The following is a 72089-nucleotide window of genomic DNA, read 5'->3' on the forward strand; positions in this document are numbered from 1 at the left end:
TAGGCTCTTTCTCTGCATCTTCTTTCCATTCCTCTCTAAATGTTCTTGGTGGGGCCCCACCACACCCGGCACTTTTCCTTGCAACCGCAGGAAGTGCTACACCTGCCCCAACACCTGCCCCCTCACCACCATCCCAGACCCCAAGAAGATCTTCCACATCAAGCAGATGTTCACCTACACATCTGCTAAAGTGGTATACAGTATCTGCTGTTCCAGATGTGGCCCTCTCTACATCGGAGGCTTGGACATCGCTTTGTGGAACACCAACACTCGGTTCGCAATAAACAACTGCACCTCCCAGCCGCGAACCATTTCAACTCTCCCTCCCATTCCTTGGACAACTTGTCCATCCTGGGCCTCCTGCAGTGCCACAGCGATGCCACCCAAAAGTTGCAGGAACAGCACCTCATATTTCGCTTCGGAGCCCTGCAGCCCAATAGTATCAATGTGGACTTCACAAGCTTCAAAATCCCCCCTCACCCTACCGCATCCCAAAAGCATCCCAGCTCACCCCCGCCTCCCGAACCTGTCCTCCCATCCATCCACTGCTCCCACCTCAAGCCCCAGGCCCTTCTCCCACCTACTAGCCTCATCCCACCTCCTTGACCTGCCTGTCCTCCCTGGACTGACCTGTCCCCTCCCTAATTCCATGCCTACAGTCACTTTACGGGCTCCAACCCCACCTCTTTGACCTGTCTGCCTCCTCTGTACCTATCTTCCCCTTTATCCATTTTCTGTCCACCCCCCTCCCTATTTATTTCAGAACCCCCTTCCCCTCCCCCATTTCCAAAGAAGTGTCTCGGCCCGAAACATCAGCTTTCCCGTTCCTCTGATAGTGCTTGGCCTGCTGTGTTCATCCAGCTCTACACCTTGTTATCTCAGATTCTCCAGCATCTGCAGTTCTTACTATCTCCAAAACTAATAGAAGCTGCATTTCATCTCCCTGATGCAAACCAAATCTTGACCAATGGAAATTCTACATTCCATCATGGTCTGCTGCACCCAGCTCTCATCACCTGGAACTGGGTGTTAGTCACCTCCTCTCTGGCTTGTTGAGCCTGACGCACCTGAGCTCTGTCATCTCCTCCTCCTCCTCCAGAGGACTGTGTCCATTCTCCCAGATCCTCAGCATTCTGGACATTACTTTGCTGCCTGCTCCAACTGTGCACAGCACGGCACACTAGAAAGATGCAGCACCCTTTGTTCAGAGTTTACTGCAGCGTCCCTTCATGGACTGGTCTAAGCAGTGGACCTGCATTTCAATAGCCCCATACTCAGTTCCACCATGGACCTGGTGAAAGCATAAATATAGTTCTCCACCAATGTCTCAAGGGCATGGATGGATAATAAGTACTGGCCTTGTCAGCAAAATATGCAATCCAATAACAAATACAGGAAAAATATCAAGGGTCAACATCATTGTATCAAAATCCTGAACCAGCCTAGTTCATCACTCAGTCATTGCCCAAGGAGTTTCAAACTGATTGAGAAATTAAAAATAACAATTCCATCAAAAATTAATCTTCATATTCTTTCCTGAGCATCTGAACTTATTTGCAAAAATCCCACTGCTTCCCACCATGAGTGTTATATACTCTGCCATAATCTGCATCAAGGACCAGAGCCAAAGACAGCAGAGAAACCATGGCTGACACATCTACCATGTGGAGCATTTGAGATTAAATTTGGGATTTCTATTTTATACAGCAAAATGGCTTCAAATTTACATTAGTTTCTGAGCAAAAACAGATATTGCTGAAAAGGCTCAGCAAGTCTGTCAGCATCTGTGGAGAAAAATCTGAGTTAACATTTTGGGTTCAAGTGACCGTTCCTTAGAATTGAGAATGATTCTGAGCAACCTTGCTTTTTGTAATTCCTCCACCGCCACTACTTTAGAAGATATTCCTTATTTTGTCTGTTTTATTTTCCCTTTAGATTTCCTCTTAACTTGATGCTTGGCTGAGACAAGAGGCATTTATTTCAGGTCTACACTGATATCACTTTGAGGCCAGCAAACAGGAAATGATATTGTTGCCATTATGAGCATTTGAAGAAGCAGAGGGTAGCCAACAACCAGAAAATGCTTTAAAATAACCAACTTCTAGTTTCCCTTCTCTCTGTTCCTTCAGGAAATGGCTTGCTTTGTGTTACACCTTCTCATGTATACTTGGGAATACTCTATTGTGAAAGGCATTCAACTAAAAACTGTTGCTTGGCTCCTCTTCTACAGTGAGCCTAGACATCAGGTGAACAAAATATCTACTTCTCCTTCCTGAACAGGTCCACGAAATGCCGTTGAGCATTGAGAAATTCATTACAGACATATTCAATAATAATATTAGCCAACAAGAAAACAATGGAACCATGCTAACGTGAAGCAGTAAATTGTTAAACTGCTCAGTTTGTATTTAGAACAGCAATGACAAAAAAGACGTTTATTGCTTTCAAATTCAAAAGAAAGTGCACACGATTAAACAGAAGTCTGCATCTTTTTATACCTACTGCCTCATGTGGCACTACAGTGAATTCTGGGACTATTACTAAGAGCTATTTTTCTTCTTTTTGTCTGAGGAATTTGATTTGTGCTCGAACCTGAGTGGAATATATAATCAAATGCAAATATGGGCTGGCAGAAAGCCTTTCAAAACAGTGACTTCATGAATTTGCAACTGTATCAGAAGCCAAGACGACAAAATAACTGGACACTATAAAACATTCAAAAAATATTACTCAACAACTTAGGCATTTGGGGAAAATAACACATGACCTTCACGGCCTATGAATTGGAAGACATTCGTGTAAATATGAAAAGTCCAATTTATGAACACATTCAGGCTGCATTACTGCATTTCCTTGATGCAACATAACAATTATTGTTTCCTATATTACATCAAAAGAATTATTCTGCAATTAAAACCATTTATTAGAAATATACAATTTTGCGCTCTGTTGTTCTCAAAAGATGAATGGTTGCAGCTCATTAAGGGAATGCTGTCAATAGTGTGTTCCAGGTTGCTGACTGCAGTCTAAATAATGCTCTTGGTTATTTACTAAATATCTTATCTAACTAGCTTATCTTAAGTAGTAACATTAAAATGCTGATCGATGAAATAGCTCTATGATCTACTCAACCTTTGTCAAAAAGAAAAAGGAGTGATGTGTTACATTTAACTCAGTACCAAATCCTGGCTCTATGACCAGCCAAGCATTATCCCGAGAATGTCATCATGAAGGAGCAGATGCTTTCCAATCTCTCCCCACTGTCTGTGACTTTTGTTTTCTTCATTACTCAAGGAAAATACTGTCAAACTGTTAACTCAGATCTTTCTTCCAATCAATCAAATGCTCTGAGTTTTCTTTAATCCTTATAATCCATTTTTAAGTAACAGAAGCATTTGTGACTGGCCTTTGAAGAGATTGTATGCTGGGGCACACCTGCAGGTTAATGCCTAGTGCTAACAAATACCCTGGCGTACTCTTAATGCCATGTGGTATTTCAGATTGCACTTGCAGAACGTTTTTCAGAATAATGAGTCCCAACTTTAATGCCTGACCCTTTTGTGGCAGAATTGTTCAACATATTCGAACTTTGCTGTTGGTTGACCCTATCCTGCTCATTTAAGCCATATATGTTCCGTCTATGAGACTGTACTCATTTTTCTATAATTAACCTTGACACTCAAATAACTCTTTACTGTTTCACAGCAGGACATTTTTCACTCAATTAATCCAGTTATTAATTAATCACTATGAAAAATTGATCAACCTTACCATCATAGAACCATCTGCACATCTTAAAGCAATCAAGCATTCACTGAAGTGTTCAGAAGCCTCTGAAAGAAGAATACAGAAGATGCAGGACATAGATTGTTGAAAATATGAGCCATGGAATTTAGTATATTTCAACAAGATGTTAAGTTTCAAAATCACTATGTAAAAACCCAAGGCAGGAAAAGACTAGCTGCTCCATCCATTTGCCCCATGTAAATCTGATGCTTTCTACTCTAAACCAATAGACTCTATAGTTGCTTGATGCCATCTTGTTGTTGATAAACCAGCTCAGAAATTCAATCCCACTTAAAGAAGGAAGTTCTGGAAACCTCCTTTATGATCTATTTAGGTGATTGAATTAGACTCAGAGGCAAGAACTATGACCCATCAATTGGTGCCTATCTTTTGGATAATGCAGTTTTTATCCCAGGCAGGAAACAGCCCAACTGCCCAAGATTTCCTGTCTAGGCTATTGTGCGTAACTGTTGAATGTTTTCCAGTATTAAAGGCAATTCCTGAATCTGAGACTGACTGCAGTAACTTTCTGTGAAGCATCTCTATCATTCTGTTGCCTAAGATTTGGAGGCTGAGTGAAAGGGAGCTGTGTCAATTTGTCAGTCGCCTAATTGCTCCCATCTCTCCCTGCTGCCATGTACACTCTAAAGGCCAATAGGAGCTAAATTTTGCCTCTTCTCATTTCAGCAAATTGCTCAGATTCTGTTGTTGTGTTCATATCAAACCCATGCAGCATATTTCTATCACCCGCTGGGACTGCAAATCTATATACTTTTATCTTCCCAAACATGAGATATCACCTGCTGCTGCCTACCATTTGTATAAGGCCCCTATTATGCTCACTGCTACCTCAATGTCACAAGCCAGCATATTTCACAACAAACCTCACCTGTTGAAGTAGTCACTCACTAATAGATTGTCTTTACTTCTCCAGGTGTTGACACACAAGGAGAAACTGCATTTCACAGTTCAGGCACAAAGCTAAACAGGTGAAAAGATTCTTCACAACCAGGTCTTGAATGGAATGCGGCATCGAAGCTAGAGAGGCCAGATGTTCTGAACAGCAGGGTCAGTGATTTGATCTCCTCCATTCAATTGATATGCGCATATTTCAATGAGCAATGGAATCTGATGGTTTGAGATTTTCCCATGGTGATGGGTGCCTTAGATACAAAGTATGTACAGGCTTATGAAATAGGAGTAAAAGAACACCAAAACACCTCTTGGGTCTGCTCCACTATGCAAAAAAATCATGGCTATCTGTTCACGTTTCGAATTCCACATTTCTATCCACCCACGATAATCCTTGATTCTATTGCTGAAGAACATCTATCTGACCCTGTCTTTAAAACAAAATTAGTGATCCCATTTCCACAGCCTTCTGAGGCAGTTCGTTCTGAATCATACAACCTAGACAGGGTCACAGCCACCGATGCCTGGGTCAGGTTATCCACCATGACTATATGTTTCTCACCTCATTATCTACACAAGCAAGATGTTGGGTGAGTGACTCTGTGAACCACATGTGGCAAGCGGGCAGAAAGATCTCATAGAAAAGTACAGCACAGTAAAGGCCCTTCGGCCCATGATGTTGTGCTGTGGAATAATCCTAATCCAAAAATAAAATAACCTAACCTACATTCCCCTCAATTCACTGCTGTCCATGTGCATGTCCAGCAGTCACTTAAATCTCACTAATGACTCCGCTCCCACGACTACCACTGGTAAACTATTCCATGCGCTCACAACTGTCTGGGTGAAGAACCTACCTCTGACGTCTCCGCTATACCTTCCTCCTAACACCTTAAAACTATGACCCCTCATGGCAGTCAATCCTGCCCTGGGGAAAAGTCTCTGACTATCGACTCTATCCATGCCTCCCATTACCTTGTACACGTCGATCAGGTCACCTCTCCTCCTCCTTCTCTCCAGAGAGAAAAGTCCCAGCTCAATCAACCTCTCCTCGTAAGACAAGCCCTCCAGTCCAGGCAGTATCCTGGTAATCCTCCTTTGCACCCTCTCCAAAGACTCCACATATTTCCTATAATAGGGCGACCAGAACTGGACACAATATTCCAAGAGTGGTCTCACCAGGGTTTTGTAGAGCTGCAGCATAACCTCGCGGCTCTTAAACTCGATCCCCCTGTTAATGAAAGCCAAAACACCATATGCTTTCTTAACTACCTTATCCACCTGGGTGGCAACTTTGAGGGAGCTATGCACTTGAACACCAAGATCCCGCTGTTCCTCCACACTGCCGAGAATCCTGCCTTTAATCCTATATTCAGCATTTAAGTTCAACCTTCCAAAATGCATCACTTCGCATTTATCCAAGTTGAACTCCATCTGGCATTTCTCAGCCCAGCTCTGCATTCTGTCAATGTCTCACTGAAGCCTGCAATAGCCCTCGATACTATCAACAGCACCTCCAACCTTTGTGTCATCAGCAAACATACTAACCCACCCCTCAACCTCCTCATCCAAGTCATTTATAAAAACTACAAAGAACAGAGGCCCAAGAACAGAGCCCTGTGGGACACCACTCAGCACTGACCTCCAGGCAGAATATTTACCATCTACAACCACTCTCTGCCTTCTGTCAGCCAACCAATTCTGAGTCCAGACAGCCAAATCACCTTGTATCCCATACCTCCTGACTTTATGAATGAGCCTGCTGTGGGGAACCATATTAAATGCCTTGCTGAAGTCCATGTACACCATATCCACTGCTCGACCCTCGTCAACCTGTCTCATTACTTCCTCAAAGAACTCAATAAGATTTGTAATGCATGACCTGCTCCTCACAAAGCCATGCTGACTCCCTTTAATCACGCTATGCTTTTCCAAATAGTCATAAATCCTATCCCTCAGAATTCTTTCCAAAACCTTGCTGACCACAGACATAAGACTGACTGGTCTGTAATTTCCAGGGATTTCCCTATTCCCTTTCTTGAAACATTTGCCTCCCTCCAATCTTCCGGTACGACTCCCGTGGAGAGTGAGGAAGCAAAGATCTTTGTCAGCGGCTTAGCAACCTCCTTTCTCACTTCCCAGAGCAACCTAGGATAAATCTGGTCTGGCCCTGGGGACTTACCAATCGTTTGCCAAAATTTCCAGCACATCAACTTCCTCAATCCTGATCTGTTCAAGCCTGTTTTCCTGCTCCTCAAAGTTCTCATTCGCAACAAGGTCTCTTTCCTTAGTGAAAACCAAAGCAAAAAACTCATTTAGGGGTTCCCCTATCTGCTCAGACTCCACGCACAAGTTCCCTACATCATCCCTGATTGGCCCTTCCTTCTCCCTGATCATTCTCTTATTCCTCACGTATGAGTAAAATGCCTTCGGGTTCTCCCTAATCCTTCCTGCCAAGACTTTCTTGTGCCTCCTCCTGGCCCTCCTCAGTCTACTTTTGAGCTCCTTCTGAGCAAGCCTGTAAACCTCTAAAGCTGTGCTAGACCCTTGCTTCCTCCACTTTACGTACGGTGCTTTTTTTCTTTTTGACGAGAAGCACCTCTGTACCCGTCATCCAAGGCTCCTTAATCTTACCCCTTCTTGCCTGTTTCAGAGGAACAAATTTATACATCACTCGCAACAACTGCTCCTTAAACAGCCTCCACATGCCTGCTGTGCCCTTTCTGTGGAACAATTGCTCCCAATCTGTACTTCCCAACTCCTGTCTGATAGCATCATAGTTTCCTTTTCCCCAGTTAAATATCTTCCTCTGGTAACTGCTCCTTTCCTTTTCCATGGCTGTGGTAAATGTGAGGCTATTGTGGTCACTGTCGCCAAAGTGTTCTCCTTCCATGAGATCTGACATCTGTCCTGGCTCATTGCCGAGCACCAAATCTAAAATGGCCTCTCTCCTCGTCGGCCTGTCCACATACTGAGTAAGGAAACCCTCCTGAACACACCTGACAAAAACAGCTCCATCCAAACCATCTGCACTAAGGAGTTTCCAATCAATATTGGGAAAGTTGAAGTCACCCATAACAACAACCCTGCTACGTTTGCACTTTTCAACAATCTGCCGGCCTATGAGTTCTTCGATCTCCCTACTGCTATTTGGGGGTCTGTTGAAAACCCCCAATGAGGTGACTGCTCCCTTGCTGTTCTCATGGCTGATCTCATCCCATAGGAGTGCAAGTCAGTGCCAATGACCCTCACAAATGCACACAGTTGCAAACCACATGAAAACGAATGATCTACAAGGGTAAGCAACACGGTTTCCTCTTTGCCAGCTCAAATACACATCCCCAAGTATATATACACACACACATATACATACACGCGTATGCATGCACATACGCACACAAAAATGCACACACACTTGCAAATACACATACATGGAGACATACATAGAGGCACACACACACACACACACACACACACACACACACACACACACACACACACACACACACACACACAGTCATTACTCAGACATCGCTTTGATAACAGAGGCATCTCATAAAGCCTCATAATCTACAAGCCTCAGCATCATCTGCATGATATGGTCTCAAGGGGTCACAACTTACTGATCCTCTCTCGCTATGCACCCTTCCTATGCATTTCATTCCCTCTTTACTTACGGGGGATAGCCAACTAAGTGCTGGGCACCCAATGCCAGCATACCCAATCCTTTCCTTTAGCTCATTGCAGGGCAAGTTGGCTCCCAATTATGTGGGCAGTGTCAAGACTTGCACAAGAGTTCTGGACATTATGATCCTCATATCTTTGGAGGAAAGGGCAATAGAGCTGCCTGGGGAAGACTAGGACCATTACTGTGTGGACAGAGAAACAGGGATGGTCCAGGACACTGGTAAGCAACATGACAGATTACTTATCTTAGATGTACTCAGAAGCAAACATGTTGAGCTGCATAAGCTACTGTGCATCTTCACCCATTATTCTTTCATCTTTGGTACTCCTGGCACCAGGGGCACCCAGAAACAAACCTGATAAAAGAGACCACAGTCTGAGCCCCACTGTGTCAGCACCAGCCTGTGACATCTCAGAGGAGACACCAGTCTTCACCTGCATCCTCCACCAGCATAGAAACAGTGCGTACACTAGCGAGAGGAGAAAATCGGAAACAATCTGGTAAGGTCACTAATAATATGAGTCAGCAGCTAATCAGGAAGGAAATTCACAAGTTCTTTGACATTTAGCAGACTGCCGGAGACCAGGCATATGTTGAACGTATTACATGGCATGGTCACCCTGAAGAGAGAGGCAGGGGAACATTGGGACGGTGTGCCAGAGGCCCTCAGTAAACGAGAGCAAGCGGTTGAGGCATCTATTCGTATTCTCACTACTGTGGTAACTCTGGCATGTGGGCATATGGAAATGTGGGCTGTCTTGAAGATCCAGGTCTAGCAAACGATTTAACGGGTGTTGGATGTGTATTCAGATCTCAGTAACTCCAGCCACGGGGACTCAGCACCAGGGAGAACAAAGTGCCCACTTCATTCCTGGAATCCATTCTATTCAAGGCAATAGGGTGGCATCAACAAGCAGCCAAAGGGAGGATCAGCAGTGGATAGGCATCCAACAGCTTTGTCACAGAACACACCAGAGAGGTTCTGGCCCTCCAACTTCCCTTTGGCATTTCCCACATTTTCTCCAGCCAGGGAGACTGACAGCTTTACCTGTGTGTTGTGGACCAGATCAGACCCCCAGAAAATATATTAAGAAAGTAGCCAAGATCCTAATGTTTTCTTATTTTAAAGATAAATTTCAAGTGCTGTGTTCCAGATGCAATTCAAGTGATCAAACTACCTGATGTTAAGCAAAACACAATTTATTCACACACCATAGTTAAAATGCAACAAAAGAAAGAAGAACTTGGAATAACTTAACTCTATTGGAAAAATTAAGATAAAGTAGATACAGTAATATTGCTAATTAACTCTTCCAATATAGCAACATCTCATAAACAACATCTTGGCAAAAGGCACAATCAGAACACAGATTGGCTCACATGCAGTTCTTCAATCCAGGAAGAAAGAACATTAAAAGATAATTCTGAGAGTGAGAGAGAGTGTAGCAGCTGGGAGAGATTTATTGCTTTCCAACCTTGCTGAGACCCCAGCAACAACTGCCAAAAGCCAACTACAAATCCTGGATCTGTGACAGCTTGACCACACCCACTCAGGCTGCTTCTATTGTTCCACCAGCCAAGGCCTCACAAATTATTTATCTTCTTATAGACTGTTTAGTATCTGTCCCCCAATTTCTCTCTAAAAGAAACCAAGATAAAACACACTTCTTAAAGTCATATCATTGTCCCATGTATAGGACACAGTCAGACAGCGAAAGTCCTTTAGATCTACAGACCCCATGGGATACTCGTCAAAATCCCCAAAGTTACCTGTCATCAGTTCCCCCCATTCCAGCTGTGAAAGTTAGGCCTGCACTTCATTGTAGAGAAAGGCAGAAAAGTCTTTGTTATATTCCCTTGTACTTTGCTAATGTCTGTTATAATCTTATTGTAGAAATAGGAGCTGAAAATATTATCAGAAGTCAAAAACGTGAAGTATTTTCCACTGCCTAATGAATGTGCTTCTTGCCAAATTCTTCACCTTGGAGTGTCGCTTGCATTCAGCAAAGTGGACGACTAGAGATTACCTAATACCCATATACTCCTCATACTCAGTGAGACACACCTGGGATTTGAATCAAAGCACTACATATTAACCTCAATAACACTAATGATAAGAGTAATTTCTCAAGGAAGAAAGATGACCTGGGATGTCCAGTTAGTGGACACTGCCTATGCACCTTATTGGAGTGATGATAGAATCTATTAGACATCTACAAGTTCCAGGAGGAAAATGCTTGTGCCATATCAGGAGTTTTCAAAACCATGTTATAACCAAGGAAAGGTCTTGGTCATGACCAAATGTGATAATATTGTGGCTTTAAGAGGTGTGTTTTTTCTTGCTTTCTTTTAAAGATAGTTTGGGGATAGGTGGAGAGTAGTCTATAAGAAGATAAATAACTTGTGAAGCCTTTTTTAAAAGTTGTAACAATAGGAGCAGCTTGAGTGAGTGTGGTTGAGCTCCTATAGAACCAGGGATTTTAAGTTTAGCTTTGGAACCTTGAAGAAGTGGAAGCTATTTTTTTCCCTCTTTCAGTTACAGCCACAAGCTGCCTATTGTGGGAGTTGCATGTAAGACAACCTGTTTTCTGAACCAAAGGTGTGTTTATGAAATGTTACTACATTGGAACAATTAGTTAGTAATAGTTACTGTATCTATTATCCTGTTAAGTTTTCCAATAGAGTTAAGCTATTCCAAGTTCCTCTTTCTTTGTTGTATTTTAATTACAGTGTTTGAATACATTGTGCTTTGCTCCACGTCAATTAGTCTGATTAATCAAATTGTATCTGGAATATAGCAGCTCACAATGTATTTAAAACAAGAAAACGCTTGGGTGTGGCCTACCTTCTTGATATATTCTGACAGGGTCAATCTGATGCATAACACAAATTACAAGGAATATTTCACTGTCGACCCGAATAGTGAGAATAGCCCAAAATGCTGTAGCTCATTGTAGTGGAAGTATTCTCAGTGAAGAGGCTGAGAAATTTCAAAGGGTATAAATAAGGTTTGTAATGCATCACTGTGGGATAATAAGACCATAAGACATAAGGACATGAGACATAGGAATGGAAGTTAGGCCACTCGGCCCATCAAGTCCACTCCGACATTTAAATCATGGCTGATGGGCATTTCAATTCCACTTCCCTGCAATCTCCCCGTAGCCCTTGATTCCTTGCGAGATCAAGAATTTGTTGATCTCTGCCTTGAAGGCACCTAACGTCCCAGATATTGCGGATGCAAGTTACTTAAGGAGCAGTCTGAGGCCAATGCCGTAGTATTCACCAGGAATGAGCTTCCTGCTATAACTTAAATGTGAGTTCCTTCGTGCAACTTGCCAGGAGCAACGTTTTCACAAAGTGCTCACTGCATCATAGCTGTTTCAGGACAAGTGCTGACCCAGAGTGAGGTTTACCAATGCACTTTAGCTTTTAAAGATGGGAGGAGCTCAGAACTGCCACAAAAATGAAAGTAAAATTAAAAATTCGTGGATAAATCAAATAGAAAACCAGGTTAATCCCTGATGAATATTGCAATTAGCAAGCTGAGGACTGATAGCCAACTGTGCAAATGAAAATATAACATGAACAGAGATCGCCTCTGCCCAGCCCAATCACCCTGGAAACAGGTTGCTGTGAGTTTATCTCTTACGTCTCTGGCTTGCTGGACCATTTCTTTGATGGCTATCTTGGCCCTCCTCAGGCCCTCATCTTCCGATTTCAGAGGTTTGTCTCAGTCCTGTACCTCCTCCTCTGCCACCACATTTCACCTATGGTGACTGAGACTGCGTGCAGTACATCACTATGATGCAGGACACTGGCCCTGGGGTGTAAGCACGACACCAGTCCTGGCCTTAGAATATCTTCTTCAGAAGGCCTGTGGTCTGTTCTGCAATGGTCCTCGTTAAAATGTGGACAGTGCTGTATCTCTCCTCAATGTCAGTCTGAGGATCTTTCAGCAGTGATATCAGCCAGATGTGAAAAACGTATCCCTCATTGCCCAGCAACAGTCCTTTTTCTAGGCTAAGGGTCTTTGAATGTGGTTGGCACCTATGTGATCAAGAATTAGCCAGTCTTGTAACAGGAAGTGAAATTGCACTGCCCTATTAATGGGCCCTTCACCACTGACATCCTTCCTCATGAAGCTCTAGATTACGCCCTCACTCAGGTTTATCTTGTACCAGATCTACTTACCAACCAACATGTGGTCCACGTGATTCTGTATTGCTCTACGGCTTTAGAGGCCAACCCCTTTCCACCAACATCACTGGCGTTTTAAGGCATGTATGATAAGCTCACTACCTTCTAGTCTGACAATACCCTGTCAGAGGCACAACAGTCATCCTGAGTTCATTTAAGGTGGTGGTTCAGGAACATGTCAATGTGGCCTCGGGCAAGAAGCTGCCTGGAGTCTCCATACCAATGCCCTCGCCCAAAGCCTATCATACTGGACCTCTTGTAGCAGCCTTATCTAGTGTACCAGGACATCAGAGCTGCAGTGTCATGGCCTGTCCCCCAAGTGACTGTCTATTATCACCAAAGTAGATGACGAGGTTTTTAGTGAAATGCCTTGCTCCATTGAGTATTGCTGACCTGAAAGAACACAAGATGTCAATTGAGCTGCAATATACTTTCCATTAGTGTTTCAAGAGATCAGGTCTGAACTGGAAGCCAAGAGTTGCTCTTTTCAAGCAAATTTAAAACAAATTAAGGCTAAATTAGACAAAATTGACAGCCTTTTTGGACACCGTAACTAAAGACAATCTCAAATGAAACATACTCTTTCAAATCAGAGTCACACACTCACAGAATCATACAACATAGAAACAGACCCTTTGGTCCACCATGTCTGTGCCAATCAACAATCACCAAATTGTGCTAACCCCATTCATCTGCACTTGATCCACAGCCTACTAAAAACTGGCCTTTGAAGTGCTCATCCAGATGCTTCTTAAGTGTCGGCTTCCAACACTCTCTCAGGTCATCATATTCCCAGGTGAATTTCTTATCTCCTCTGAGCCATTTGGTCTGCATTTTAAATTTATGTCCTCTGGTCTTAGACATGTCTGCCGGGGTTGGGGGGCGGGGGGGTAGATCATGAGAATCTATCCCTATCTCCACATGTCTTAATGTTGTATACCTCAATGAGATCCACCCCCCACCCCCACCTCGGCCTCCTCTGCTCAAAAGAAAACAAACCCAGCCTCTCCAGCCTCTTTCATAACTAAAACCTTTCATCCCTCACAACATCCTCGTGAATCTCAGTGTGGCGACCAGAACTGCGCACATGATTCTATCTGTTGCTTAACCAATATTTTATAAAGTTGTGACAAGACTTCCTTGTATCTGTGTTCCATGCTCTGGCTATTGAAGGCTTGCATTCCATATGCCTTGTTCACAATGATGCCTACTAGTGCTGACAACTTCAGGGATCTGTGGACATGTACACCAAAGTCCCTTTGTTTTTCAGTAATCCCTAGGCACATACCATTCCTTGTGTATGTTCTTCACTCATTTAATCTTCAAAGTGCATCACCTCACACTTATTGGAATTAAATTCCATCTGCCATCCCTTTTCTCAATTTACCTGCTCATCAATATCAGACTGCAGCCTGAGATCACCCTCCTCACTATCAACTGCATCACCAAATTTCGTGTCATCTGCAAACGTACCAATTATGCCTTCTCCATTTACATCCAAATCATTAATGTACATAAAATACAGCAAGGGTCCCAGCATCAATCCCTGTGTTACCCTGCTAGCCACAGGCTTTCATTTACAAAAATAACCCTTCATCATCTCATTCCAACTGAACTCAATCCAGTCCCTCTCCCTCTCCCTCTCTGACTGAGCTTGATCTGCTCCCTCTCCCTGTCCCTCTCCCTCTCCCTCTCTGACTGAGCTCAATCCGTTCCCTCTGCCTCTCCCTCTCTGACTGAACTCAATCTGCTCCCTCTCCCTCTCCCTCTCCGACTGAGCTCAATCTGCTCACTCTTCCTCTCTGAATGAGCTCAATCCGCTCCCTGTCCCTCTCAGACTGAGCTCGATCTGCTCCCTGTCCGTCTCCAACTGAACTCGATCTGCTCCCTCTCCCTCTCCAAACGAGCTCAATCCAGTCCCTCTCCCTCTTCCTCTCTGACTGAGCTTGAAACGCTCCCTCTCCCTGTCCTTCTCCAACTGAGCTCGATCCGCTCCCTCTCCCTCTCCCTCTCTGGCTGAGGTCAATCCGCGCTTTCTCCCTCTCCCTCTCCGACTGAGCTTGATCCATTCCCTCTCCCTTTCCGACTGAGCTCGGTCTGCTCCCTCTCCCTCTCTTTCTGAGCTCAATCCTCTCCCTCTCCGAACGAGCTCAATCTGCTCCCTTTCTCTCTCCTGCTCTGACTGAGTTCAATCCATTCCGACTGAGCATGATCCATTCCCTCTCCATTTCCGCTCCCACTGAGGTCTCTGTACTAGGCCAACCAATAAACCAGGCCAATCCCCAGAGCCTAGCTGACGATAGCCTCCACATACCCATTGACACATCCTGGATCCCGGGATTTTGCACACCGAACTCTAAATACTTATGGTAAATCCACCAGATGTAGTCCACAGGATATTTCCAACTGACCCTGACCCATCCTCTGGATTGAATTTGCAAATCATCCCTAACTGGCCAACCACATGATCAGGATGGATTTAGCTTGACCTCCAGGAAAGCCTGTGACCAAACCTGGAATTGGAATGGAGCCAATTCCCAGATTGAATTAGACCAACATGATCCTAGTTTCCCATTCATGCTCTAGCATGCACATGCCTGACATTAACACAGTACCATGCCTTCACTAACACACGCACTACCCTAACCCAAACTCCCATGTTCAGGTTCATTGTATCACAGATTTATTGTAATGCAGGATATCATTCCACCCAATTTGCCTGCACTGGTTCTATTACCTAGTAGCAATCACCTGCCTTTTCCCATAAGCCTACACACCATTTCTATCCGAATCTTCATCCAATACTCTCCTGAATGCTCTCCTCAATTGAACCTGCACCCACTACATTTCTAGGCCAGGTATTCCATACCCTAACTGCTTGCTGGATGCAAAGATTGTTTTTCTCACATACCCTGGTTTCATTTGCACATCTTTCCAAATCTATACCTTCTTGTTCTCCTTGATTTTATGAGCTGGAGCCTCTTCTCCCTACCTATTCTATCCAGCCCTGTTGAAGCTTCAGTATTCCCTACAGTCACCAGCTGCTACCTTGCTGAAACATTCCTTATAGCTATCATGCCTCCCTGCCTTCTGCATCAAGTTGCCACACTACCTGCTAGTTAACTCTGTGCACAAAGCTGTCACTTTGAAGCAGAAGCTGATATGTGACCATTCTGTAATTACATTCTGTGAAGGGCCAGGGACATAGTCCCAGTGAAAGTGCCTACTGTATTTGTAGGGTTAACAGCAAAAATTGAAAGCAACAAACATTGAACAGGATAATGAAATGTGAGGCTGGATGAACACAGCAGGCCCAGCAGCATCTCAGGAGCACAAAAGCTGACATTTCGGGCCTAGACCCTTCATCAAACATTGAGCAGGTTTGGGTAAAGGCAGCCACTATTGTTAATGACCGGAGTAAATATTATCACGTTTTGTATTCCATTATCATGATTGTTATGCCTGACACCTTTCATACAGTCAACTGGTTTTAAAATGTGAAAAAGCATGGATCCTAGCTACAGTAATTAACTGACCACAGATTGAGGCAAGTTTCCTCAAACCCAATGAAATAAATAAAACCATTTGCACCGTAAGTACTCCTTTTATGTAAAGACATCAAAACCAGGCAACTAAGTCGGCAACAAAAACTCATATCACCTCTTTAATTCACACATATATGATCATTTCATGCATTGGGAGATGGAATACTCACCTGCTGATTAACCAGTAGGAAGCTACTGGAGTTATAGTCCGCAATCAACACTGAACAATATTTCAATAGATAGCAGAAGAGCAGAAGAAACATGAATACCTGAAAACAAGAACTGGTTATGTTACCTCGTGGCAATTTCCAGTTTTTTCCCCATAGCCGTACACTCCATTTCTAACCAAATCATCATCCAATGCCCTCTTGAATGCTTCACTTGAACCACCACCCACCAGATTTCCAGGCTGACTATTCCATACCCTAACTACTTTCTTTCTGCCTATTTCTCTCAGTATGTCAGAAAATAGCACACAACAAGGAAAAAAATAAAACTGGGGAAAAACCATCTGCTGAAAACTCACAGACCTACAGATTCCACAAATGCTGAAGCTACAATCACACACAAAACTGTCATCTCAGGTGAAGAATCTCAAGCATCGTGGATTCTAAGAACTCTTCATTTGTGTAACCTTTATTGTCCCTGTCTGTACCAGACATACAAACTAGAAATAGGAGCAAGAGTAGGTCACTCATCCCTTTCAGCCTGCTCTCCATTCAATATGATCATGGCTAACCATCCAATTCAGAACTCTGTTCCTGTTTTCTTTTCATGTGTTTTGAATGCTTTGGCCTTGAGAATAATATCCAACTGCTTCTTGAAAACATTGAATGATTTTCCCTCACCTGCTTTCTATAGCAGAGTATACCATAGGCTCACCACTCTCTGGGTCACACACTCTTCCTTTTACATTTACGACCTATGTTTGATGTTGCATTTTGATTATGTTCTACTTGTGTTACTGGACAGGGAAGTTTCTCTATCTTTTGCTCAAGGAAATCTTGGTAATTAGCTTGATCATTTTGTCGCTGTGTTTTTAATTGAAAAGTGTCAACTGTGTACTAAAAATAAAACAATTCTGTGACTGACTGAGAGGGGTTAAAATAAGAGAAACCAATGTCCTTTCCTCACCTTGTCTTAATGCTTTGTACTCATGTAGACTAGAGGCAGAAGATCAAGGCCACAGGTACATGCTTGCTATGGAGTTGAATTTCTGCAGTATCGAGCATCTCAGTTGGACAGACACTATTTGGGAAGGCAAAGTCAACTGAGGTGAGATATGTAATTCATGAGATATAAATGCATGCAAAAAGGCTTCTTGCCACTCGATCATGAGAAAGTTCTCTTGCCATCTCAGGAAGGAGGACTTAATTGTTGATGTCTTTCTGTGAATCTGAATCTCAGGTTTTCACACAATCAAATCACCATGTGCACCATTTTTCTCACCACTCTGGGAGTGGATATGGGGTGTTTCACAACTCCTATACGTTCAAAGCTTCAGGAACAGACCTTCCCTTGGAATAGGCAAAACAAGTTAGGCTTGACAGCAAGCATGCTCAGTTCTTCAAATTTCAACAAAAAATTCACAAAGAAATCATTGCACCAAGTTTGAATGGTAAAAAGTTTGGACGGCTCTCTAGAGAATTGAATTAATTAAGGATCATTAATAAGAGCTAGAATTGGCCAAAGGTACACCACTGAGAGTGAAGAGGTAACTGGAATACAGATTTGCCACAGTACAACAGCTCTTAAGGAAAGGAACTTTTAAATACTTAAGCAGGCAATCAATGCATTGGACAATCTACCAAGGAGAAGTCTACATCTACTGTAAGTAACGTTTTGGTATAATTAATCTGTTGCAGTCTATCATACCAACATGAGGTTGTACATTATGCTCCAATATAATTCTATCTGCTCAAAATGATGCCATTTAAAATTGATGTTATTAGTGGAGACATAGCTGTGTTCGTGGTAAACGTTGAGAAGTGTACATTGATGTAATGATTGTAATGTTCTATATATACAAAGTAAAACTAAAAGCTCAGAAGCCTTTTTTAATGGCTCACCAAGGATAGCATTCAGTGCTGACAATTTAAAATTACTTGTTTTTGTTTCACTGCATTTACTGAAACTGTGATGGGATTTCTGCATCATGAAACCCTGACAAGGCTATATGTTACAAGATGCTGTATTTCTGTTTTATTAAGATGGAATGAGGGCTGGGATTGGGAGTGGGAAATCTCTCCATATCTGGTCTGAATGTACATAGTAGCAGTGTCAACGGGCCGGCAATAAAGGTGCACATTTTTTGTTGGCAGCATAAGTCAGGATTACATTAACGAGATAAACCACAGCTTACAAATGGTGCCTGTTACGACATTTAATTATACAACCACTGAATATCAGTGAATAGGCCATGAGGGGTTTTAAATAAAAGTAGTACTGTATGTAGTCAAGATTACCATCCTTTTTGCAATGACACTGAAGTCCAATGAGCTACTCTACTGACTACTAATAGGAAAATAATATTTAACAAAAGGAAATGGTTTCTAACTACAGAATGCAACAACTGTTTCCTGTTCAACTAATTGCATAAAATCCATCTGGGATAAATATCGTCTCAAGAACCTGGAAGCTGAACCTTTAAGTGCATTAAAAGCTTACATTTACAAAATAATCCTTGCAAGATTTTTATAGGGTGAGATGTGACAAAGGTGGAGAACGGAATTTCTTTCCAATTTGATCTGATGAAATAGTTTGGGGCCCTATTTTCTAGATGTCAGTCGTTTTACCATGATTTAATGCCAAGAGGAAAATTGTACTTCTGCTGTTAAAGGTTGATTCGATGGTGTTAATGCTATGTCACATTTTCTGCAATGGATTTAATTCAGTGGTAAACATTTAGCACCGCTGGATTCAAAACTCCAACTGAGCCAGTTATTTGAAAAGGAGCAACCCCATTACTGAAACAAGTCAACCATTTTCAGATATCTTGAAACCTTTACAGAACCAATGTTGGACATGGTATTGTTGGCATTGATATACTCAAGCTGATATGTTTGCCGTAACTTGTTTTGAACATTCAGAATAATACAATCTATAGAAAGCTACTTACGCATCAAAAGCAACAGAACTAAATTTTAAAGCAACGACAGTCAGACAATGTTGCACGGGCAATGTTAGAAGTTTGCTTTCTGTATATCCCGCAGAGTCCATGGGCATTCTTCCAAAGAAAAGATTTAATCTCTACTTTCATTGGTGTTTTTGCAAGATTTTGTATTATATTCTTCATATAAGATAACAGAACCCACCGTGACTGCACAAAAATATTCCTTAGTGACCCTTTTATGTTGTGATAATACTTAATAAAATACATGTTTGTTTTAAAATTTTGTTGCAAACAGAGACCAGATGAAATTGGCGCTGGCATCTCATTACTGAAGCCAACATTACTCATATTATTGCATGTCAGTTTGTGGGTGCTAAGTATCATGTGCCCTCGATGCCACTTGTTGAAAGAAGGGTAAATGTATCCTGACTAACCTTGCAGAAATCGTTTTAATGCAGCCACATTACCCAGTGAGAAAGTCAAAGGGAACAAGAGTCAGGGGAAGCTTCAACAGAACTTAACTGAACACTTATCAAGGAAAAACAATATTTATCAATGCCTACTGCTATACTTCCATTAAAATCTATCAATCACTGCACAGGAGTCTTCAGTAAACAATCTTCAATATCTCAGTAAACAATCTCAAATCTACACCAGTTATCTACTTCAGACACATGCTTTGAAGGTTTCACTACTTCTATCCATAGCTCCCTAACGCTGCATTTGCACCATTTGTCTGAGAGGACACCCATTCAGTGAGGCTGGAGCAGGCTACACTGTGGTATTTGAGAGTTCTTTGATGTTTCTGGATCTGTACTTGTCAATTGGGTACCCATCTCATGAAGGTTTAGTTCTGGTCTTCAGGTCATCTCACCGAGGTAGTGTTCTGAAGGCACTTTTGAAGAAGGTATGAAAAGCAGAGTGAGCTGGGGCTCCAGGTTGCTGCTTTTATCCCCTTTTTATTGCCCACCTCGAAGATTCTGAGGCCTGTGTCTAATACTAACTCAGTTGAAGGTAAGAAGATCCAATGAGGTGGCTACTTGGCCATATTTGGAGCTCACAGGACATGGTTTTGAACTTTCAACTGTTAAGTGCTGTCTTTGTCAGACTATGCCTCTGGCCTTCTACTGAGCTGGGTGCTACCAAGTCTGCATAGCATTCTTCAAATAAAGCAGCTTCACTGCAGGAGTAAACAATGACTCATTCTGAAACTGATTTCTGAAGAAGGGTCTAGGCCCAAAATGTCAGCTTTCCTGCTCATCCAATGCTGCTTGGCCTGCTGTGTTCACCCAGTTCTACGTCTTATTATCTCACTCATTCTGAAACAATATGGCTGCAGTTCCTGGTCAGACAGTTCCAGGCTTGTCAGGTTTTAACAGGAAGTTGACAGTCCAAGGCCTGGTTGCAAGAATACGGTCTATTCCAGCTCTGCAGTTTGCAAAATGCAGGGTCTAGCTTGGTTTAAACTTGGCTTCAACATTTCAAGTTTTTACCCATGGTCCTGAAAGAAAATCAATATTTCTGTAACAATTCTGGAGGTCATGGGTCACCTGACCACAGTCCCTTTTGTTGAATCAGCGAGTGTCAAGTGAGTTAGAACACTGTCTAAGCCCTTAGAGAGGTAACTACCGGGTTTCCAGGCAAAGGATAAAGGACCCTACAACGTTTACGATTATTCTGTTCGCAGGGTCCATAAACCTACACAATTTTATGATGATACCATTCAAAGGGCCCATATATCTACTCCACCTTACAACAATACTGATTATGAAATAGCAACAGCAAAATAAAGTATGAAGAAACCCATTCTTTTGCTGCTTCTTAAATATTGTACAAATAACTTGATTTACAAATGCACATATGTTAGTGGTGATCAAATTATTTACAAATTGTCTAGGATCTTGTAGATGATAGATTACGGTACCTGATGTTGGCTCAGCAGGAGTCTCCGCTTGTGCTTGCTCAGCATCATTTCTACATTCAGGAACTCAGTATTTTCCCATTCCCACTTAAAAACTTTAACTGCTTGAACGGTTATGTACATTAAGGCAAATAGAATGAATAACACAGCAAAGTGTGATAGGAGGCAAACCCACGTGTGGGTTTATACAGTTATGTCCTAATTCTAAAAGTCATCCGAATCAATTGTTGATTTCAATTCTTTTAATGTCTTTTTGTATTCGCGCTGTCTGTTGGACTACAGTAGCGACAATTTTGCATGCATTAGTCAATTGTGTCCAGACCTATTGTAATTTTTCTGGTATGAGTTCAATACTAGTGTCATATCTTGGCAAATAAATCTCCCAAAGTCCATTGGAGCTCATCGCTGCCATTAATAAACTTCTCATGTCTATCGCAGTTCAATTAGACCTCCCCTGTCTGGGATGTGGGGCCTAATGCAGGAAACGGTGTTGTGTTTGTCACAGGTGAAGATTCGGTATTGATAGTGTTTTAGGGAAGTTATGCTGCAGTATTCTCCCTTCCCTTCAATTCTACTCAGATGATGTGAGTGTCCGGTTCTGGATTTGAGTAATTGTCCGAAAACCACAAAAGGCACGTTCATTTGATTGCACAGATAGAGGCCCACAATTGCTAGTTCGATTTTCTGACATTTACCCCGAGTAGTACCTGCAAGCCTTTCCCCTTTTTCAGCAGCAGACGGTAGGGTGTCAGTATGCTGTAATCACATTACCTCCCAGATAATGCAAATATTTTCAACCTCAAAGATTTTTAACCCATTTTTGTTCAGCGTTATGACTGCTATCCCTGGTAACATGCCTAAGGACTTTTCTGGGGTTCCCTTGCAGTCATCATTAAACTAGGCCTTCATTAGTTGCCATAATTGATGATTTAAAATATTGAAGTGCGTCTTCTTGTGGAACAAGTGCTTTATTTACTCATCAGTCATCCAAGATGGTCCTTGGCTACTCTGCTTGAGGTTATCCCTGAACTGTTCCATCATCCACTGCTGAACAGGGTTCAATTCTGCTACCTATTGTGGTCATCTATTTTTCTTTGGATGATTTCATTTATTATCCTGGTGTGCCCGTCTAGCACCATTACCAAGTGTTGGTTAGCCTGATTCTCCTTTAATTCTCATTCAACATCTTGCTGAATGTCTTGAATGATTCTTTCCAAGACCTGTTTAACTTGTTGGATTAAAATCCCGAGTTTCTTGGCCCAATTAGCCAAATCAAGAGGATTGACTGTGGGCCCTCCTGCTCTGTAAGCTGTTGTGATATTGTTAATTGTGTCTCTTCTACTGTGTCCCACTGGACTGAGTCTGGCCTTACTCATATCAGTTCCTATTTTCTGTCCCAGTAATCAAGACGTTAAATATAGGCACAGTTTCTGAAGCTGGGGACAGCATTGCTCTGGCAGCAGAGTTCTGGATATGTCTACCAGGTGATGCCCTATGTTATTCCCCCACTCGCACCCCCCCTTAGAATCACATGCCCACCTGTGGTGAGGCCTGGCACTGCCACTCTCTGTGATGTGTACGTTGGACTGGAGTGTGTCAACTCTCCCGCTAAAGTTACTGTGGCTGACATCTCCAGTCTCTGCAGTGGCAAAGATCGGGTGTCTGTTCTTGTTCCTGAAATAGCGTTTGCTATAGGGATGGCTGACAAACTGGTCTGCGTGGCCACAACTATAATATTTCCCCTTCAGTGGCTGCTGCTGAGGAACTTCCTGCTGTGGGCCGTTACCTTTCACTGCGAGAATGCCATCTGGGTGGGTAACTCCTGTAGTAGCCACTACATTCACTTCACCACCCAGGGCACTGGTGGTGGCCCACAAGGTGAAGGTGTGCAGGGTCAGGGTGTGTAGGGTTGCAGTACATAGGATATGGGCTCAATGAGGCAGGATCAGGAAGAAGAAGCTGCTGGCCTGTTGGGTCTGGAGGTTCAGGTTGCTTCAGGTGGGAGGTTCTATTGGAATGGGAAGCTGTACTAGGACAGGATATTGAACTGGCAACGGAGGCTATGCTGGGATGGGAAACTACTCCACAAGCATCCGCTCCCTCCACCACCGGCACTCAGTAGCGGCACTGTATACTATCTACAAGATGCACTGCAGAAATTCAGCAAAGATCTTCAGACAGCACCTTCCAAACACGCAACCACTTCCGTCTAGAAGGACAAGGGCAGCAGATATATGGGAACACCACCACCGTCAAGTTCCCATCCAAGCCACTCACCATCCTGCCTTAGAAATATATTGCCGTTCCTTCACTGTTACTGGATCAAAATCCTGGAATTCCATCCTAATGGCATTGTGGGTCAACCCACCACCAGTGGACAGCATTGGTTCAAGAAGGCAACTCACCACCACCTTCTCAAGGGCAACTAGGGATGGGCAAGAAATGCTGGCCAGACAGCGATGCCCACATCCCACAAAATGAATTTAAAAATTGGGACAGGAGGCTGGAGTGGGACAGGAGGCTGTAGTGGGTCAGGAGTGGGACAGGAGGCTGTAGTAAGGCAGGATGCTGTACTGGGGCAGGAGTGGGACAGGAGGTTGTACTGAGGCAGGAGCTGTAATGGGGCAGGATGCTGTACTGGGACAGGAATGGGACAGGAGGCTGTAGTGGGGCAGGATGCTGTACTGGGACATGAGTGGGTCAGGAGGCTGTAGTGGGACAGGAGGCTGTAGTGGGACAGGAGTGGCACAGGAGGCTGTGCTGGGACAGGAGGCTGCACTGGGATAGGAGCAGGATGTGGGAGTGCAGAAGGTAGGGGTTTCGCATGTACAGGAGGTTCAAGTTGTTCTGAAAAGGGAGGTGGGAGTCTCCATTTACTATCCAAGCAGCATTCCTGCGTGCCTCCCCTCCTATCCCCTCCCTGTCTGAGTTGTGGGAACTATCCCCCAGTGTTCCCACAGTGCCCAACAGTAATGATTGCAGTCTTTCAATCTCGCTCTGGCAGTTTGAGTGATCAGCAGTGTGGGCTTTATTTTCTCTACCTGACTGCTGTTTGTCGATCTTTTCATTGTTCTGTAAGCTCGGCCATATTTCTCTGGGCAGCATTGTGGTCCCTGAGCACCCGCTGCTCCTGCTGGTAGACCTTCTCAAACTGTCCCGTGTGCAGACTGTTTACTTGGCTATGGTGCCCCTGCTCCAGAAGACTTAAATTCATTCTTTCTGATTCTAGCTTAGCTCTCTCTATCAGTTCTCATTAGGCCCGAGGGCCTTTGACTCTCTCTACCCCAACTTCTTCTCAATTTCTCATGTGATGGTAGCTATTTCTTCTCTGTTGATCTCTGTACGCTTCTTTAAATTTAAGATCTCTGTTTCTTTACTGCGGAGCTGTTCCATACAACGAGCTATGGCTAAGGCTTTAACTGCTTTGGAAACATGTTTCCCTCAACAACGAACCATTTCCTCCCAGCAATTTTGGTCCTTGAATACCAGACCGAAAGCCGGTTTATCACAATATGTTACCCACTTGGGTGGCTTCTTACTGAAATATATCATTATGGATATACCCCCATTTCCCATTCGTACTGTGGCCAAAGCATTTTCTTTATCTTCCTCTCTCAGGCTCGTGTCTCAAAATCGCAGGTTTGTGCATCTTACCTGGCTCTGCTCACTTTCTGGTCAGTTACTTTCCCATTTTGGTATGGTCTGATTTACCGGAGTATCCGTTCTGGGACCAATAGAGCAATGCCAATATTGTAAAGTGAAAGAGCAGATAAAGATACCGTGACTAAACTTGACCAGTTTGCAATAACCTGTTTTAACCCAGGCGCATTACACGGTGAGTTAGACAAAGGGGGTAAGAGTCAAGTGAAGGTCCAGCATGATTTTAACAGCATTTCATCAGGAAAAAACAATAATTATCAGGCTACTATTTTACGTTCATTAAACTCTATCAATCTCTTTACAGGGCTTTTCAGAAAGCAGTCTTAAATGGTGAAATAAACATCCTCAAATCTGAATTAATAACTGAAAGAACTGCAGTCGCTGGAAATCAAAAACAACAACAGAAATTGCTAAAAAAAAATCTCAGAAGGTCTGGTAACATCTGTGGAGAAAAAGCTTTTGGGTAAGACCACCTTGAAGAAGTTCTGCCCTCCCTCCGACAGGATTTCCATTCCAATCCTTTTTTTGCTTGTTTAGAGATTGCTTAGATTCTCAACTCTACACTTGCTATCTACTTCTGCCACTTGCTTCCAATGATTGGATACACCCTATCAACAGGTCCATAATACTATATTCGCACTGCTTGTCTCAAACAGCTGGTAATATCCACTGGGACAGATTATTCCCCAGGCTTTGAGATATGGTGGGTGTTTCAGGATAAGCAGTGGTTGTTTTGGGCTTCCCCTCTCATCTAGGTCTGGTTCTAGTCTTCGGGTCATCTCACCGAGGTGGTCTCTCTGGAAACGCCATTGATAAACGTTCAAAAAGCAGAGTGAGCAGGGGCTCCAGGTTGCCCCTTTGAGCTGCGCCCCCCCCCCCCACATTCTTCTTGAAAATTCTGTGGCCTATGTCTAATTCTAGCATGGGGAAATGGCAGGAAGATCCAGTGAGGTGACTATTTCCATATTTGGAGGTTTCAGAAGTGGTTTTGAACCGTAAGCTGTCAAATCCTGGCCACACTATGCCTCCAGCCTCCTTCTGAGCTGGCAGCCACCAACTTCAGCACTTTTATCATTCTGCTAACAAAGCAGCGTCGCTGGAGTTGGAAACAACAGCCCACTCTGAAACAAAATGGCAATTAGCAGCTGACCAGGCAATGTGCTGGAAATTTTGGCAAACATTAAGATTGATAAGTCCCCAGGGCCAGACCAGATTTATCCCAGGTTGCTCTGGGAAGTGAGAAAGGAGGTTGCTAAGCCACTGGCAAAGATCTTTGCTTCCTCACTCTCCACGGGAGTCGTACCGGAAGATTGGTGGGAGGCAAATGTTGTTCCTCTTTTCAAGAAAGGGAATAGGGAAATCCCTGGAAATTACAGACCAGTCAGTCTTACGTCTGCGGTCAGCAAGGTTTTGGAAAGAATTCTGAGGGATAGGATTTATGATTATTTGGAAAAGCATAGCATGATTAAAGGGAGTCAGCATGGCTTTGTGAGGAGCTGGTCATGCCTTACAAATCTTATTGAGTTCTTTGAGGAAGTCACGAGACAGGTTGACGAGGGTCGAGCAGTGGATGTGGTGTACATGGACTTCAGCAAGGCATTTGATAAGGTTCCCCACAGCAGGCTCATTCGTAAAGTCAGGAGGTATGGGATACAGGGTGATTTGGCTGTCTGGATTCAGAATTGGTTGGCTGACAGGAGGCAGAGAGTGGTTGTAGATGGTAAGTATTCTGCCTGGAGGTCAGTGCTGAGTGGTGTCCCACAGGGCTCTGTGCTTGGGCCTCTGTTCTTTGTAGTTTTTATAAATGACTTGCATGTGGAGGTTGAGGGGTGGGTTAGTATGTTTGCTGATGACACAAAGGTTGGAGGTGCTGTTGATAGTATCAAGGGCTATTGCAGGCTTCAGTGAGACATTGACAGAATGCAGAGCTGGGCTGAGAAATGCCAGATGGAGTTCAAACTGGATAAGCGTGAACTGATGCATTTTGGAAGGTCGAACTTAAATGCTGAATATAGGATTAAAGGCAGGATTCTCGGCAGTGTGGAGGAACAGTGGGATCTTGGTGTTCAAGTGCATAGCTCCCTCAAAGTTGCCACCCAGGTGGATAAGGTTGTGAAGAAAGCATATGGTGTTTTGGCTTTCATTAACAGGGGGATCGAGTTTAAGAGCCGCGAGGTTATGCTGCAGCTCTACAAAACCCTGGTGAGACCACTCTTGGAATATTGTGTCCAGTTCTGGTTGCCCTATTATAGGAAATATGTGGAGGCTTTGGAGAGGGTGCAAAGGAGGATTACCAGGATGCTGCCTGGACTGGAGTGCTTGTCTTACGAGGAGAGGTTGACTGAGCTCGGACTTTTCTCTCTGGAGAGAAGGAGGAAGAGAGGTGACCTGATCGAGGTGCACAAGGTAATGAGAGGCATGGATAGAGTCGATAGCCAGAGACATTTTCCCCAGAGCAGGATTGACTGCCATGAGGGGTCATAGTTGTAAGGTGTTAGGAGGAAGGTATAGAGGAGACGTCAGAGGGAGGTTCTTCACCCAGACAGTTGTGAGCGCATGGAATAGTTTACCAGTGGTTGTCGTGGAAGCGGAGTCATTAGTGAGATTTAAGCGACTGCTGGACATGCACATGGCCAGCAGTGAATTGAGGGGAATGTAGGTTAGGTTATTTTATTTTTGGATTAGGATTATTCCACTGCACAACATCGTGGACCGAAGGGCCTGTACTGTGCTGTACTTTTCTATGTTCTATGTTCTATGTTCCAGGCTGGAGTGATTTTAATGGGAAGTTGATTACCCAAGGCCTGGCTGAAGGAATACTGTCTGTTCCACCTCCACAATTTCCAATTGCAGAGTCCTTCTAGACTTGGCTTCCACCAGTTTTCAAATTTCAGTTTTTTTTTGTCCATGCTCCTGAAAAAAAGTCAATATTTCTGACACCTGACTGCACACTTAAAGTAGACTTTATTTCTTAAAGGTGGAGTGCATTCTAGTTGCGGACAGCAGAAAAACTTAAAGGATCTCTCAGATTTTCAATGCTGCTTATGACGCCCTGGTCCATCAGTGGGAGATAAGACCGCCGTCAGTGTTTCATTAGACTGGCAGCTTAAATTTAGCCCGGAGTCCTTAGAATGGGATTTGATGCCACAATTTTCTGACCTAAGGTAGCACTGAATCATGTGTAGCACTTCAAAAGCCAGACAATCAATAGGGCAAAGAAACATGTTCCAAAAAACAGGTAGTTAATTCTCAGTGATGTGTCTCAGATTCAAATAAGTGGTTTACATTTTCTTCCTAAAGTGATGTGATGACAGAATCTCACAATCTTTTGAGGCTGCCATATACATATGTAATTGAAGACAAGGATGCATTTTAAAACATAAAAGGCAAAAGAAGTTTATGGTATTTTGGTTAGATCATCCTCAAAACTCTCTATTTCTAGCCAAGGTTTCCTGTTTCTGAGAATGTATGGAGTATTTAATGTAAATCACTAACAACATCAAATAGACAAAAACGCTTTGGATTTGATTTTTAACTTGTGTCTGAAATAAGGATAAATTAAGGGTATCGGTGGCTTCATACGGCCTTGCATGGATCCTGAGCCAGCCTGAGTCCTGACCATCATTAACATCAGCATGGCAGCAATCCTCTGTGGAGTAAAGAGTTAATATAAATCAGCCAGTAATGTACATGATATTATACTCATGCCAAAAGCAGAACACTCAGAGAGAAGAGTCAGAGGTGAAGGCTGTGAGAGAAGAAACCCTCTCCATTCACTTGTAATCCTGTAATTTTTATGAATAAACATTACTTTACCATTTAAATCCAAATTACTGGTAGAGTAGGACAGATAAGGAAACTGATTGGATCAATATTAATGAGACCGAAATAAACCAAGCCTAAGATTAATTACATGGTTATCTCCATCACAAATCCAGGGTCCAGACAGGAGGGTATATATGGTGCTGACAACAGCGTCTATGCCATGATGGAGGCCCAGACCTATTTGCCAAAACCCTGTTAAACTAGAAGATCAGAGTTCAAAGCAGCCAATCAAACATGTAGACCATCCGAATTGTTTGGTCAATTGGTCATTGATAGGTGATGTTCCATTGGCTAAATTGGATATGCCAAATTCTGCAGATCCTCCTTTCTTTCTTGTGTTGGGATTTGGGACTGTGCTGACGGACTTGTTTGAATGATACAGGAGCACAAAGTGAGGTCAACAAAAGCCCCCCGTGCCTCACCTGCACATTAGCAGGTGGACTCGGTATTGTGTATCATCCTATCCTAAGCCATTCTGACCCTACATCTCGACCTCCCTAGGTGCTCTCTCTTTCCAAGTCAATTCTGTCACATGAGCCTGATGGTTCTTTCACCTCACTTGTCTACCACTCATTAACTCCACTCATCCAGTCGCCTTCACTTCTCTGCTGACCAGGATTTTTGGCCTGGTATGCCTCGAGCTTTGCTTTTTCGGTGATAAGGCAAAAAAAGATTTTGCTCGTTAAATCTGCTGATTAATATCTTTTGGTGGTCACTTTTATGAATGTTATTTGTGAAAATTAACAAGTTATTGCTTTGATTTTTTGTTTGCTTTGTTTGTTGGTGTTTTCCCCATGCTTTATTTGATTTTTGAAACTCATGTTTATTGTTACGCCAAACAAAATCTGTGGCAGCAGTCACTGGGTTTTCTTGCTGAAAAAGCCAAAAAAAAAGTCTGACTGATTTTCAGGGTTTTTTTTCCTCCAATAGAAAAAGGAAGTATTGGAAATTCCCAGCATGCCTAGCAGTTTTTGGGCAGAGAATGAGGAAGTTCGTGACTCTTTGTTACAATAAGTATAGATTGAGGATCTGAAGCATTATTTATTCACCTTCATATTATTATGTCCATTATCATATTATGATATTATTCTTTATTCTCTATTCTCATATATTGCCTGTTCTGTTAAATACTTTCAGTATTTTCTGTTTATATTTCAGATTTCCACCAGCTGCAAAACTTTGTTGTCCAATTATACATTCCATGTTGGGCGGTTGTAAAGTTGGTTAGTTTCAAACTAAAAAGAGAAAATATTTGTCATTCCATGCAGACTGTATTTTTTCGATCACAAATTCATAATCTTTTCAATGTTCCTGTCCAGATACTGCGTATGATCCTTTAGAGGACCCTCTTGCAGTGCAGTGTGTTGTCCCTATTGGAAGATCTGGGTTTAAGTCCCACCAGCTCCAGAGGTGTGTGAAAACATCTCTGAACAAGCTGATTAGGAATTTTTTTTTAAAATCCCAGACTCAGCAAAGTGAAAATGGTCACATATTGTGAGCTGCCAAGTTGCATGTAAATGTCGGTTGGAGCAGTGATTGTGAAGCGTATAGTACTGAAATCTTGACTGATTTTGTAAACAGAGTTATAGAGTACAAGAGACAAAATGTTTTCCTAAATTTATTTAGTTCTTTCCACTCTACTGTGGCTATCGTTCCCGATTCTGGGAACTTGAAGAATACGAGGAGGAGGGGAGTTTAAAATTGGATGAGGACATAGAATAAGAGGCTTGGAAGTACCATGGCCCATGGTTACTTTCTTGGGTTTTTCCCAAACCACCTGGCCTCATCAAACTCAAGAAGAATAACACATTTCCTGGGTCATTTTGGGAATGGATTTGGAGTGCTGGCCAGGTGAAAGACCTGCTTTTGGGTCAATCAACACCTGATAATGCAATGCACACACTTGGCTCAAAGACGCTTGAACAATTAATTTGGGTCCTGGGCCACCATACAACTGGGATTTGGCTGTGAAAGCGATCTCTTCCTTGTTTCAGGGGGTTATGGTGTTTACCATTTACTGTCCTTTGTGATTGCACCAGGAAAAACTCAGGCTTAAATGAGGCTTGCAAGGTGATCTCCCCAGGTTGTCAGTTGCTCGCCATGTTTTACAAATGGAAAAAACACTCTCCCCTTTCTTGCAATTAACAAGGTTCTGCTTTGAAATCATGAAGTGACAATCCACTGCATCTCATTAAATTAGCTGCAAAATGTGTGGTTGTACGCTCTCTGTGGGTGCTTTGGAGAATTGTCCATTGGCAGTTTTCAATGGCGAGGATTGAATTAATACATTAAAATCTTCTCAACGTTCACGTTTAGTTGGCAAACAAGAATTTAAGTTGTACATGAGCTCAAGGGGGATTACCCAGTAGATTGCATGAGCTCAGTAAGCAGTGCCAAAGGTCATTGACTACACTTCAAACTATAGAAAGTAAAGCAGGGAAGAGCAGCACCAAAGAGTCAACACATACATCAGAGACTTTTAATATCATTTGTACTTTAAACTGCACTTGTAGTACTTGAGTTCAGCAAAAGTATAATGCTAAGCAATCACAGGATAGTTTCTCTAAATCTTAAAGTATCAAGGTATACATAAAGGAATACTTGAAGGAGATTTTCAACAACTATCATCTATTTATTGCTATTGCTGTGAGCTGTAGATTCTGACAATTGAATTACAATCTTGATTTCACATTCTAAAGCAAAAATAAACTCACATCACATAGGGTTAAGCTTCTTCATAGATGTCCAATGTACTCAATTTGAAAACAGTGGACTCCTAATCAATAAAGGTGAATAGGAATCTGCATTAGTTAAAACATATTCCAAAACCAGTTCAGCAACTTGAGCATTAGATTTGCCAGTTCTACGATGGAACCATAATCAAGGACAGGAATCTTTGAAAGAACAGCATTTACAACATAACAAAGGCACTGATTGTTCATTTTGATCTCCAATGTGCTGCTTTGCCATTTTTGCTATGTTGCCTGTTGCAATTGGAATTAAACCCTGTAAAAATCTATCTGGCTGAGTTTGCACTAGAGGAACTAGAGTCTCTTCAAAAACGGCTGGCATATGTTATGGGATTGCTGATTGGGGTGCCTTTACTCGGAGAGGAGGAGGAGGAGCAACTACAGGCAATAGCTCAGAGTCAGATGGCTGGAAAATTATGTGGCAGAAGGAGGAAGATGCAATGAAACTGTATATTATTCAACTATATAATACATAAACTTTATGTTTACAGTACCTTAAGCAGCAGTGTCTAAGAAAGAGTTTTACTTCAAAAAGTTTTACTTTACCTGATCAGCAGGCTTTGTGATGCGTTGTAGCACTACCACCCAGCACAAGTCATTCATGTCCTTTTTCTGTGACAATGAAAGCAAACGTTCTTTGAAATATTTGTGCCTGGGATTAATCCAACTGCAGCAGTGATTTTAGAAACTAATAGGCAAGCAGTTGTGTATGACTGTGACAAGCAAGTAATGATCATTCTCATCACCAAGCCATTAATTTCATTTCCTTCCCAATGGAATTCAGCAGAAAGCCATGGCTCTAGGCTTTGCCAGGCTTATAGGTTTCTACCAAGCATCAGGCATTATTGACTGTGCAAATGTACAATGTGTGGGCTGTGATATAAAACAATAGGGAAGGCTTCATCACCCTCAATGCATTGTTGCCCTGTGCCAATGGACAAGTTTCCGAGAAGGCATTAGGGGATATTGATCTTTTACCAAACCTCAATTACCTCTGTCTTTCACTCAAGCCATTGAATCAATAATTGAATAAGTGAAGAAAAACTATTGCTAAGCCCTTCATTCCTTTCCTAGCTGAATACATTTGGAATTGTCATTCAAAAGACAAGTCATTAGGTCACTGGATTGTAACTCAAAGATTATGAGGGATAAAATTCAGTCACAATGGAAAGCAGAAGGAGATGGGCAAACATCATGTAGGATAGTGTCTCCAACCCCACCTCTTCACAACATTGAACTCCCCATTTGGCTATAAAATCGATGACTACATTGTCCAAAAGCATAAACTCATAGATTGATAATGCTTTTCATCCACATCTGGAGATCACTTCCAATTATGCATAAACTTATTCTGTAACAAAATTGACAATGCAATGGTGTGCTGCCTTTTGAAGGGAAATGAAGACCTTTGGTAATGTGTACAGTGAGAGAAAGAAGCAGTATGTGTGGAAAGGGGCATGAGTATGTAACCATGTAGAAAGAAGACATATGTTGTATGTTTTTGTATATCGTTACAAGGTTGTGTAGAGTAATCCTGAATTAGAAGGCAAGAAGCGAGAATTTGTTTGTAAAAAAAGAGATAAAGAGTAAGAATGTGTGGTTCCTGTAAGGGGTGCAGTGTTTTTCTAAGCTTATACAGAAAGAAAAGTGTGCATAACTGAAATATAACTATAATTCTGAAGAAGGGTCCAGATCTGAAACATCAGCTTTCCTGCTCCTCTGATGCTGCTTTTGGCCTGCTGTGTTCATCCAGCTCTACAGCTTGTAATCTCTGCATATAACTGAAGATGTACAGCCAGTTCTGAAATTGAAGCCTGTATCAGTTGGCTGTGTGATTGGAAATCGTGGGTTTGTTTTGATATTTTGGCAACTAGCTGGAATCGGCCAATTAATTTAAACCAAGCACTTAGCAATTGAAAGCCAATTGAATTTAAACCTGAGATAACAAGGTGTAGAGCTGGATGAACACAGCAGACCAAGCAGCATCACAGGAGCAAGAAAGCTGAAGTTTCGAATCAAGACCCTTCTTTAGAAATTGGGGAGGGGAAATGGGTTCTGAAATGAGTAGGGAGAGATGAGAAGGCGGATTGAAGATGGATAAATGAGATGGTAGGTGGAGAGACGACAGACAGATCAAAGAGGTGGGGCTGAAGCCAGTAAAGGTGAAAGTAGGTGGGGAGTTAGGGAGGGGATAGGTCAGTCCAGGGAGGATGGACAAGCCAAGGAGGTGGGATGAGGTTAGTGGGTAGGAGATGGGAGTGGGGCTTGAGATGGTAGGAATGGTTAGGGAGGCGAGGATGAGCAGGGCGGCAGCTGCAGGAACAGCATCTCATATTTCGCTTGGGAACCCTGCAGCCCAAGGGTATCAATGTGGACTTCACAAGCTTCATAATCTCCCCTCCCCCGACCACATCCCAAAACCAGCCCAGCTCGTCCCTTCCTCCCTAACCATTCCTCCCAACTCAAGCCCCACCCCCATCTCCTACCCACTACCCTCATCCCACCTCTTAGGCCTGTCCGTCCTCCCTGTACCGACCTATTCCTTCCATAGCTCCCCACCTACATTCACCTTTACTGGCTCCAAGCCCGCGTCTTTGACCTGTCTGTCTTCTCTCCACCTATCTTCTCTTTCACCCATCTTCTATCCACCTCCCCCTCTCTCCCTAATCATTTCAGAATCCCCTTCCCATATCCCAATTCTAAAGAAGGGTCTTGACACAAAATGTCAGCCTTCCTCCTTCTTTGGTGTTTCTTGGCCTGCTGTGTTCATCCAGGTCTACACCTTGTTATCTCAGATTCTCCAACATCGGCAATTCCTACCATCTCTGAATTTAAATCTGATGGTTTTGATAACCTTGGATCAATGCTATTATAAGAAAATTGATATGTCATCGAAGGTATGTAAGGAGAGTGTTTTTGAAAATTGGATTGAGAGTGAACCGCCGTCTGAGAAATAAGCATTCAGTTCTCACAAGAAATCACTAAGCTCTCTAAGAAAGCACCATCAATTCATAAATGGTATCACAGCACTTCTAGCTAAGAGTCCTCATAGAAGACTTCATAGAGAAAACTTCCGTCATAGCCGATCAACGGAAGAAAGGCATTTATGACTTGAGAACAGCAGAAGAAAGGTGTGTAGACTTTGAGAGACTAAGTTTTAACTTATTTTATTATTACTTGGGTTTATATAAGTGGTACTTGTGTTTATTAGAACAGTATATCATTAGAATTTTGTTTAGGTCTGGAATAATCAGTATTTAGGGGAGAATTGTTTGGTTTGTTATTATTTCTGTAAATCTGTTCACTGTTAGGGTTAAATGCATAAATTGCTACTTGTTATCTATAAAGTGAATATCAGGGATTTTCTTTCATTTAACCAGTCTTTTTAAGAAATTGTAAAAGGTGAAGCGAGCTTCTCTGAGTGTTTCGAGTTTAATTATTAGAAGGGAACCTCTAATCCCATGAGAACAGATTGGGGAATATGTTTCAGTTTAATTATCAGAGATGTTTGAACTCCTCTCCGTAACAATATTATAAAATAATATTATGTTTTTCAGGACTTCATACCATCCCAAAGTATTTTACAGTCAATTAAAGAGTTTAGAAGTGTTGCTGTGACAAAGGAAACAAAGGAGCCAATTTGCATACAGTAAGGTCACCACTAACAGCAATGTAATAATGAAAAGATAATCAATTTCTTAGTGACCTTGTTTTAGAGAAGAATATTGCCTGTGACACCAAGAAAACTTTTCTTGTTCATTGTACCACAATATAATATTCTACATCACCTGAGATAGTTTAATGTTTTGCTTTTAAAAAGGCTTTTAACAAAAAACTAAAATTACACATACAGGACTACCCAGTCATTATTTCTGCCTGCTCCTGCCCTACAGAACTTCTTTCCCCAACTTGACTGGATATTTTTCTTCCCATGTCCAGTACCTGTCCAATTAAATCCACAGTTCCTCTGATACTTTATGCCAATTTCAGAATTTCCAGTTTGTGGATTCCAGCCACCTCCTCTTCACTGTGGTCTCAGGGTTCCCTGCTTCTTCTTGGGAAAACAGTCTGAACCATCTCCAGCCATGACCAGTCTCCTCAGTTGGGCTGAGCTTGTCCTTGCTTTGAATGACCCCTTTAACTCTTCCCACTTTCTTCAAGTCAATGATGTGGCCATCGATACCTATAAAGGGCCCAGTTGTTCCTGCTCTTTGTGGGGTATGTGGAACTTTCTTTGTTCTGATTCAGTCCCAACCCCCACCCCACAATTCTTTCTCTGGTACATTGATTATATCATCAGCTAATTCCCTCTCTCACCTGAATTGGAAATGTTTATCTATTTCACTTCCGATTTCCACCCAGCCCACACCTAGTCCATCACTGACTCCTCCCTTTCTCAGACATCATTGAATCACTACAATGCAGAAAGAAGTCATTTGGCCCACGAAGTCTGTTTTAACTCTTGACATTAGCGCAGATTTCATCACACAGATGATTCTTTGATTCACTATGGCTTCACCTCTTTTCTTCCCTCCCAAACAACAATAGGGTCACCCTTGTCTCACTTTCCACATGCCATTTCTGCCACCTCCAGCAGGATGCCACCACAAGACATATTTCCCTCCCTCTTCCCTCCCCTGCCAGCCGTCCGCAGAGACCATTCTCACTGGGCGCCCTGGGCTACACTTCTCCACACCTGACATCTCCCCACAACCCCATGACATTTCCTGTGCAATTGTAGAAGGTGCAACACCTGTCCTTCCTCCCTCCTCACTATCCAAGGCTCCAGGCAGACCTTCCATGTGAAGCTATGATTTGCCTGCACTTCACTCAACCCAGTCTACTGTAGTCACTGCTCGCAATGTGGTCTTTTCTACTCTGAGGAGACAAAACACAGATTGGAACCACTTTGTAGAACACCTACATTCCGTCTGCAAGAATGACCCTCAACTTCTTGTTGCTTGTCACTTCAACATACCACCATGTTCCCTGGCCAACATCTCTGCCTCAGGTTTTCTGCAGTGTTCCAGCAAAGCGCAATGCAAGCTGGAAGAACAGCGCCTCATTTTCTGCTTTAGGACCCTGCAGCTTTCAGGACTCAATATCAAGTTTAATAGTTTTAGGGCCTGACCACCTTCTTCCAGGTCCTTCCCCCTGACCCCCATACATGAGGCCCTGTCATCATATGGGCTGCCACCTCAAACAACCCATTGTCAGCTAGTAATGGCCCTCATCAGCAGCTATTGATTCTTCCAGGCCTGCTTTTGCCCATTTCTTTGTCTACCTAACTGTTTTCCTCTCTCCTAGGATCCATCTTCACTTATCCTTTACTTCACTCCCATCCCATCCTCAGCATACTTACCAACCTTTCCCAAAAATCAGTTCTGAAGAAGAGTCACTTAACCTGAAACGTAAGCTCTGCTTTCTCTGCACTGATGCTGACAGACTTGTTGAGCTTTTCCAACAATTTCTGTTTTCATTTGTGATTTCCAGCATTCACAGTTCTTTGCTTTTTTAAAAAAAGGTTCCTCTCATCATCTAAGGTAGTAAGTACCTGAAAGGGTTAACTGACATCATGAGATAATCTTTGCCATCAAGCTTTAAAAGACCGTTCTGGAGAAAAGGAAAAGGGACTGTTCAAGTTTTGCTCCCAGTGCTGGGCTTTAGTTGTTCCAGTGCAAAGTTTCATATAGCTAACAGTGATGTGTACTTACTCTTAAGTCCAGCTTGATGACTCACAAATGAAAATCAAATAAATCAGATGAAATTTAAGTAGCTACCAAGTACTATGTAATAAACCTATTCTGATTTCAAGCCTGCCTTCTGCTGAAAGCTCATGTGGATGTCCTTCAACACTTGATAAAAGGAATTAGATTAATACCAATAAAAATGATTGGTGGTGGTGGATATACCCAAGGCATCTCAGATGGTTTTGGTTAACAAAACCACAACATGTACTGACAGTATGATGTACTGACATGAGCGCAGATTTCATCACACAGATGATTCTTTGATTCACCATGGCAGCAGCAGATAGACTAATATGCTAGCAATAGTCGTCTTCTGAAGACATCTTCAGCTCTTATAAAGCCGCAATCATCTAAGGAGAAGAAAAAGAATTCCAGTTAAGCTTTCCATATTCAGCAACTTAAAGCACAAAGACACTGTCAGCTTCTGAGTATCCAGCAGCCAGGTGTTAAAAGGCTGCAGAAGCAACAGCAGAGCTAGTAATGGTGAAAACTACTGAAAAAAATCATGTGTGGACCACGGACAGTCTTATCAAAGCTACAAGGGGAAGATAACCACTGATATTGAACCTCCAAGGTAAGTTATATTCCTTAAAGGAAGGTGAACTTTTTCACATTCAGGCTTTCAGCCTGAAATGTCTCCCTGAAAGAGTTACGTTACTATAATAATTAAATAAACATTGACATAATCCTTTATAATTGTCAAGAAAAGCTGTTAAAACTAATGTGATAACGGGCAATCATTAAGAATTTCATTAAATCAACAATATAATCCAGCCAATTAAAGTGAAAACATTGAAGGCAGAATTAGTTTTCAATAGAAAAATTGTTGAGACGTAGGAACCAATTTTGTTGTGCAAAAGGAAATAGCCTTAAAGGCATTAAAACAGCACAACACCATTTTGTAAGTTTAAAAAGGTGTGAAACACACAACAAAGCAGAGGTGGAGCAAATTATCCATATTGTTAAAAAGGGTGAGAAACTTGCTGAGAAGATAGGAAAACCTATGTGAATTAACAGTCTTCCCCATCTTAGTAATAACAGAAGTTTTTTTGCTTTAAAGCTCTTAAATAAACTTTATGTGCTAGAAAATAGTGTTTCAGGTGATAATTCTTGAGGTGAGTAAAATAGATTTGAAAAGTCGAACAGAACTGCACAGCATAGGCAAAGCATTGTGCAAAATCAAAGGAATGCTAAGGAATAATATTTAAAATACAGAGATTGATACCATGTATAATGGCTGCATGTCATAAAAAAATTCTTCCTAATTCTAAACAGAAGAGTAGGCTTCAGACTTAAAATTCTGCACTTCATTGAAGCACTTGAGCTATTCAGAAACCAAACATCAGTAACTCCAATCAGAATAATATTGTCTGAACGCAAGAGAAAATATAGAACATTTGAGATTAATGGCTTTGGTGTATTGAAACTCCATACCACTGAGATATCAGAAGATGCCACAGATTTCACAGCTTTGGAGCATATATTCAATTGTCTTCATACTGCAGATGAATCTTCAAAATCTGATCATTTAATATCCTTGACTCCAAAACCACCAGCAGTTAGTGATAGACTCTTGGTACAGTGAATTCAGCTACTTAGAAGAAGCAAGACAAAAACAGCACAGAGCTGTACTGTCTAAGAATGAATCTGATAAAATAACATTCCTCAACAGAATACATGCGAGAATGGATGGGTTACACACAAGTATATTTCTTTATAACCTTAAAAGAACTTTCCTTTCAGAAACACAAATATCTTCTCTGATGTAATTTGAGGAAACTAAAGATCGTCCAGGGGAAACTAATATCCAACAGCAACATCAAGACTGGAGAACACCTTTTGCAAAGGTTGTTTGGAAAACCAAATATTCATCATGGTTTGTGTAAAACAAATCAACTGAACCTGAATGTTTCACCCTCAAATGGCTGTCTTCTGAACCAACCAAGTCATCGACCATTTATAAAATCAGAGACTTGGAGGGAGATGGGATTGTGATAAAATTACATATTTAACATTAACTGTATATAAATTTGGCAATCAGAAAATTGTTTGTGGGAGATATTGTACAGGCAGCTAATACCTAAAAGGATTAGCTGGCATCACAAGATAAGTGCCACGCATTGAGATATAAAGGACTGTTTGATATCAGTGTTCCTATTGCTCCAGTGCTAAGTTCCATATCGATAACTATAATGTGTTCTTTCTCTCAGTTCAGCCTGATATGTTACAAATGTATGTCAAATAAACAGATGTCAAGTACCTAGCTATTGGGTACCATGCAATAAACCAGTTCTGTTTATTACAACTAAATACTTATTGGTGGGCATCTTTCTGCACTTAATATCAGTTACTTGGTCTAATACCAATAGGAATTGGTGGCAGTAAGTCTACCCAAGGCATGTCAGATGGTTACCGTTAGGTGTAGGAGCAGATATAGGCCATTCAGCCCGTTGACTGGCAGAACAGAGTCAATGAGATCAGGCAGATCTTATAATCTTCAGCTCCACTTTTCAGCCTTTTCCCCATAACACTTCATTCGTTTACTGATTGAAGAGCTGCCTGCCTCAGCCTTGAACATACTTAATGACACAGCCTCAACAGCTTTCTATAGTACAGAATTGTAAAGGCTCACTACCTTCTGAGAGAAGAAATTCCTACTCATCGCTGTCTTAAATGTGCAAACCCTTATTCTGAGATTATGCCCTCTGGCCCTAGACTCTCCCAAAGGGGAAACAATCTTTCTGCATCTATTCTGCTGGACAGAACTACAGCATGTACAGTGCTTACTGCAGTACATATTTCATATACGTCACCAGCAGCAGTTGGGCAAGCTCCAATGCGACACAGAGTTTTGTACCCTGATGGGAAGTTTTAACACCACAGGTTTCTGACTCAGAAACCACCAATATTGTTTTAAAATAAAATTATTCGTGGGATATGGGAATTACTGGTTGGGGCAGTATTTATTTTCCAACCCTAGTTGTCTGTGAGATATCTTCTTGAACTGCTGCAGTCCATGTGGTGTAAATAGATCCACAATGCTGTGGGAGGGAGTTCCAGGATTTTGACCCAGCAGCACTGAAGGAATGGCAACATATTTCGAAGTCATTTGTTGGAGAGGAATTTGGAGATAGTGGTATTCTGCCCTTGGCCTTTCATATCATTGTGGTTGTGGGGTTTGGATAGTGATGCCTGAGGAACATTGGTGAATTTCTGCAATGCATTTTATCGATAATACACACTGCTGCTACTGAATGTCAATGGTGGACAGTTTTAGATGCTTTTGCATGTGCTGCCAATCAAGCAGGTCGGTTTGTTCTGGATGGTGTCAGTCTTCTTGAGTACTGCTGGAGCAGCACCCATTCGGGCAAATAGGAAATTTCTGTCACACTCCCAACTTACTCCTTGCCGCTGGTGCTTTGGGAAGTCAGGAGATGAGTTACTGGCTATAGATTCCTAGCCTATAAATGTTCTAAATTGTAGCCATTGTATCTATATGGCCAGTCCAGTTCAGTTTCAGATCAATGGTAACCCCCTCAGATGTAGATACTAGGGGAATAGGTGATAGTAATGCCAGTGAGTATCAAGGAGTGATTATTAGATTGGCTGCTGTTGGAGATGGTCATTGTCTGCACTTGTGTAGTGCAAATGTTACGTACCACCTGCCACCTGTCAGCTCAAGCCTGGATATTGTCCAGGTCTTGCTGCATTTACATGGGCTTCCTCAATGTCAAAGGAGTCGACAGATGGTGCTAAACATTGTGCAATCATTAGCAAATGTTCCCCTTTCTAACCTTCTGAGGTAAGGAAGGTCATTGATGAAGCAGCTGAAGATATTGCATATAGGACAGTATCCTAAGAAACTCCCACAGAGATGTCTTGGAGCTGAGATGACTGACTCTCAATAGTCACAACCAGCTCCCTATGTACCGAGTATGGCTCCAAACATTGAAATGTTTTTCACCTGAGTCCCATTTTATTCAGACTCCTCAATGTCACACTTGGCCAATTGATGTCAAGAGCTGTTGCTCCTGTGTCATCTCTGGAATTCAGCTCTTTTTGCCCATGTTTGAACTAAGTCTGTAATGAGGGCAGGAGCTGAGTGATCCTGGTGGAATCCAAACTGAGCATCACTGAGCAGGTTAATGCTAAGCAAGTTTGGCTTAATATTACAGTGGGCCGCAGTAAACACCATGAGGAGTTAAATGTGTAATTAGAAATAGATGGAAACAGATGGAGATTTATTGCAAAGTTTTACAATAATAAGAGGAAAGAAATAGAAAGCTGACTGGAAAAAACAGCAATTGTTGAGGCTACAAAATTGCAGGGCTATGCAGTTTTTAAGAAAGCTGTGAATGGAATCTTAACTTAGCTGTGGTCAAATCATTTAATTTCTCCGAAAAGTCAGGTTTTTGGTATTCAGTTCTCTCTGGCAATTTTCACTGGGCTATTTGTACAAGGTTCTGCTCTTATCTGCAGGATAGGAACATTTTCTACCTCCTTCACCAAGATCATTATAAAATGCTGTTTAAGAGATGTCAGCAGTCATCTTTGAAGTTGTCCTGCTCAGAGGAAAAGGAGGATCAACAGAAGTGTGTGGGGCAGTTGGAGCTGACAGAAAGGGGACTGGCCTTTTAACCCCACATGTGAATGCCAGAACCTGCAGGTCCAGGTACAAACTTCACCTTGACAGAAATGGTTTGTGAAGTCTCCTCTTCTGCATGAAGAGATAACTTTTCAACATCACACCGAAAAGGGACTACATGTAAAACTCCTGCAATGATGGAATGTTCAGAGCCTACACAACCCCAGTATTTTGTGCTTTTCTTGGTATTGCAAGTTAGATGGGGAGATGGATGATGAGGGTTGCCTAGACTCAAATGACTCTACCTGACAAAATGCCTGGAGCTGTCACAACATACCTACCCAGTCGGAGGGGCTAATCCCAAACTTTGCTCTCTTCTCTAAACCTTTTGTTCTTTTGTTCTACAGCAAATCAGCAGAGATGAATATGTAAATTGGTTGTCCTCTAATGTGCTGCAATCCCAATAAAATGAAGTTTTGCAACAAACAAAAACAGAAATTGCTGGTAAAGCTCAGCAGGTCCTGGTTCTGAGGAAAGGTCACTTGGCCTGAAATGTTAGCTCTAATTTCTCTCCACTGATACTGCCAGGCCTACTGAGCACTCCCAGCAATTTCTGTGCTTGTTTTTGATTTGCAGAATTCATAATTCTTTCACTTCTTTATATAGAATAAAATTTTGTACTGAAACACCACATGTATTCCAGTGGTTCATGGCAAAATGCATAGAATTTGTAACTAGCAAAAATAAAATTGCTGAAGGAACTCAGATGGTCTGGCAGCATCTGTGGAGAGAAGACACATTTAACTTCTTGAGTCTAGTGACCTTTCTTCTTTAGGGTTAATTAATGCATAAGAACTGTTGTGCTTTTCTTCATGTTTATATATTTTTCTTTCAAATGTGCACAATTTATTTAAATGGTGTATAATTGTTTCACTATTCATAAACATACAACTTTCTGTATTTTATCCCATTTCAAAGCAATCGAGGGGACATGATACGCTATCAGCATCAAGTACATTGTGTGATGGTAATGCTTAGCCATTGTTTCATAGTTTGTGCATAAAATGTCTCATCACATAACGTCAAATGAGGATCTCTCTAATTGTTTTTTTGATTGTAGGAGCTGTGATTAGACATTGTGAAAGCCAAAACAAATATTATAGAGATTTCAGTGTTTGTTGGCAGTCATAATGAAATTACTCTTCTAATAATCAAATGTGATTTGCTAAATCAGTACAACATGGTCTAAAATATTAGGTCATTTCTCCAGATTATTTCTCCTCCAGATCCAAAAGCAATTTTCCTAACTCACTCCTTTAAGAATTGTCCATTCGTGTATGCCTTTGTTGGGTCTCTTGATTTCAATGGACTTCAATGTTGTTTCTCTCCATACTGAGGACTTTACCGATAGCTTTGTACCCCCTCCTGTAAACTGTCTGGGCCCATCATAAAATGAGGGTTTTTCTCAACTGACTGGCTTAATCATTCAAAGTGACCTGTTCTGTTTGATCACAGCAGGCTGTTTGCCCGAGACCATGGGAAAAAATAAAGGGGCCTGAATTCACATGACCTTCTTAAATATGAGGAGGTGGGGAAATCCAGTGCATTAAAAACTGTTCTTTCTTTATTATTTTAAAGTATAAGCAAACTATGCAGTGGTTAGCACGTAGAGCAAGAGTTTAATCCATTACTCATACTTTTGGCAACTATGAGTTTTTTGTGCTTCAATCACTCATCAAGTAAGCTAAGTATCTCATCACTATTGACTACTCTGTCTTCTACTTGGCCTATTCAGAGTGAATAGAAGCTCAGAAATCAACAATAGAGGCAGGGAACTATATTTAAAAAAAGGTGTTATGATGTAGCAGACTGCATATTTCCAAGGCTTTCAGAAGAAATATTTATGACAAGATTTGTTTTCTTTGGGTTATTTCCATTCTGTGTCTTCCAACTGTCTCATCTTTTGCTCGAAGGTTATCACTTTACGCATGTTGAGATCCTGTTACAGTTGCAAGATGTTTGAGATTGTTATGCTTTGGACTGTAACGTTAAATTTAGGTGAAGTGAAGGATCATGTGACCTGAGTTGAAGTCTCTCTGACAGTACACATGGGCGGATTGATTTTTAGAGATCAAAGGAAAACTTTTAGATTGGTTTACTGGGAAGAAGTTGCAAGATATTCATGCTCGTAGGTAACAGTGGCAATTTCCGATTTTATAATGTATGGGCTCTGAGTCACCTAAAGCTCCAGAAAAGTGTTGAAGACATTGGTTTGGTAAATAGTTGTACTGCACAGTGTCCATTTACTTCTAAGGTGAGGGGTCATCGCGGAAAGAATATTAAATCTGTATTTCAAACTCTCTGCAAGGTTAATACATTACAATGCTGGTTGGAGTCATTCCTAACAGATAGAAAGATTATCGTGGTTGTAGGAGGTCAGTTATCTCAGCTCCAGAACATCTCTGCAGTAGTTCGTCAGAGTAATGTCCTAGGCCCAACCATCTTCAGTTGCTTCATCAATGACCTATCCCGCATCTTAAGGTCAGAAATGGAGATGTTTGCCGACGATTACACAATGTTCAGCACTATTGATGACTGCTCAGATACTGAATTAGTCCACATTCAAATACAACAAGATCTGGACAATATCCAGGCTTGGGCTGACAGTGGCAAGTAACATTCACATCACACTATGACCATCACCGATAAGAAACAATCTAACCACCATCCCTCAACATTCAATGGTTTTACCATCACTGAATCCCCCACTGACCAGAAACCCAACTGGACTTACCACATAAACACAGTGCTACAAGAGCTGGTCAGAGGGTAGGAATTCTGCATTAAATAACTCCCTTCCTGATACCTCAAAATCTGTTCACCATCTACAAGGCACAAGCCAGGAATACTCCCCACTTGCCTGGATGAGTGCAGCCCCAACAACATTCAAAAAGCTTGACACCATCCAGAATAAAGCAGCCTGCCTGATTGGCACTACATCCACAAGCATCCGTTCCCTCCACCATCAATACTCAGGAGCAGCACTGTATACTGTCTACAAGATGCATTGCAGAAATTCACCAAAGATCCTCAGGCAGCACTTTTCAAACCCATGACCGCTTTCTTCTATAAGGACAAGGGCAACAGATACATGGGAACACCACACCTTCAGATTCCCCTCTAAGCCACTCACCACCTTGACTTGGAAATATATCGCTGTTCATTCATAGTCGCTGGGTCAAAATCCTGAAATTCTCTCCCTAATGGCATTGTAGGTCAACCCATAGCAGGCAGACTGCAGTGGTTCAAGATGGCAGTTCTCCACCAACTTCTCATGGGCAACTAGGGCCGGGGAGCAATAAATGCTGGCCAGCTAGTGATGCCCAAATCCCACAAAAAAAAATTTTAAAAATGGTTGAGAGGCCAAAGGAAGCCATTTTGAGATCTGATTGGAGACTTCACTACAAATGAATGAATATTGCATTCAGACATCTGCTTCATGCTGTCAGCAGAGAGAAATGACTTCATGGCTTTATGAGCTAACACAGCCAGATCCAAGATGGGATAGTCTCTTGTTGAAGAGACACATTCTGCAGCCATCCATGAATCTGGGAGATTGGTACTGACATGACTGGGAGAAGAAGAGTCAACCAAACAGGCTTACTTCTCGTATTGAATTTATGAGGGTCTCCAAAAATGGAGGAAATCACTGGAAGGTGATCACAATCGGCAAAATGACATTACAGGAACCCAATAGTAGCTGGGACCATCTGTGGGCCATCCATTACTAGGATTCAATTCCAGAGAGTGAGATGTACAAAGAGTGTGAAAAGGGAGTGTTTTTCTCCATAGTTTAAGCTGCTAACAAAACGACATATAATCAATAATTTTTTCTTGTCATTTGTTACAGGAAAAAAGCATCCCATTTTTTCATGTCATTCTTTTAGCTGGTAATTGGAAGCTTGGATCGGTTTTTGATAATGTCTGGTTTCTTTAGAGGTTGTAACAACCCTGACATTGAAGGTTTTTCAGAAGCACCAGTTGATCAATTTCAGAGGACTACTTCGTTTTGGGTAGACTGGGTGTGCATACTTTTAGGATATTTGCTTTTCAATTTTTATCCGAGTTCACTTTGTCAGCTCTATAAAGACTGCAGTTGAATAATCATGGGTTTCCAATTATTGGTCAGTGCCTCTCTCAAGCCAAATGCCTGACAGTAGTTCAAGTAAGATTCTATATGATATACTTTGGCTCTAATCAAACTTTCCATGTGAAATAACAGCTTTGGATTACAATTCAGAGAAGGTAAAGATTCATAAATATATCCTTATTATTGTTTCATTGTTATTTTTCCTCTTTTACAGGATACTTAAATGACCTCCCCCACCTTTCCCATGCTGCGAGAATAGGAGAGAATTGCTCCCAGCTCCCAGCTAATAGGAAGTGTAAGACAATCAGATATTTAGATGTCTAAATTGTCTTCCCTTCCTGTACGTAGGCTGTACTCAGGGATGCCCTCTGCTCATTCATCTCAATTAGTATCTTAGCTTACGGTGAAAGATGACATCCAAAAGCTACTTCTCTGCAATCTATGGCTTTCTTCTTAATTTCCATGTACTCTTACAACTTTAAAAACTTCCTCAAAACTCAAGACTTGACTCTTCAAAGCCTTTCTATCATCTACAAGGCACTAAATTATGTATTTGATGTAATGTTCTCTACTTGCCTGGGTAAATACAGCTCCAACAAAAAAAACTTCACGCTGATCAGGACGGAGCAGTTCACTTGTTTGGCACCTCACCTTCCATCTTATACATGGCCATCCCACACCGTGGGCACACCATGGCTGCACTGTGCACATATTTACAAGGTCCGCCACAGCAACTCACCAAGGTTTATTTGAACACACATTCAAATCGCCAATATAACACCTGGAAATACAAGGGTATCCAGAACTAGGAAACAGCTCCTACTTCAAATTGTCCTCCAAGTAACACATCATTCTAACTTGGAAATATCATTGTTCCTTCATATTCACTCGGTCAAAATCCTGGAATTTCCTCATTGACAGTACTGTAGGTGCACCTACCTATCATGGACTTCAGCATTTCAAGAAGGCACTTTACCAGTGGGAGATAGGTAATACATTCTGGCCATGCAGTAACTTTCATACTCTGTGAATAAGCAAAAAAAGCCCAAAGGAATAACTCCCGTAGAGGAGCTTCAGAACACAGCTGCAGAAGTAAGCCAATAGGCTCTTGATCTGCTATTCTATGACATGGTTGATTATCCATTTCAATATCACGTTCAAGTACTGTCCACATATCCCTTAATATCATTGTTATCCAGAAATCAATCAACCTCTGCCCTGAATGTACTCAACGACTGCTCTTCCACAGCTCTCAGAGATGAAACGTTTCAAAAATTCATTAACCTCTGAGTGGTGAAATTCCAAATCTCAGTCCAAAATGGTTTGCTCTTTACTCTGCGACTGCATCCCCCGGTATGAGACCATCCAGACAGGTTAAATGTCTTTTCTGCATCTACCCTGTCTAGCCCTTTAAAGAAAATTGTTAGTCTCAAAGAGAACTTTTATTATTCATTTGTGGGGTGTGGGCATTGTTGGCTGGCCAGCATTTCTTGCCTATCCCTAGTTGCCCATGAGAAGGTGATAGTGAGCTGCCTTTTTCAACCAATGCAGTCCTCCTGCTGTGGGTTGACCCACAATGCTATTAGGGAAGGAATTCCAGGATTTTGACCCAGTGACAGTGAAGAAATGGTGATATATTTCCAAGTCAGGATGCTGAGTGGCTTGGAGGGGAACATGGAGGTGGTGGTGTTTCCATATATCTATTACCCTTGCCCTTCTAGATGGAAGTGGTTGTGGATTTGGAAGGTACTGTCTGAGGATCTTAGGTGAATTTCTGCAGTACATCTTGTAGATAGAATTTATCATTCTTCTACATTTGGGAGAATATAAACACAGTCTCTTCAGTATTTCTCAAAGGACGGCATTACCAACCCAGAGATGAACCTCCACTTCACTCCAAGTGTGGTAAGTCTATCCTCCCTTGCGTAAGAGGACTAAAATTGTACACAACACTCCAGATGCAGTCTCACCAAGTTTCTTTACAATTGTAGGCATCTTTGCTCTTACTCAAATCTGAAATAACACCACAGAGATTGATTTCCCATCACCAAGTTATCCTTTATTTGCACACAATAAGTCCTCAACACTGATCCAGCTTTCTCAGAGTGAGTAGAGCCTCCAACACTCCTGTTTATATCTGCCAGCCGGGGATCCCTGATTGGGGCTGTTAATCCAATCCAAGCAGGGAATTTATATTCTATGATATCCATCTGGCTGACCTCATTCCAATCACTACAAAATCCTCTTGCAATAAAAGCTAACATGCTTTCCTGATTGCTTGCTGTGTTTGTGTGTTGGCTTTCAGTGATATAGCAACAACTCAAACTTGAGCCTTTTCTATGTGGAAAATCCTGTACAAATTTAAATTGTAAGCAATTGTGGATCAAACATTTTCACAATGCTAACTTTGTTCAAAGGCATTTTCAGACATTAAATGAATTATTATGCATCACTACCACCTACTAATGCAGATTACAGGTCTTTCCTACCACCTCATTTCAACAGTCCAGCTGTGCAGGGAGGTAGACAAGATTTTATCTATGGGTATGACTCATATTTCACTTTTGGTCACTATTGATGCTATTCGCTTTCACACAAAGAATGATACATGGCAGGGATTGATTGTACAAAAGAAACAGAATAAATCAGAATGGTAAGGTCCATTCAGAGAACCCTGCATGAAAAGCCAAGTCCTGGTGAGCTGGATATCGCAAGGGTTGAAAAGAATAAGAAAAACATTATCCATCAAGGTAGTGGTTAACATTAAGCTTATAAATACTTGTAGATTGCAACTGTGTTAAAAATAGACAGTCCTTACAAGTTTATAGCTTTATGAGAAACCTTCATCCTGACATTACAGGAAGCACAGAATTGAATATTCTTTTCCACCACAAATTTTTAAAGCATTGGTAGTTACATAATCCTAATTATCTCATTCTGATACAAAGGACGACACAAACAGCAGACATTTGTATTTTCTGTCTGGTCCCACAAATTGATTTGTTCTGCGTGGACCCTGTGAACACCACAAGGGGAGTGTGTGCTCTTTAGCAACATATTAAAAGTATTTAAAAGAATATTTTTGTAGATTTGCTCAAAAAGAGAAACTTGCACCTCTGTAGGTTCCTAACACATCTATCCGATCCAATGTCAAAACAGTTCATAGTTAATAAATTGGTGAGTAGTCATCTGTTCAGCTATTTTGTACGCAACTACAATAAATGCTTGGAAGGAGAAAAAGTTATAGTGTTATAAAAAGCCATGTATCAGGACCAACTAAATTGGTCTTCCAAAAGTCAGCACAGACTTGAACAGCCAAAACATCTCCTGTGCTGCACTATTCTGTGATTCTACTTCAATGAAATGAATGATATTGCCTGAAAAAGTAACACCGGACAGGACAAAAGGCTGAATCTTATCTCATTTTGGCAAATCATCAATTTCATCAAGTTTCATGCAGAATTTCTGTTTGAGGTCAAGCAAATTTACTTGCGTGATCATCCTGCACTCACCTCAATCACTACGACCGTCAGTCTCTTGCCTGATATTAACTCTATTTTCCCACTTGCTGTGACCCTGAGTACTTGCCAGTGCCCAGATATCCCAGAATATTCTGGTATTCTTACAGCTTGCCCCATATTTCAATGGCTGTTGCTCAGCCAGTTAAGTGCTGGCAGTCTGGAGTTACCCTGCGTGGTTTTACATATTCTTCTCAGATATAGTACAGAAGGGTACCTTGAGGTCCTTTTGAGGGAATAGTGCAGAGTAGGGCTATTCCCTACCTAGTGGACCACATCACCAAACCATGGCCATCCAGATCAATGCAGTCTCCGAGATCCAGAAAAATGCCAAGCAGTGCAGGACGGAGGTGAGTGACCTTCTGCACTGTGTCAGGGTAAACAGCACGATCTTCTTTCTCCTACCTCACACTCACTCTATTCTCTGGCACTGCTGCCACTTCCCATCACAGCTCATGCTCTACCTCTCTCACTATTGCATGCAATATCTTCCCTCACTTACTGTCAGCCACCCAAACTCTCTTGACTTCTAATGCTATGTGGCCCTACACTGCTTACTCACTCACCTGGGACACCATCCCCCTCTTCCCAGGCTACACTGACATAAATAGCTGTGCCACCCATCTCCATTTCACTCAATCCTTTCCTTTCTCTTATTCAAAGGAAAATGGATCGTAACAGGGATGAGAAAGCTAATATCGGGAGTAGAGTGCCCGACATTTGATTCCTCACTTCCTACCAGGTCTTGGAGGTAGACAACAAAGATTGCAATGGCTCCTGGGAGGGGGCATGGGGCATGTGCAAACCTCCATGCCCTGGCAACCCAGTTAAATGTAATTTTCATTGTCATGATACTCTCCCATTGGTGTCAATGGCTATGTAGTCAAGAGGGCCATTGTGAAAGATATTCATTCATCCACATCTGAATTAATTTTATTTGATTCACTATTGTCACATGTACTGAGGTACAGAGAAAAATATCGTTTCGCCTGCTAACCAGACAAATCATATTTATCTAAGTACATTAGGGTAATAGAACCGAATGCAGAATACAGTGTTACAGCTGCAGAGAAATTGCAGAGAAAGATCAACCCTGATATATGAGAGGTCCAATCATAAGTATGATAACAGCAGGGTAGAAGCTGTTCTTAAATTTATTAGTACCTGTTTCAAACTTCTGTATCTTTTGCCTGATGGAAAAGGGTGGAAGAGAGTATAACCAGGATGGGAGGGGCTTTTGATTGTGTTGGCTGCTTTCCTGAGGCAGCAGGAAGTGCAGAAGGAGTCAATGGAAGGAAGGCTGGTTTTCTGATGGACTGGGCTGTGCTCATAACTCTGGAATTTCCTGCAATCTTGGACAGAGCAGTTGTCATACCAAGCTGAGACATATCTGGATATGATGCTTTATATGGTGCTTCTACAGAAATTGATAAGCTTCATTATGAACATTGTGAATTTTCTTAGCTTCTGAGGAATTAGAGACATTAATGTGCATTCTTGACTGTAGATCAGTGTCAATGGAGCAGGATAGCTTTTTGGTAACATTTATTCCTAGAAACCATTAATGCAGGCAGGCATGACCTACACTCCACTTCCCGAATTCAATGACCAGCTCCTTCATTTTGCTGACATTGAGGGAGAGGTTGTTGTCTTTACACTATGCTATGAAGCTATCTTTCTCCTTCCTGTACTCTGTCTCATCATTGTTTGAGATCCAGCCCACTATGGTGGTGTCATTAGCAAATTTGTAAATGAAGTTAGAGCTGAATTTGGCTGCACAGTCATGATTGTATAGGGAGTAAGGTAAGGGGCTGATTACATTGCCTTGTGGGGCACTGGTATGTATTATTGTGGAGGAGATGTTGTTGCCTATCCTTACTGACTGTGGTCTGTGTGTCAGGAGGTCAAGGATCCAGCTACAGAGCAGGAACCAGAGTTCTAGGTCTCGGAGTTTAGAGATGAGATTTGTTGAAAGATGTTGAAGGTGGAGCTAACGTCAATGAATAGAAGTCTGAACATAGGTGCCCTTGTTGTCCAGATGTCCCAGGGATGAGTGTAAGGCCAGGAGGTGGTATCTGCCACGGACCTATTGTGACAGTAGGCAAATTCTAGCAGATCAAGGCAGTCTGAGAGGCTGGAATTGATGTGTTTTATTACTAACCTCTCAAACTACCTCATAATAATGGATGTTAAACCTGCCGGACAGTAGTCATTAAGGCACATTAGATAACATTCAGTTCCACTATTTATCTGGCTAAAGGGCCCTAACTCACATTCTCCCACCTTATATTCAATCTGACAAATTCTTACCCACTTGTTTAGCCTGTTTAGACTCCTGTGCCATCCTCAGCACTTGACTTCCCACCTATTTTTGTGTCATCTGCAAACTTAGTGATAATACATTCATGTCCTTTATCCAAGTCATTGCAGTCATGTTGTACAAAGGATTCCAAAATATTAGTTCTGTACTCAGCAACAGGTTCATAGAATATTTCAGTGATATGGCTATATTTCCATTATCATTTTGTTGCTTTCTTCCTGCCTGACTTAAGAACAGCTTGCAACATTTTTGTGCCCCTGTTAGATGTTGCAATATCAAACAGTCAGAGTGCTGCCATCGATCCTCCTTTCTAAGGATCTATCTAATTAGCATTGGTAGAGGATAATGTGATGGGGTACTCATCTTACACTAAATATAGTTTTTCACATAGTAGCAATAGGTACAAGTTACTTTGACGAGATAAGCATAATTACAAAGTTTATCAGGACTCTGAGGAAGCAAATCTGTCTCCACTGCGACCTTTTGTTACATTTTCAGACAAGGCAATTTCTTCTTTTTACTGAGTGTTTAATCTGAGCATGTCGGTCTGGCTGTTGTGAAGTTGAATGCTGTTCAAGGAAATATTTACTCTCAACCCATGATACATCTGTTTTGAAATATTTAAGTTCTTTACTTCAACTTGTTGATTCAATTCGCCTTTTCTGGTTGACTTACTGGTGAACGAGGTATTCACACATCCTTCGTTGTGCTGTTGGAGGACTGCAGTTTACTTAGCATTATCTTTGTCACTTGGCATTAATAATCGGTCCTTGAAGGATAAAGAATTGAAATGTTGCTCTTGAACTTGCATGGACTCACCATCCAGCAGCAAAATCAAATCTTCTGTATGAATTTATTCAGTAGTTTGCATTGCTTTGTGAACAACATTCACCAAAATGCATCAATGTACTCGAGTGGGTTGCAGTCTACCATTTTTTCTTTTCCATCTCCACTTGCTTTGAGAAGCTTTGCCAATTATTGTTTCCAGAAATTTCTTTGATGATAGGAATGGGAAATATTTCCACCAGTCCTGTAAAGTCTGTGTCTTCTTTCCTGTTAACAGTGTGAAACAATTTTCTTATGCAATATACATATCAAAGTAGGTTCTTCTTTTTGAGTTCCACCATGAGCCTCAATGCCCAATGAAATCTTTTATTAGTTATACCTTGATCAATTAAATGACAATGGCTTATTTTTGAACTGTTTCATCTCTTGAAACTGGTTGAAATCCTGCTTTCTTAAGGATGAGGATAATACATTGTGTAGAGTCAAAAGTGAGGAGACATGTTTATTATGCATTATATACACATTTTCAGAACCCTTAGATTGTTTGTGTCACAATGTTGCTCGTAATGTAACTTTGCTCGAGTGTTTTCCACTTTTGCCATTTCATTTCATCTCTGTAAAGCGTATCCTCTGCTTCTTCTTCTTCCATAGTTTTTGTTTATTGTTTCTTTTTGTTGCCACATGTACTGAGATAGAGTGAAAAGTGTTGGTTTGTGTGCTATACAGGCAGGTTCTACCATATGAAATGCCTCAGGTGAGCAGAACAGAGTGCAGAATACAGTGTGACAGCCACAGAGAAGGTGCAGGCAGAGAGATAATAATTAACATTTGAGAGATCCATTCAAAAGTCTATAAAACTATGGGAAGAAGCTGTTCTTGAATCTATTCATACGAGTATGCAACTTTTACATCTTCACCAACGGAAAGTGGTAGAAGATCTGACAGGTTAGTGCAATTCGTACTTGTAACAAAATTAAAATGATCAAGATGTCCATTGACAAACACTGTAATAAAACTGATAAAGTCTCATCAATGATTCCAACAACAACTCTGCCTTTTATGAATTATTATGAATTATGAATTATCTGTCTTTTATCAAAGCTCTATTGTCAAGGTTTTTCATTAATCTGTAGAGGTCACTAAATAAATTACGCATGGATTTCCCTTGATAGTAAAGCTTGCCTTTTTGTGCATAATGCTTGTTTTCACATTGAGGTAATAATCGAAAGCTCATGGAGTCTGTTGAAATGTACCCCTGCCTTCCGTTATATTTTGTCAATTTATAAGTAGCAAATCTTGTAAGACCTGTTGAATGCAACAGTGCATTCACTTACATGTCTTGAGATTTACTGTTTAATTTTGGAGAGATTCTGTATCTTAAAATTGATTTCTCCAATATATGCAGTCAACATTATGTTTGGCCCTTCTTGGAAACAAAATCTTGTATAATACCTATCGTCTGGAGTTTGATGCTGTCCAGCACCAAACCCAGTGTTGGTTACCCCAAACAAAGCTGTAGAGTTGAGCAGTCTGTAGTTTCCTATTTCTTTGATTTTTAACAAAAGGAAAATATCCCACCTTGATTTCACTCAAAAGTTAATACTTTCATAAAATTTGCTATTTAACTGATAGCAGTATAAAAGTGAGATCTTGTTCAAGTTGAGAACGTACAAATAAAGTATCCACTGGTCTCAACAGGTAAACATACCATTCACTGTAGAGTTCATCAAGCAGATCCTAAGTTTAATGTTCAGGTTGGGCTGTTTGTTGAGTTGTGCTGGTGGCTTTACAACAGACTTCAGTTTCTGTGGAACATAATGGAGAGATTCCCACTGCTGATCACTGTTGGTGAACAGGGCATGAAGACAGCACCAAGTTTGTTAGAATTGGCCCTTACTATTTAACAACCTGAAGATATCCATGCACTGGTTTATACATGTGGCAGGGCCATTTGGGTGAAGTATCAGAGAGTGCATATCCATAGATGCATGCAGTAGCATTATACTCCCTTAAAAACAGGGCAGAAAAGAAGTGAAAATCAGAAGCAAAAATTGAGAAAGTTAAGAATTGAATCTGCTGCAAAATGATTCAGCTGAAAGTTGAAAATATGATGAAATAAAACAGTGCACAGTCTTGAAAATGATCCTGGCAACCATAAAGGAAATTAAATTAATGGCTGTGAAAATATTACAAAGAAATGGGACTGCTGAATGAGAAACGGCATTTTAGGGTTGCCACATGACTGAACAAAGTTGTGAACCTGGGTGATATTAACTCTCAGGTGGCCAGTCTATAAAGTGGATGAACATGTGTTTTACCATTTGGTGAAAGCCCCTCACAATGTGTAACTGATAAAAGCATTAGCAAACTGCACTGCTCAATTGGGTATCCTACCACAGTTCTGTTGTCTGGCTCCTCCTTAAAACAAGTTAGACCACTCCAATCACAATGTTATGAATAAATTTTCCTAGGTGTCCCATAATACTGAAGCAGTCAAATCACTATGAACACTAGCTAGTCCAATGCAAAACAGTCCCAACTTCATTAGGAAACAAGTTACAGTATCTTTCACTGCAAAACAATATTATCTCTAATCTTATTCAGCTCTTTAGGATTACAATATTTCCAGAATCTCTCGTAGATTTACGCAGCCGCTCTTCCTCTCTCTCTGTCATTGCAGGACTTCGAAGTTGTTTTCTCCCTTCCTCTGTCTCTCCGGATGGTCAGCCGGTCTCTGTCTATTGTCATACTGGTCACGCCAGAAGGTCCAAGAGGCTCCAAGTAATTGGTCTGCAGGTGGACCCTGTTTTTGTACTTTTTTGGATGGTTTTCTGGAACTTTCTACAGTTATGGCAAGTCAGGGAGACACGCAACAGTTTGAAACATTATCAATTATTTGGACGGCTTGCTCCTGTTAGTTTCTTTGTGTAGCAGGACCCAGTGCCTTTCTATGCCCTCCTTTGTTTGGTAGATATCTGTCAAGGATAACTGTTGTGTTTTACTTTATGCTAGAGTCATAAGCACCTGGATGCTGTGTTTGCAGGGTGTATGGTATCTCAGCTTGTGACTTCAGAGTTTTACTTGGCCGATATACCCAGCTTCCCTTGCTTATAGGTCAACCTAACAATCTGTCTGTGTTTTAGCAGCCAGGAGATTGCTACAGCTCACCACCTGTAACCTGACACACTATAGCTTTAACAGATCTGATTAACAGAACGGTGGGTGCAGGGTGGAAAGTAATAGTCCAGGTCACAGTCAAGCAATTTTATATTTACTCTTTTGAGGCCTCTTATTCAGTGTAGAACCCATGTGCAAAAGGCCTCAAAGCATCAGAGCCTATGGACATTGAAGACTTTGAACTTGCATTGGTTAGTAAGGTTCCTGCCTGAAGTTAGAGTCCGTGACAGAAAATTATAACATCCAAGAGTAACAACATGCATTTATATAGTATCTTTAAACTTTAATAAAAAGCCAAGAAGCTCCACAGAAATGTATTCCAAAGCCAACACCAAACCAAAGGACTTAATATTAGGAAGGGGTCATTAAAAACCTGGTTCAAACTAACAAGTTTTAAGTAATAGTGTTAAAGGAGGGGAGAAAGGTTAAGGGGAAAAGAGCTTTAGGAAGAGAATTCCAGAGCTTTGGGCCTAATTAACTCTTAGGGTACGGTGACCATTGGTGTGGTAAACTAATTGCAGTGTGCACAAGAAGCCAACTTTGGAGGGATCCAAATCACAGTGTTGTAAAGCTGGTGGAAGCTGGAGGGAAGAAGGTGTTTGAGTACAGGGAGAGGAGTATGCGGTGGCATAAGATCATATAAAACAGCTGAAGTCATTGTCAATAGGTTGTTAGTCAGAATATGATTGAACTAAACAAGCCTGAAGAAATCAAAGGTATGGATGAAGGCAACAGATTCTGACAGGGTATGGGCAGACATTGTTACAGTAGTGGAAGCAGTCTTATGATGTAACAGGTATGGCACTAGCAATTTTGTTTGAAATCAGATAGGATTCTAGGCTCACAAAAAGCCATCTTCAACTTGATGCAGTGAATGGGCATTGGTTTGAAATTTGGTGGCCAGGGAATTGAATTCTCTGGGCATGGGGTGAGTAGAATAGGATGAATAGCTTTGATCCTTGCAATGTTTATTTGAAAGAAACAGGACTGGACATCAGACCAAGATATTCAAGGAGGATATAAAGATTACACCTTTTGTTTTTATTCACTCACAGGACATGAGCATTGCTAGCTAGGCTAGCTAGCTCACAGTTACAGGAGATTTTATTCCTGATTTTGATTAGAGTCATTTCAGTGTTTTGGCAGGATTGAAAACTGAAGAGATTCATACATCAAACTGTAAGAAAGAAGGGCACAGATTTGGGTGGTAAATATACCTACACAACTGTGAAGAGGAAAGGGCTGTTAAAGGTGAGCCAATAGGCTGAGGAGTGGCAAATGGAGTTTAATTTAGATGAATGTTGGTGTTGCATTTTGGTAAGACAAACCAGGCAGGACAAACACAGTTAATGGTAGGGCTTTGGGGAGTGTTATCAAACACAGAGATCTAGGGTTCAGGTACACAGTTCCTTGAAAGTGGTGTCACAGGTAGGCAGGGTAGTGTAGAAGGCTTTTAGCACATTTGCTTTCATTGGTCAAAGCATTGAGTATTGGAGTTGGAATGTCATGTTTTGGCTGTACAGGACATTGGTGAGTACTTATGGAGTATTATGCACAGTTCTGGTTGCCCTGCTATAGGAAGGATATTATTAAATTGGCAAGGGTAAAGAAAAAATTTACAAGTATGTTACCAGGACTAGAGTGCTCAATTATAAGAAGAAGCTGGATAGGCTGGGATGATTTTTCCCTGGAGGATAGAAGGTTGAGGGGTGAGCTTGTAGAGGTTTATAAAATCATGAGGGGCATTGATCAGGTTAATAACAAAGGTCTTTTCCCTAGGGTAGGGTAGCACAAATCTAGGGGGCATAGTTTTAAGGTGAGAGGGGAAAGATTCAGCAGGGACCTGAGGGCCAATATTTTCACACAGAGGCTGGTGGGTATATGGAATGAACTGCCAGAAGAAGTTGTAGATTCAGATACAATCACAACATTTAAAGACATTTGGACTGGTCCATGAATAGGAAAAATTTAAAGGGATATAGGCCAAAGGCAGGCAAATGAGACTAGTTTAGGTTGCGAAACCTCACCAGTGTGAACTAGTTGGACTAAAGGTTCTGTTTCAATATTGTACAATTCTATATCTCTACGACTATGGGATATTGGTTTGCAAGAAGTTAAGGACTTTTTGAGGCAGTGTTGATATTGGTAGCTTTTGAGAATAGAGTTGACAGTGCTTGAGAGAAGGGAAGCATTTTCAACATCAATTAGCATAAAGTCCATAAAGGGAAGTTCAGTGGTCAACAGTTATAATGGCAATAGCATTGTAAAAGCAGGAGGTGGAAACAGTTAAGAATGGGACTGAAGGGCGTTGGACAAAACCAATTTAGTGCATACCAAAGCATATTAGGGAAGGACTGCCTTTGTGGGAGAAGGAATGAGAAGTTGAGGCAAAAGCAGCTAAACAGATGGTTTCATTTCCTTTGTAAAGAAGAAGCGAGTTCAGCAGATGTAAGATGTATGGATGGAGATGAAAAGAAAAACTTAAAGACATAATTTGTATCAACAGAATTTAATTTAACCAATATAATTTAACAGTTTAATAGTTTTGGTAGAGGAAAGCAGAGGCTGGTAGTGCCTATGTATGGTCTACATAGCGATAAATAGTTGAACCAAGTGTATGCCAAGCACACTCAAGGCTATATGACTTGGTCTTAAAGTGTGGACGTATAAACCATGTTAGGAGAATGATCAGGATGGGGCAGAGTAAAGGGGTGACATTAGCCTCAGACAATAGCAAAATATAAGCAGTTGTGAAACAGCAGCCTGTGTTATATCCGGTCTGATCTTCTTTCCCAGTGCAGTCAATTAAAATAAGGGCTTAGGTGTGATTTAAAACAGGCTGACAATTCATAATCACAAATTAGCATAATCACTATTGCCAGGAATCAATTTCACCCCCTAAGGACTTCATGTTCATTATCAAATGTCACAAGGCACCGTGAACATAAAAGCCATTCAGGGTTAGCCTCACTTTAAAGAAACAATGAGGTACAGAAACTAATAAAAGTTGCAACAAACCCCTTTGTATGTAAAATTAAAATTTCAGAAATAATATAAATGATAATGAATACCACAGAACTGTTCGAGGCTTTAATCTAATTATCAAATTCAGATGAAGCCAATAAACCACCCAAGCATTACTCATGTAGGTCACAAGGTTATTTGAACTCTTGGATTAGATTACAGCCTCTGCGTGTACATTTGCCTGTTTAATTAAACAGCAGTATCAAGACACTTTGGCTGTGCGAAAATCAGACTAATCCACGATTGCAAATTACATCATATTTTGGTATGAGTTGTTTTCTTAAATTCTTAGACACACACTCTTGGGTGGCCTGGTAGCTGATGTGATGGAGCTGAACTGTCGATGAGTAGGTTGCCTCAGCTGGTGTTTGAACTCACTCACTCTCATTGGGGGATTGTTTGATCAGTTTCCATCTGAACATTGGAGAGCAAAATGTGAAGCACAGCAAAGAACTCTGAAAAAATTAAACACCAGACGATCGTACTTCCTAATTGCTTTTCAGTGTGGCTTTGCCACTTTCCGTAGAGATAGCTGGAAGCAAATGTAATATTAAGCAGGGAATAAAGAAGTCGGAAGAAGAAATCTAATTCACACACATTGCTACTTGCATTCAGTACACCAGGCATTCGTCTAAATCTATGAATAAAGAAAATGCGCAGTATAAGAAAAAAAGCATGTTGTTACATTCAGATGGATAAGTATGGTATTAATGGGCATGCGTATATCGCATATTAAAAATTTGCCAAAGGGCTGTATGAACAAAACAACATAACCTATTCAGATAGCTGCTACTTTGTGTCTGCTCTGTAAATGGAGACAACTCTTGTCTTTGAAGAGCAACACCCAAACTTTTCAATGGAGCCTGTGTTCAACTGAATAATCTAAAAGCCCCTTTGTGTTTCAATTATTGGAGGCGCATTCCCTTCAAACATAATAAGGCTAGCTGGTATTCCACTAATTATTTAATCTGAATTACGTATCAACAAGTTAAGGAAGGTGACAATTGGGAAAAAAACACATGGTTTGCTCTTCCAGTACACTGAGGCACATTGCTTTTGCTATAGGATTCATTAAAGGTGTAAAAACATTGCATATTTCATAATTTCAACATGATTTGCTATGAGCCAATAATTATCAAGATGTAACTACATTCTGAACGATAATGTTAAACCACTCAACAGCTCAAACCAAAATCATCTGGCAAAATCACAACTATCTGATGGTAAACAACACGCTTTAAGATAAGTAAAGCGGAAGTTGTTAACCAACTCACTGATTACAACGAACTTGCTATGAAGGCATTAAAGATAAATGCAATTGTTTTGCAAGTTCAAGTTTAACAGCACTTTCATCTTATAAGCAACTTTCCTAAATGGCTGGGTTAAAACTGAGCCTGTAGTTTAATAGTGGTATAGGGTTTCTGCTGAATTTATCACATGTTGCCACCTGCCCATTTTTTGTGACAAGATCAGCTGTATTTATTTCCTTGATGGGTGATAATGAACAGGAATTTTTAATCATCAAAGTCAATTTGTGGTTGCAAGCATTAGCAATATCTCAACAATCCAGGATTTTCCAGTGTTTTAGCATGTATTGCAGAAAAGAATCTGCAGCAAGAAAAGGCACATGTATGGATTTAATTAAACTAATGCTATGCATTTGAAGTATTTACATTTTTTTACTTGATTTGGCCTCTTACAATGTCAGTTTCATTTTTATGTCAGCTATGGGGACTTTTTGCTTCCAGGAACAGTAAAGTCTTAGAGCATGCTGAGTAACCAATCAGTTGAAGAAGTCTGTGAGCAAACTGAGAAAGTAAAAATCATTGATTATAATTTACTTACCAATCATTTTAATGAGAACACAGGTTCAAAAGTAATAAACATTGAAAGTCCCTTTTTAAAATTATTTTAATAACATACTGTTTTATTATCAAGATATTGAAAGAGTGACATCCCAGACTTTTAACATCAGATTTTCAATGTTGCAGAAGTTATCCATCATAAATTTAGTTTAGTATTCCATTAGAAAAACAGTTTTTGTTTAAAAAATGTATTCATTTTGGGATGTGGTTACCAATGGCCGGCCAGCATTTATTGCCCATCCCTAGTTGCCCTCAGAAGCTACATTTATGTAGTGCCTTTCACATTCACAACAGCTAATGAAGTGCTTATGAAGTATTGTTGGTGTTTAATGAATCACAGCAACAAATTGCATAAAGTAGCTCCTACAACCAGCATTGTGATCACAACAAATGATCAGTTTTGCTATATTGGTTTTAAATGAGAGTCGTCTAATTCTGTAAAATGTCCCCTAGATCAAGACTCCCCCACTTGTGGAAACCTCTTCACAACATCTGCCCTGTCATGTCCCCTCAAACTCCATTATGTTTTGTAACAATCGCTCTAATTCTTCTAAACTCTAATGAATAATGGCCTAAACTTTTCAGTTGATCTTGCTTCGTCAACCTGCTCATCCCAGGGATCAACCTAGTGAATTTCTTTTTGGACTGCTTCTTTCTTAAATACAGGGACCAAAACTGTACACAGTTCTGTTGGTGCAGCCTTCCCAACTTTCTGACTGGGGCTTGCTTATTTTTAAACCCCACCAGGCAACAAAGGACGAAAATCCATTTACCTCCTTGATAACCTGCTACATACTAACATTTTGTGCTTTGTGCAAAAGAACATCCAGATCCCTCTATGCAGCACCTTTTTGCTGTCTGTAGTGATTGGAATGAGGGGGAGGTAAATTTGGCCATTGACTATGAGATGCCTGATTGATGTTGTTAACCTGGTCCAAATAGGGAGCCCTGGCTGACAGATATAAACAGGAAATTCAGAAAGTCCCCTTACCTTAAGGGCAGTAAACATGACTACTCTTTCATCTTCTTTTTGAAATGTAAACCATCCTGTGTCAACTTTCTGCCAATATGCATGCATTTCTTTTATTCATTCATAGGACAAGGATATCAATGACTGGGCCACATTTATTGCCATTCCCTAGTTTCCCTTGAGAAAACGGTGATGAGTTGCCTTCCTGAACTGCTGCAGTCCAGTTGGTTTACACCAATACTATTAGGGAGGGAGTTCCAGGATTTTGACCTGGCAACACTGAAGGAATAATATTATATTTCCAAGTCAGTTTGATGAATGGCTTTTACCTATATCTACTGCCCTTGTCATTATAGATGGAAGTGCTGATAGGTTTTGAAGGTACTGCATAAAAAGCTTTGGTATATTTCTGTACTGCATCTTGCAGATGGTATATACTACAGCTACTGATTGTTGGTGGTGAAGGGAATGAATGTTTGCGGATGTGCTGCCAATCAAGCAGAATGCTTTGTCCCGGATAGTGTCAATTTCTTAACTGCTGCTGGAGCTGCATTTGTCCAGGCAAGTGGGGAGTGTTCCGTCACATACCTGACTTATGCCTTGGAGATGATTGACAGATTTTGGGGATTACTTGCTGCAGTATCCCTGACCTTTGACCAACCCTTGTAGCCACAGTATTTATATGCCAAGTCCAGTTCAGTTTCTGGTCAATGGTAACACCTAGGATGTTGATAGTGTGGACTTCAGCGATGGTAATCCTACTGACTGTCAAGATTTGAGGGTTAAATTCTTCCCTGCTGGATATGGTCATTGTTTGGCACAATTGCTACTTGCTGCTTGTCAGCCCAAACCTGGATATTGTCTAGGTCTTGTTGCATTTAGGCATGGGCTGCTTCAGTATTACAGAATCATGAATGGTGCTGAATATTGTTCAATCATCAGCGAATACCACCACCAATTCTGACCCTGCATTGGAGGGAAGTCATTGATTTAGCAGTTGAAGACGTTTAGTCCTAAGACACTACCCTGACAAAGTCTTGAAGAGATGACGTAGAGCTCAAATGGCTGACTTTCAATGTCACAACCTACTTCCTTTGTGCAAGGTATGACTCCCAGCAGTGGAGAGATAATCCCCTGATTTCCATTGACTCTGCTGTTTTGCTAATGCTCCTTGATGTCACATGTGGTTAACTACAGCCTTGATGTCAAAGGCTGTCACACTCGTCTCGCCTCAGGAATTCTGCTGTTTTGCCCATGTTTGAACCAAGGCTGTAATAAGGCCTGCAGCTGAGTGGCTGTGGTGGAAGCCAAGCTGGGCATCAGATGTCAGGTTATTGCTGAGCACGTGCTGCTTGATAACATAGTTGATGACCCCTTGATGATTCAGACTAGAGTGATGGGGTGGTAATTGGCTGAGTAGGATTTGTCTTGCTTTTAATACAGAGGACATACCTAAACAATTTTCCACATTGTTGGCTACATGCCAGTGTTGTAGCAATACTGGAACGGCTTGGGTAAGGTCATGGCAAGTTTGGGACTGCACATCTTCAGTGCTATTGCCAGAATGTCGTCATGAAGATGGAAGAGGTCCTGAAGTATTGGTACATTGTATTTGCAAATCAGTGATATGTATGCAGAATTCTATGGCAGGAGGTTAAATGACTGCAGCAACATTCATGATCAGGTCCATTGTGGTGAGTTGCTGAAAGTTTTGAAAAGTTATATGGCTGTTCCTCATCCTATTAACATTCCCTTTAAGATGCATGTGCATGTTTAGCCGTTTTGCAATCAACAGGCTGCATACAACAAATAACAATTAAAGGGCACATTGATTCTAAGCTGTCTTCTTATTTGTGATGAAGAACTTGCCAAAAGTAGTTTTGTGACAATATTTTTGACCTTTCCCTTCCCTCGTCATGTGTGGAAATGCTGACAGAGAAAGGTACTTACTTGACAAAAGAAAATATTTGGGAGACACCCGCGTTTGTTTCACACATAATGCCTGACCGTGAGTTGCAGAGAGATTCACGTTAAGATCTGACAAACCAAATAAATAACGGTTTAAATTTGGAATTGAACAAAACAATGTCACACCACCAACTTTTTTTCTGAAGAAGGGTCCAGACCTGAAACGTCAGCTTTCCTGCTCCTCTGATGCTTCTTGGCCTGCTGTGTTCATCCAGTCCTACATCCTATTATCTCATACCACCAATATGTCCTATGTTGTTTTCAGAATGTCTGTCTAGAATATTTACCTTTCCCATTGTAATTTCTTTCTTGATGTGATAAGTCTTTTCACTACATTCCATTTGTAGCTTATGCTTTTCCCAATATCCTTGAGATGATAGTCAATGACTCATGTTGGATCCTTAAATTTCCTTCTGCAACATGTTTTCAGAAATTGAATAGCTGTATAACATGTAGCAACATATTCTCAGGATCAAAAACACAATCAAAGCTATTGGGTCTATTCTGATGCATGTTATGCAGATTTAATTCCTTTCACTAGTTTATTTCCCTTTGACAGTTTTGTGACGTTTCAATTGTTAAGTTGAGTCTTTTTTATAAAATAGATTTAATTTCAATAAGCAAAGACATAAGAAGAAACCTATACTGACCTCCAAATAGTTTGTGTTTTAATGTGTTGATGCCAAATGCAACTTTCAATAATTGACCGTAACTTCAGAATCCTAATGGTTAGGTTCCTTTTCAACACAGTTAATATCTCACTCCTCTTTGGGCCAATGATAAGCTATCAGTAATTTTATGCTGATTTACAGCTTCTTTCAGCTCTATTCAAACATATTAGCTGGAATTTTAAAAATCCTTACCAGTGATATGGCTGCATGATCTGGTGTTGTCAGATATCTCTGCCCAGTAGAACTTTCATTTAAAACAATAGACTGAGGCAAGGGCAGCCAAGGGTCTTTTTTGGTAACATAATATTCACTCACTATCTTGGTTATAACCCAACTGTTACACACACTTAGATAACAAAGTGTGAAGCTGGATGAACACAGCAGGCCACGCAGCATCTCAGGAGCACAAAAGCTGACGTTTCGGGTCGAGACCCTTCATCAGAGAGGGGGATGGGGAGAGGGAACTGGAATAAATAGGGAGGGGGGGAGGCGGACCGAAGATGGAGAGAAAAGAAGATAGGTGGAGAGGAGAGTATAGTTGGGGAGGTAGGGAGGGGATAGGTCAGTCCAGGGAAGATGGGCAGGTCAAGGAGGCGGGATGAGGTGGTAGGTAGGAAATGGAGGTGCAGCTTGAGGTGGGAGGAAGCGTTAGGTGAGGGGAAGAACAGATTAGGGAAGCGGAGACAGGCTGGGCTGGTTTTGGGATGCAGTGGGGGGAGGAGAAGAACTGGGCTGGTTTTGGGGTGCAGTGGGGGGAGGGGAAATTTTGAAGCTTGTGAAGTCCACATTGATACCATTGGGCTGCAGGGTTCCCAAACAGAATATGAGTTGCTGTTCCTGCAACCTTCGGGTGGCATCATTGTGGCACTGCAGGAGGCCCATGATGGATATGTCGTCTGAGGAATGGGAGGGGGGAGTTGAAATGGTTCACGACTGGGAGGTGCAGTTGTTTGTTGCGAACCAGGCGGAGGTGTTCTGCAAAGCGGTAACAGCTTGGGAACCCTGCAGCCCAATGGTATCAATGTGGACTTCACAAGCTTCAAAATCTCCCCTTCCCCCACTGCATCCCAAAACCAGCCCAGTTCTTCCCCTCCCCCCACTGCATCACAAAACCAGCCCAGCTCGTCTCCTCCCCCCACCGCATCCCAAAACCAGCCCAGCCTGTCTCTGCTTCCCTAACCTGTTCTTCCTCTCACCCATCCCTTCCTCCCACCTCAAGCCGCACTTCCATTTCCAACCTACCACCTCATCCCGCCTCCTTGACCTGTCCATCTTCCCTGGACTGACCTATCCCCTCCCTACCTCCTCACCTATACTCTCCTTTCTACCTATCTTGTTTTCTCTCCATCTTCGGTCCTCCTCCCCCTCTCTCCCTATTTATTCCAGTTCCCTCTCTCCATCTCCCTCTCTGATGAAGGGTCTAGGCCCGAAATGTCAGCTTTTGTGCTCCTGATATGCTACTGGGCCTGCTGTGTTCATCCAGTTCCACACTTTGTTATCTCGGATTCTCCAGCATCTGCAGTTCCCATTATCACTGTTACACACACTTTCCTGTCTTTCTGAAAATACATTTTTTTTAATGAAAATGCAACTCTTACATTATGACTAAGCTCAGGATCAAAAGAATGCTCAACATTAAACAATTTGGTATCCAATTAAATCTGCGAGCAGCAGTTAAAAGATATAATTTTCTGCAAATACATTGATGTGAGTTATTACTGGGTTACTTCTTCCTTGCATTTCCTGAAATCATCATGAAACACTGACAAAAATAACCTTTTACTTTGATGACATTGCCGTGGCTGACAAAAACTTTCAGTAATTCATCTGGTAACTGACTGTGGCCATAAATTTTGTCCATGGGTTTAAGACAATTTTAAAAGGCTTAGGGCCAAATTTTCACCTGGGCGTGGAAGTCTATTCTAAGACAAGAATGATCTCGCACAGTTTTTTTTTGGAGAAAAGTCTGACTTTCCTCCACATTCCCAAATACAAGTCATTTTCCTCTTGCAGTTTTATGGGTGTTTTTGACAACCTACATGCCCAAGTCTATTGAGATCAGGTTTCCTATTTTAAATGGAGGACAAAAATCAGATTTCCTCCTGTATGTCTTTTGTGTGATAGGTTTGGGAACTCAAAAACAGAATGGATGAGTCACTTTTGGATTAGCCAGCTGCGACTGATGGGGAACCATTAGGATCAATACTTGTTCACAGTAAATATATCAATGATTTAGATATGGGGACCAAAAAGAACATTTTCAAATTTCCAGATAATACAAAGCTAAGTGGGAATGTGTGTAGTGAAGAAAATGTAAAGCAACTGTAGAAGGATTAAGGCAGGCCTAGCGAGTAGGCAAAAATATGACGGATGGAATACAATGTGGAAAAATGTGAGATCTATTTATATTAAGAATTGACTTTGGTTGGGGGAACAGATGTGCTGAATATTTCTTGAGTGTTAAGAGATTTGAACACGTAAATGTTCAAAGGGACCTGAATACTTCTGTCAATAAATCACTGAAGGCTAAAATGCAAGTACAGCAAGTAATAAGGAAGGCTAATGGACTATGAGCCTTTATTGAAATAGAACTTGAGAACAGGTGTAGTGAAGTCTTATTTCGATTATATAGAAACTTGGTTAGGCTGAACATTGGGGGCTGTGAATCTTCGGAATTCTCTATCTCACAGGACCATGAAAGTTCAGTCTTTGATTATTTTTCTAGTACATTATTAGATTTCTAGTTACCAATTGTGAAAACGTTTTGTGAGTGAAAGGCACAGAAGTATTTGATCAGCCACGATCACAACATATAGTTCAATGGGCTGAACAATTTACTCCTGTTCTCATGTTGCTACCAAAATCACTCCAGGTTTGACAGTTCATGAAAAAAAATGGAAAGCCTCCTCAGGGGTCTGACGATTGCGATAGGTAACTGTAAAGTGCTTTCATGCCTTCAAATGTCACAGTAGGTGCTTAGATGAAATAGTGAGGTGGTTTTAATTTAGTGATTTCTCATAGATTCTGTCTTTTGAAGTAAGCCCTTACATTGACGAGTTATACGTATTTGTCCATATTCATTAGAGGCCTATTGTGATGGAATATGCATCATAATGTAATGGAAAAAATGTTAAAATGTCCCATCAGTCTACAGTGTTACCCTTCCTACTGTGATTTAAAGAAAAGGTCAATTTTGACAATTGAAAGATAATTGGGTATTTGATCCATGACATTGATGACAGGATCTCTATTTTGAAATTGAAATGCACATTGCTGTTCTGTCCTACTCAGTAACACAACTATTGCTTAGACATTGGTCACAAGTAACAACGCTTGGCTGAGTTTCAAGTGCTAAGATAATAAAATGTGAGGCTGGATGAACACAGCAGGCCAAGCAGCATCTCAGGAGCACAAAAGCTGACGTTTCGGGCCTAGACCCTTCATCAGAGAGGGGGATGTGGAGAGGGAACTGGAATAAATAGGGAGAGAGGGGGAGGCGGTGCAATGGGAGAGAGATTCCCTGAGGTTGGTCCGGAGGGAGGAGGGTAACTTCTTCAGGTTAGGCATCCCTGGAAGAGGCTTCGCAGTGAGGTTAAAATAGTATCAGAGATAATGGGAACTGCAGATGCTGGAGAATTCCAAGATAATAAAATGTGAGGCTGGATAAAGTGCTAATAGGTTTCAATGCAATTGGTGCTTCAGTCATTTGAAAATGAGTTTTAATAACAAAGTGTCCCTTTTATATGGTTTTGGTTTGTTAACATAAGCTATTAGATTTTCAAGTCATACATAGTATTTTTCACATGGTAGAACTTACTTATTTTTCAAAATTAATGAAATGGAGGCTTTTATTAGATGGTGAGAGAATTATTCCCACACTGTGTCAAAATGTGTAAAATATTTTCGCTTGCGGTTATATGGAATTAGCAATCAGCACATAGTACACAATGGATAATTGCCAATGGAGCATATATGTGGCATAGAGGTGGTATGGGGTAGCATTGGTAATCTGAGGGGGGTTAAGGTTGCATGGGGCATAAACGCGGAATGGGTGATCTAAGGGCACATAGGCTGTTATAGAGGTGGTTGGAGATTGTGGTGAAAGACTTATGGTGATTTTTTAAATTTCAAATGGGTACTTTAGTCACAGAGATATTCTTATAGATAATATATGTAAATTTGTCACTGAAGCAGTTCAGTTGTATACAGTGACATATGAAGGCACAATAAACATTTGAGTTTGACTCCATCTGACAAAACAAAACAAAGACTTTTTTCGTTTGTGCATTATATTTACATATATTTGAGGCACTGGAAGGGTCTGATAATTGAACGGACCCGCATTTAACTTTGGCAGGAAGACCTTAGACAGTGGTTATTGTCCGCTGAGTTTCAGTGGCAGCTGCCCCAAGCTTTAGTGCGCCCTCAGCACATAGTCCTGGACCTTGTAATGTGCCTGTCTGCAACACTCAGTCAAAGTCAGCCCCTTGCTCTGGAAGACCAACAGGTTTCAAGTACTTTAAATGCTGTTAGGAACTAGGAGATAGTGTTGGAGAACCAGAACAGGGCCTTTCATAAATTGATCACTCTATCGACTTCATAAACTCCAGTGTGACTGCCAAACTGCATGGTGCATCTGACCCCATTGCAGGAAGACAAAATTGGCCTGTGAAATAACAATAATGTGCAGTTTGTGACCTGTGAATGTTCACAGATCAGGGTTTCCCAAACCTGGAAGAAGATCCAACCCTAAAATTTGATTTTAAAAAACCCTGTCTTGAATGTGAAATGCTAATAACATTCCATTTTCTATTGAAAACTTATTTGCCTAATTACTTACAGTACGCCAGACAGATTCAGACCTTACATAGCACAAGTCAGGAGTGTAATGGAATACCCTCCAATTGCCTGGATGAGTGTAACTCTAACAACACTCAAGAAACTTAAACCATCCAGGATGAAGCAGCCTGCTTGATTGACACCACATCCTTAAACATCCATTCCTTTCACCGCCAACACTCAGTAGCAGCAGTGTGTGCTATCTGCAAGATACACTGTAGAAATTCATCAAAAACCTTGAAGTAGCACCTTCCAAACCCACAACCATTTCCATCTGAAAGGTCAAGGGCACCAGATACATGAAAAGGGCATCACTGCTTGCAAATTAACCTCCAAGTCACTCACCATCCTGACCTAGAAATATATCACAATTTCTTGGTGATACATTTCTCTTGCTAAATCAAAATCCTGTAATTCTCTCTCTCAGGGCATTGTAGGGCCAACTATAGCATGTAGAATGCAACGGTTCAAGAAGGCAGCTCCCTACCACTTCCTCAATGGCAACTTGGGATAGGCAATAAATGTTGGAAAGGCAACGATGCCCAAGTCCCACAAATGAATAAAAAAGATTGGCTTATTAATAAAAGTTCAAAGTTTACAGCAACTGGAAAGGGGATATAAACTGTCTATCTTCAGACTTGAGTTTTTTTCTACTGCAGAGCAGAAACACAGTTCCTTCTCTTCCGCCAAAGGTGCGATGGTTTCTCTCAAAACATTCACCTTCCAAGCTGTTCAGCTACATGTGAGCCAATATACAGTTGTTTGCAGGCAGAGTTCGTTGTCATTGATAACTGGTCACCAGTCCATAGATCACTCAGCTACTTGTTGCCGGGCAAAACTCCATTCATACACACCCCCATGGCTGTAGCTTACCTGTAAGCTGGACTTCTACCACTGTTTGAACAAGCTGTTTTGTGCACAGGATGTACAGTGATTGCTTTTAAAAGGTGCAGAATTCTTCAACAATCCTGGTTTTTTTTTTAAAACAATTACTCTCCCATTTCAGTCTATAATAAAAAAAACAGAAAAATAAAGAGACATGATCTTTACACTGTCAAAATGATGGGTTCTTCAGTGTTTCAAGAACTAGGGCAAATTCCTAGGAGGTTTTGTTAAAGAATCTCAGCACTAGTGTTTTCCCAACCAGCCAACATGGGTTATACAGGTTCACCTGCGCATGGACTTTTGAGGCTGCAGCTAACAAAAGAACAAACAGGAGACTTAGAAAGACTGTTCCCTGGGACTCTTACTCTTAGCTGAAGTATTGTTCTGGCATTCACACACTGCACTAAGGTGATCAACTGAAGAAAATTGTCTCCGACTATGATTGCATATGGTTGAAGAAGCTAGCAGCAGAAGTGAAATTCATTTAAACCACAGACAGTGCACCAAGAGGATCCAGGACCATGAGAAGATATAATAAGTGAATTGCTTTACACTTTCAGGTGCCAAGACCCACACAGACTTCCTCAGTTTTTTTCCTGTCCAGAACAGCTCATAACAATACACCCTCCAGCTCTCTCCCAGCACCTCGCATCCCCATCAGCCAACAGCCCCACTCTGATGTTTCACAGTCAGCCCGCACATTGTCCCTTGCACCTATCCACACAAGCCATTTCTGATGCTCATAATGTTCATTCCATGAAGAAAACAGGGATCATCAGAGAGAGATGGAGACTCGGGCTGGTGGTAGGAGGAGGTTGTCCTCCAGTAGCCAATCCCTTAATGACCACTAGCACTGTATGGCCACTTGATCCAATGGGAAGACACCATTGTTCCAGGAAACTGCAAATATCATCATTGACCTATTATGAAAAACAGGCCTCAATGTTGCTAAGGACAGGTTAGGGAACCCACATGATTCCCCTTTGGCTCCTGCTTCAAGTTATAATTTAACTTCCGACATGCAAATCCTTTAAGGCAAATTTGTTTGACTTTGAAAATTATGTCCCAGGTTCTTTGATGAGAAGATTTTTGTCTTTGTGGTGAGTTTTGGAATGTTTTACTTCATCAAAGGCATTATGGACATCTAAACTGGTGAAGTTAGCATTGTCATGACTGTATTGGAACCGCAAAGTACTGTGAATTTAAATTCAAAGTATGTTTTTTTTTCAAAACAGGCCTGCCCAGAGACAAAATGACTGCAAGTGTAAATTCAGAGGGTGGCTGTCAAAATTTCAATGTGGGACCAATGGGAGTCAAAGAAATGTCCAACTGAATGAATGCAAACTCATGTGACTTCGGACATAATTAGTAGTTGACGATCTCCTGATCAACAGTATATTATCCCCATAGATTATGATTCAAACTGCAGATACATTTTGTATTCTGCTCTTTGAAGAATGTGCAAGGTCAGAGGTTAAAACAAAGAGCAGTTTCAACTCTAAAGGAGAGGACTAATGGGACTGTACCAGCCTGTGTTTGAGCATTAATGTGCTGCGAAGATCACAGTGGAAGAATTATTCCTTAGACTGTAGGTTTCCGATCAGGATGTTCCCACACTGTGTGTGTTAAGAAGAAAACAGGCCAACAAAGGAACATTTTCTCACCTTGATAACTTGGAAATCAATCATGGTTAAAGGGAGTCAAAACTGTAGAATCTCAACAAATCTGCAAAATTAAGGATCATGAAACTGACTGACTCTAATGTTATTGGTAATCTCTACTGCAACTGTCATAATGCTCAACATCTGCCCCTTACAACCAATTTGGAGGCTGATATGCATTTTTTTTTGTAACTTTAATTCTTTTTGAACTTTTTTTTATTGTACATGCGTGTGTGTTGTTTTACTAATTCTTCCCATGTTCAGAAATTACCAGACTTAATCTTTTTGTTAATTTGAGACCGACAGGTTAAGTCAACTCCTTTTAACTGATAAGTTCATTTGGGTATAGGTAGAGGGTGTCCACAAGGGAGCGGATCCTTTACAAATTTCCTTCATTGCAACCAACTGGGAGAGTAGCAAATTTTGGGCAAATTATTGTACACTTCTTTGGGAAACTTAAGAATTTGGCGTATCCTGTATGGAACCATAATAAATTGGGGAATTTCCTGGTCTTTGGCCAT

At 41.3% G+C, this 72089-nt stretch overlaps 1 long non-coding RNA gene across 1 annotated transcript; it reads left to right on the top strand.

The window, feature by feature from the left end:
* Nucleotides 1–17849: 17849 nt before the first annotated feature.
* On the top strand, nucleotides 17850–39359 carry LOC125455123 (uncharacterized). Its single transcript, XR_007248160.1, has 4 exons — nucleotides 17850–17961; nucleotides 25129–25287; nucleotides 34957–35048; nucleotides 38893–39359. It is a non-coding gene; the product is annotated as an uncharacterized LOC125455123 (long non-coding RNA).
* Nucleotides 39360–72089: the final 32730 nt, after the last annotated feature.

Source organism: Stegostoma tigrinum, chromosome 9 (genome assembly GCF_030684315.1).
Source record: "Stegostoma tigrinum isolate sSteTig4 chromosome 9, sSteTig4.hap1, whole genome shotgun sequence".
NCBI lineage: Eukaryota > Metazoa > Chordata > Chondrichthyes > Orectolobiformes > Stegostomatidae > Stegostoma > Stegostoma tigrinum.